The sequence below is a fragment of the Globicephala melas genome, chromosome 10 (assembly GCF_963455315.2).
Source record: "Globicephala melas chromosome 10, mGloMel1.2, whole genome shotgun sequence".
NCBI lineage: Eukaryota > Metazoa > Chordata > Mammalia > Artiodactyla > Delphinidae > Globicephala > Globicephala melas.
In genome coordinates, this window is record NC_083323.1 from 59,410,343 (window position 1) to 59,480,796 (window position 70,454).

At 53.4% G+C, this 70,454-nt stretch overlaps 1 long non-coding RNA gene across 5 annotated transcripts; it reads left to right on the plus strand.

The window, feature by feature from the left end:
• The first annotated feature begins 19,688 nt into the window (after window positions 1-19,688).
• LOC115858651 (uncharacterized) lies at window positions 19,689-45,112 on the plus strand. 5 transcript variants are annotated; one of them, XR_009565357.1, is made up of 7 exons: window positions 19,689-23,053; window positions 24,100-25,352; window positions 26,175-26,380; window positions 27,302-27,440; window positions 28,349-28,440; window positions 39,148-39,242; window positions 44,431-45,112. It is a non-coding gene; the product is annotated as an uncharacterized lncRNA (long non-coding RNA). The 5 variants fall into 5 exon arrangements; XR_009565360.1 differs by having other exon boundaries at window positions 24,100-24,861; window positions 25,190-26,380; XR_009565359.1 differs by having other exon boundaries at window positions 24,100-26,380; window positions 39,143-39,242.
• Window positions 45,113-70,454: the final 25,342 nt, after the last annotated feature.

The following is a 70,454-nucleotide window of genomic DNA, read 5'->3' on the forward strand; positions in this document are numbered from 1 at the left end:
CATGTTCACTTCCACTACCATGTGATTTCCTTTTTGTCCCTCCCTGTCAGGTGGCCCCTCCCAATGAAGGGGCTGTCAGTCATCTGTAATCACACCAGTTCCTGCAGGTCACTGTGAGGGGGGAAGTGCCTGGAGAGTGAACAAAATGCCAAGTTGAAGTTTAATGAGGCAGCATGATTGGAAGAGGGGAATCAAGGGAGGGCAAGAGGAGATGAGAGAATAGAAAAGAGGGTTGAGCAAAGCCAGGAGAGATCAGAGATGAGGCAAAGGGGTAGGGGCAGAGGATCTAGGCCCCAGCTTGTCATCTGTAAAATGGGGATAATAGAGTTGTTGTCAGGAGTAAGAGAATATAGTGCTTAGCAGGTTGGGAGCACTACAGAATCCTTGATGATAATGATAGTAATACATGGGGGTGATATTGCCTACATCACAAGGGGTGCTGGGAGACTCGGGCTTGTAAAACACTTTGTAAACTGCAGACTGCTAATGCTTTAGCTGCTGTTATTATTATTCCATTCGTGCATTGCTTTCGGCCACTGTCTTGTATTTATGCTGATGAAGGGGGAAGCCGCCAGAAGCCGGGGAGGACCCCCAGGTTCTGTTCTGCTTTGGGGACTGTTTCCTTCCTCTCCTCCTCACCGCCTGGGGAGCAGAGCCCACCCCTCTGCTGCCGCATCTGCCCCCGGGCGAGGTGCTGAGAAGGTAGAGGCTGGCAGGAGGGTGCAGGAGGGAGGCCAGGGGGAAGCCAAGCTGAAAATGAAAGCCGAGGAGGGGGCAGCTGAGCAGTGCCTGGAATCATGTTTGCGTAATGAGCTGCACCAGCCCGGCTTGCTGTTTCTCCAGATACTGCTCCTCCTCCTTTGTCTCTCGGCCTGTACTCCCATTGCTTTTCTTCTTTCTTCTCTCCTCACTTCCCTTGCCCCTCAGTACTCCCCACAGGCCTCTTCTCCCCCTCCCACTTCCCCGACTCCTGCTCTGAGGCCCCGTCCGTTTGTCCCCTTGATCTGGACAAGCCCCCCACCCCCAGGGTTCTCCTCTGTCTCCCTCCAACTCCCCCCCATCTCTCCTTGTCCTTCATCTCTGTGCCATTCCCTTTTTTCTTTCCGCCTCCAAGTCTCACATCTTTACCTGCCTGCTTTTATCTTCCCTTTCCATTGTCCGGCCCCTTTTCTCCTTACTGACCCCCTGCCCCCACCCCCAGCCTTCACCCCCTCTCCTCCTTTCTCTCCCTGTCGGCTTCACTGCTTGGGGTTAGGATCCACTGTGTAGCCATCATTCCCTTGATGAAATAACAGTAATAACAAAACAAAAATTTACTGAGCACTTACTATGGACAGCGCACCACTAAACACTTCAATTATGTCTGATCTCATGTAATCCTCTCAATAACCCTGTGAGGTGAGTGGCATTATCAGCCTCATTTTACAGATGGGGTCAGTCAGGTACAGCGAAGTGAAATATCTTGCTGAAGTTCTCATAGTTAATAGGTGTCGAAACTCGAAGGCCAGCCTGTGTGACCCAGGAGCCTGTGCCCCTACCCACAGGAATCCACTGGGAGAAGCTGTTCGCACTTTCTCCCTGGGGTTAAGAGAGCCCTCTTTCTTTAAACATCATCTTGGCACCCCCAGATTCTTCCAAAGGTCCTTTGGTCCCTTCTCCTTTCTCTGCACAAGACCAGATCTAACCCACCCTGGACAGCTTGTTCTGTGTGACGGTACAACTAACGCTACACTGTCAGGCACTGCTCCAAGCACTGTATGCCTGTCACCTCATTTAATCAGCCCCATTTTACAGATGGAAAAACTGAGGCACAAGGAAGTGAGTAACTTGCCCATTTCACACAGGTAATCAGTGGCAGAGCCAGGATTTGAGCCCAGGCAATTGGGCTTTAGAGAACCTGCCCTCCCAGGTGGTGACATTGCTCCACTCAGCTCCTGGGAAACCCGGTTTTGGTTTCCCAACCACTGTTACTCACCCAGCTGCTCTGAGAAGTCCTCGTGGCCCAGCCCTGGGATGCAGCCTATTTCTGTGGGCACTGCCCGCCGTGGTGTAATCTCTACCACCAGCACTGACAGCCCTTGAGATCTGGTCAGGCCGCCAGCCCTAATCGGTGCCCGAGGGGATTTATTGGCTGCTGCCCCCAGGGAGCAGGGACAAGTGTTTCCCTCTCCAGCCCTGCTGTGCCTCCTCGCAGCCCGACAGCTCCCGCGTTCCGGCCCATCGCAGCAGCTGATTTACCTCTGTGGTTGGGGGATTTAGCTGCCGTCCTGGCTCCTACTATAAATTCCCGGGCAGATCACGGAGCTCTGCATCAAAGCGGCCAACAGGGGAGCAAGCGGGAGCAGGTGGCCGCTTTGGCCATGGGGTGCGGAGGACAGGGGCAGGCGGGGAATGCTCCGAGGCTTTCTAGTCCACCCCTGGCCACAAGGCCAGGCCGTGCCATCCTCAGGCCCGTGGGTCCCCCTTAACTTTCAGAGGCATCTCCCAGCCCCCAGCACCCCCAGGTTCTGGCTGATGTCTAATCTTGGTCCTCTTGCCGCATCTGAAGTCTATTTGCCTGTTCGCTCGGGAAGGAGAGAGCCGACTACCACTCCTGGGTTTGATTAGGCTTCAAAGACTCAGGCGTTGCTTGGTGTTCTGGGGCACCATATGACATATATTGGGCTTATGTTCTGCCCTCCAGAAGGAGGCTCAAGCCGAGGCAGGAAGTGGTAGGACTTTCAGTGGGAAGGGGTGAAAGACTCCAGGAGGTAGGTGACCTAGAGCGGGGGCTGAGGGAGACCTCCCCCGAGTAAGTCCGAGTCAAGTTGGGTGAGCCCCAAAGGATAGAGGCACTTCCTAAAAGTGAAGGGGGGAGGCCTGTGGTAGCCACGGTCAGGACGCTGAAACCTTCCACACGGTGGCTGCCCGGGGTCCACGCTGGAACTGGGGCTGGCTGGGCCTGGACGGAGTCAACCCTCTTTCAATGCCCCCTGTTTTTCTGGCTTTCTCTGACCCCTCTTTCTCTGGTTTCTGCAACACCTCCCGGCCACCCCTGCCTGCTCCCCTCTGCTCCTGTCCGTTTGCCTTATCTTTCCTGTGGTGCCGTCTCTCGTACCAGAAAACACTTCTCTCGCCCCACTGGACCAGCCGGCGGTGGTGGGGTTGGTCTGAAGCTCGGGGCTCTGGTTCCGCTCCCCAGAACCTCCCTCAGCCTGGAGCCCGTCCCTGGTGTCCATGCCATTTTGTTCTTCTACCCCTCATCCATCTTCCCCGTCCCCCCTCCTTGCCCCCCTGCCATGGCCGCCTCCGCCTGGGAGATTACAGACACTGAATCAGCAGGCAGCCCCAGCGTTCTGCTGACAGGGGACTTTCTGCCTCTGAGGGCTCTGTGGTGGGATCAGGGCCCCTCCCGGGGCCTGGGGATTCGGGATGGGGGGAAGAAAGGGCCGGGGCGGAGAACAAGCGGATGGAGAGGGAGAGGTGAAGGGCAGAAGGTAAAGAGAGAGGAAGGAGGATGGATAGAGGAGAGGTGGGAAAGAGGAGAGACTAGAAGCAGAAAACACTGGAAAGATGAAAGAACAGTGAGGGAAGTGGAGAGAGAAGCAGAGGGCAGGGGGATGGGAAAGGGGGAGAGAGGGAGAGCGTGGAAATTAGGTGGAGGTGAGCCTGTTCGCCAGCCTGCAAGCCCAGGCCCCAGCTCCGCTCTCCCCTCCCCGAGTGCCCACCCAGGCAGGCCCCTTGGAGGCCCAAGTTCATGGGGACCAGGCTGAGGGGTGCGGCCCGGGGCCCCCTGCCTTGTGCCTCCCTCTCTCCCTCTCACGTGGTGGTTGGCAGTTCATCTTGTTTGCGGGGCGGCTGGGCCTGCTCTCGGGGTTTAATGATCTGTGCCATTATTTATAGCTTTGAGCGCCGAGAAACACACTGAATTTATCGCTTGCTTCTATAAATAACCCTGGCAAACGGGTGCCCAGCGAGGAGGGCAGGAGGGGGAGAGAGAAGCAAGGAAAGGAGAGGTGGGGGGTAGGGCGTGGGTTGTGTCTGTGGACTCTGTCCCCAAGGTGGGGTGACGCGTGTGCTCAAGGACGGCGGAGGCTGGGTGTGGGTGTGTGTCTGAGGGCAAGTTCACCTAAGTCACACAGCGTGTGACCCTGGGATGAGGGTGACTGCACGTTTCCGAGGGCATGTGTGAGCTGACTGTGTGTTGGTGTTTGTCTCTGGTGCCACGTTGGTGGCAGTGAGGTGAATAAGCACAAGACAGCCCCGAAGAGTGGCTCGTCTATAAATGGATGTGCAATGGGGCTGAGAGGCAGCAGCTCTGGACTAGAATCCGGCTCCTTTCTCTATGGCTGGGTGACAGAAAAAGACGACAAGGGTTCAGTGGCACAGGGGGCAGGAAGTGAGGCCTAGGAAGCAGGCTGAGCATAAGTCTGTGTGTCGGGCTGCGCCAGTAGGAGGGAGGAGGCACCTGGTGTCCTAGAGCAGCAGCCAGGGTCACCTGCTCCCAGACCTACAGGGACCCTGGCTTTGGGGCTTTTGGCTACGGCCCTCCTCAGAGGACCCTGCTGGCAAGTCCTGGCTCAGGGTGGGGGTAGGGGACCAGGCAGTGCCAAGTGTCAGAGCTGTGCTTTCTGATACTGCGCCGCCTGCCCCTCCCACGGGCTCCCCCCGCGCCCCCAGGACTGCCCAGGACCAGGCTTGCGGAATGAGAGCCTTAGCCCTGCTCAGCCAGCGGGCAGTGGTCCTGCCCCTTCTCCTCTCCCCCAGCCGCAGTCCCCAGCTCAGCACTTCCACACAGAAATGGCTGCAGCAGCCATTAGCTCAGGGAAGCGCTCTGCATCTCTAATGAGGACATTTGCATATATAACGAAGAACCTTCACACGTGTTGGGGAAGCTGCCCCTCCTCTCTTTCCCCTTTTTCTCTCCCACCAGCTGCCACCCTGACCTGTAGCTCTGGGGGTGGGCGTGAGGGTCCCTGCCCACTTGGCTGGGGGATGTGCTGAGGGGTCCCAGGCACAGACAAATTGCAGGGGGTTCCCCTCTCTGGGTCAGACACAGGCAAGGTGAGAGCCCATTGTGGCAGTGTGCTCGAAGGGACCCAGCTGCTTGTGAACAGGAGCCTGGGCACATGCACAGAGAGAAGGTCAAGGTCAACCCACCCACCTCTGCCCAAGTGCACTGCAGCACATGGTAAGGTAGCCGGCTCAGCACAAGTATGCAAGACACATCCCAGGCTGCACCCACGCGATGCGCCTGCACACTCACGCCCTGGCACCAACACAGGCAATTGGAGAAAAATGCACCTGTACCAACACTTCCTCCATCCAAGCAGGGGCCCCTCTCTCCTTTCCCCCTCCTTTCCTTGCTCCCTTCAAACCCTATCCACAGTGTTTCTCATAGCGTCACCAGCCCCTGTTCAGGCCAGAAAACTACCGCCTCCCACTCCCACACGCGTTCTCAGATCTATTAAGCACACAAGAGGCCATTTTCCTTAAAAAAAAAAAAAAGAGAGAGGGGCCCTTGCACCCTAGATAGGTGGTACTGAAGGAGGAGAGAAAATGCCAGGGCAAGGGCAGCTGGGAGGGCTGCAGGTTAGGAACTGGGGGAAGGTGGGGGGCGTCTAGGGAGGAGCAGAGACTGGGAGCTAAAGTCCCCACAAGGTCATTCTCAGGTTATCCCCGACAGCCCTGAATCCCCCCCGCTGAAGACCAGCCAATCCCTGGCCCCCACGGCCTCCCCCGCCCTCCTGTTGGTCCTGCTGAGCCACGTGACCCTCCCCTTCTCTGGCAGCTCCCCCCCCCATGATGGATGCAGCGGCTCAGCTGTACCTGTTGGGGGACAGGGACTGCACAGCTCCTAATTACCTCCTTCTTGAGCTTGGGCTGGGGGCAGGGCTGGGCTGTACGAGGGCTCCCTGCTCGCTCGCTCCACTGGGGCTGGGGCTGACCTCCTGCGCTAGAGCCAGGCCTGGAGGCAGGCAGTCCCTGAGCTGCTCTGGGGTGATGGGCGTGCGGGGGGCACTGGGTGGGGGTGTGGAGTGGCGGGGAGCTTCTGGAAGGCTGATAGAGGGAACGAAAGCACATCACAGCTATAACATCAGCGACCTGGGAAGCTGGGATACTTTGAATAAACGACCTTTCTCCAAGTCTGTCCCACCGAGAGTAAGGTTCAAGTTAAATATCGAAGAGAACTTTCTGGCAGTCAGGGACAAGAAACACTTGCACAAAAGTCGGAAATGTGGAGGCAGAGGTTTGGAAGACTTCTTAGAAGGCGAATGAGATCATCCTTTTTCTGCCCGGTGGGAGGCTCACAGAAAACAGCTGCAGAAGAAGGAGGCTGGAGCTAGAGTAGCTGGGCTGGAGGTGGAATTTGGAAAGGCTTCTCGGAGGGGGGGATTGGGTGACCCTGGACTCGGCAGTTGAGCTTATCATAGATCAGCGTGGGAGGCTCTGTGTCTGGGCCTGCTTGGGGAGGCATGGGGAAGAGCTCAGGACTGTAAAGGTGGCAGAGCTCCATCAGGCTTCTCCACAGCGGCACCAAGGTCTCAGGGGGCAGATGCACTTTTAACAGATCGCCAGTGCGGGGGATGCCTGGTGGGCTCGAGCGCCTGGGCCAGAGGTGGGCAAACAGGTGGTTACAGAGGGAATGGGACCGCTCCGAGATTTGTCCTGACTCCGAGATCCTGTGAATCCCCAAATTAGGATTCTCCATGGGATTCAAGAAGGGAAACCTGGGAAGGGTGAGCAGAGCTGGTGAATAGCAGCAGGAATCCTGGCTACCAGCCCCCTCCCCTTGGGGGCAGTGGCTGTGATAATCGCTGATCACTGTTAATGGATACTGCAGGTCTCAGTAATGACAGCCCCACTGGGATTCATTAGTCACGGTCCCCACACCACTGGGGGTCTCTCAGCTAAGGGAACAGGGGGAAGAGGTAGCCTGAGCCGCTGGCACACTGGGTCCCAGAGGAGGACAAAATAGAACAGCTGTCCTGGTGAGACATCTCTTCCTCCTGCTTCAGCCAGTGCCTGCAGTGAGGATGGTGTGCAGGAAGGCGAGGGACAGGTGGGCTCCCAAGGCCTCCGGTGACCCCTCTTCCGAGGGGTCTCTACTTCTCTCTCTCCAGAGCATGTCCCTCCTCTCTGTGTTTACATGGGTCCCTGCTGGCTGAACTGTCCCCCACCACTTGACTCTCCCTGCCCTTCTGAGCTCATGGGCTGCTGAATGGTCAGCCCTCCCCCTCCCCTGCCCTTTCCTAGTGTCCGGGTGTCCTTCACTACTGTTGTGAGATTTGGGGGAAGTCTCAGGCGAGGAGATGCTTACTCTGTTCCTGGGTGTGTGTCTGCTTCTCAGAGGGTTTCTTCCTGAGCCTGCTGGGTGCAGGCTCGAGGAGTGTCTGGAGGAGGTGGCGAGGCTTCTGCCCATTCAGGGCGGCTTACGAGGGAGACGGAAGGGGCGGGGAGCCGGTGTTCCATCATCTCCCCAAAAGCAGACCAGGGCGGTTTTTGAAACTAGGTTTTCCTGATCTTAGCATCATACTAACATGTGCACACATGCACACACACACTCACCCCAAGAGACAACACACAGATACACTGACACATTTTCTCCGGCAGTCTGCCCTGTGAGCTGCTTCCAGGGTAAATTCACTAAGAAACTCCTTCGCATGGGTCCCCCCCTCCTAACCCGGGTGAAAACCTTCCATGACTCCCCGGTGCCCATGGGCGAGGCTCAGACTCTCTGTCCTAGCATTCAAGGTCTTCTCTGATCTGGTCCCAACCTGACTTCCCAGCCCAGTCTCCCATAATCCTCCAACAGGAGTATCTTCCGAAAAAAAGGTCGTACGCACTTACATTTCCTCCAGGATCACCGGGGACGTGCCCTCTTCCCACTCACATCTCTGCTGGGGTAGATACACCTCCTCCAGGAGGCCTTCTTGACTCAAGGCCTCAGCTTACAGCAACTTCTTCCTTAGCGTGTCCTTGACATTTGGAGGATAAGTCTTTCTATAGGCTGGGGGGAGGGCCCTTTTTCCCCACTTCTGAGCCTCTCCAGGCAGGGCCTGTATTTATCCACCTTTATTTCCCTGGTGCCAACATGGTACCTGGAATCTGTGTGTAAACAGCTGAGAGCCTGGCTCCGGGGAAGAGCATCCGTCCAAATTGGATCAAGCTCCTGCTTTGGCTCTTCCTGACTTTGTGACCCCGAGCAAGCAGCTTGTCCTCTCAGTTTCCCAATTGTACCATGAGGAGGTTAGACCTCCAAGCTGCTTGTCCTCTCAGTTTCCCAATTGTACCATGAGGAGGTTAGACCTCCAAGCAGCTTGTTCTCTCAGTTTCCCAATTGTACCATGAGGAGGTTAGACCTCCCTACTCTAAGATTCTGTATTTCTGTTGTGGTGAGGATGGAGACGAACATCCTCAGGTAGGTGCACATATAGCCCTTTTCAGTATAGACGGTAAGGAGGCCGAGGGTGGTAACTAACTCAGTGGCAATTAAACTCGAGGGTCCAGAGAGTTCCTGACCCAGGGAGAAACCAGGTTGGTGTCAGGTCTAGACAGATCCATGTGATTTTGGACTACTTCCTCTACCTCTTGCACCCTCAATTTATTTATATGAACAATAGGATTGATATTTCAGGCTTCTTTTTGGCATCAGAGAAGATTAAGTCTGTGGAAGCTTAATTCATACACACAGTACATCTAGGGACTCAGTTGTCTGGGGAGTGTTGTGTCTGGGTCCTCTTCCCTTCTCAGGTCCTCTCGTGAGGGTTCTGCTCTGTTTCTTCTCTCCTTGATTACTGCCTGGGAGAACCCATGCTCACCTCTCCTGCAATCAGCTGGGGGTGCTTGGCAACAGGCTTTAGTTGGGTCCCTGCTGGGTGGTCTGGGCTGCAGAATGCCGGGTGAGCTTCTAGTTAACTCCTCGGGGGGGAGTCTCCTATGCAAATGCCGCTATGCAGGGATGGCAGGATTTCCCACACCCCAGGCTCCCATAGTCTCCAAGCCATCCTGCCCCCCATCTGACCTGACCTCTGGGATCTCTCCCAGCCTGAGATACGTCCCTGTTGCCTCATCACCCTTCCCTGGGAATACTGAGGCTGGAGTTGTCTACGGTGGCCAGGAAAATTCCTCAGAAGTGTGAGGAAGGGGGAGGGATCTTGAGTGAGGAGAGACCCCTGTCCTACATTATGGCCTCTGTCTCCCCTTCGCTTCCCATGTCACCCCTGGGAGAGGGTTGGATGAAGGCCCCAGAGTTCGCCCCCCAAACCCCCATGCCCCAGCCTCTACAAGACCTTAGAGGCAGGAAACTTTCTTCACAGGGAGCTGAAGGGGACCTGGAGTATGTTCAGGGGATCCCAGGGTCCAGCTTCCCAGCCCCTCCCCACTCTGTGATCTCCAAGGACCTCCGTGCATCCAGACCCGGGAGCAGCTGCTCTGTTTATGATGTGGGAGGTTTATTCCTACTGACGCCTCTCAGCTCAGGGCTCTTGAGGGAAGAGGGGATGGACTGTGGGGAAATTGAGGAAGAGGAACCAAGTCCAGCTTTGGGAGGAGTTGGGTTAGTGACTTTTCCCCTCCTTGGAGCAGCTGGGAGGATCTAGTAAAATCTAGCACTTTCTCCTCGGGAAAAAGGACCTAGAAAACCAGTGGGGGACGGGGACCAAGAGGGGGACCCTGAGGACAGAGTAGCGTCAGCGGTGTGTGGGGCTGAAGTTTCTGGGAGTAAGAGCTGGCGAGAGCCCGAAGCAGAAATGCCAATCAGGTCTCAGCGAGGTTGGTTTGGTTGTGAATCGAGTATCCGTGTCATTATGAATAAGTGTGTGAGGGCCCTCGAGGTAGGGGCTGAGTCACAGTGTTTCATTTTTATGAACAGGACTGGCCTCTGCTTGTGGGAGGCCCAGAGAGGGCAGAGGGCTGGGCAAAGTCACACAGCACTCGCCTCCGATCAGCGGCTGTCCTGGCCTGGCTTTCTCTTGCTCTTATTTTCCCAGCCACTCCTTTTTTCTTTTTTTTAAATTTTATTTATTTTTGGCTGCTTTGGGTCTTTGTTGCTGTGCATGGGCTTTCTCTATTTGCAGTGAGCGGGAGCTACTCTTGTTGCCGAGCACGGGCTCCAGTAGTTGCAGCACGTGGGCTCAGTAGTTGTGGCACGTGGGCTTGGTTGCTCCGCAGCATGTGGGCTCGAACCCGTGCATTGGCAGGCGGATTCTTAACCACTGCGCCACCAGGGAAGTCCCTCCCAGCCACACTTGATCTGATTTTAAAAATATATATTCTCCACTCTTCACAATTTCCCATGCTCTCTCCAACCCCTTTTCCCCCTAAATAGTTATGTATGAACTTTGACCCCAGGAAGCCGCTTGGGGGGACCATTTTGGGAAAACATGATAGAACCTCGTAAAGAATTCCGACAGCTTGCAAACAGCCTGTGCTAAATTGCCCCTTCAAGTGAAAATTAAAGCAAATGTCTGTTTTATGACCATGTTTTCTTGGGCTGCAGCTATTGTGGGAGTGCGGGGGGAGCTCAGAGCTGGGAGGCATGGAGAGGGTGGAGGTATTCGGCGTGGGGTATACCTGGGCCTCTGGTCCACTCCCTGCATCCCTCCCTCCATGCTTTTTCTGCGCGGAGATGATGTAGAAACAACCTTATCATCACAGTCTCTTTTCAGGCCCATCTCTTCTCCCAGTGGGGCTTGAAAGGGTTCTTGCTCTTTCTGGGGCACCAGCCTCCCAGAGTGCCAGTGGCAGAAGCCCTAAGGTCATCCAGCCAGGGGCTTGGCTTGGGCTCTGTGACCCCCTGTTTCTCTGGCGGGCCTGTGGGGCTGCTGCTGGGGCAGAAGGAGGGACCACTGCTCAGGTTCCAGACTACCTCCTGCTCTTGCACTGTTTTCTTCAGACCTAGTCCACCTTTGCATATGAGGCATAGTGTTTGAAAAGTGGTTCTAAGGCAATAATAATAATAGTGATAATATAGTAATAATAAATAATCGTAAAAGAAGGAAACCGCTTGTCTACTCTAATACCTTCATTACATAAACAGAGACACTGAGGCCCAGAGAGGACATTTTGTGGAAGATCTTGGACTGGGGAAAAGGAAATCTGGGTTCTGATTCTGACCCAAGTCACTTCCCCTCTCTGGGTCTTGGTTTCCTCATCTGTAAAACTCAATGATCGGATTCCATGAACTCCAAGGTCCTTTTCAGGCCCGTGAAGCCCTAGATCAATAAATACATAATAATGTACTAGGATGTGCCAGGTCCTAAGTGCTGTGTGTTTTCCAGGGGTCGTCCCATTTAAGATTCAATGATTTTATGAGATGTCATCATTCCCGTCAGATCACTAAGGGACAGTGAGGTGAAATAACTTGGCCGAGGTCCTGCAATGGCAAAGTCAGACTGGACCGCTGGCAGTCCCCCTCCAGGGCCTGGGCACTCAGTCACTGCTCCCATGAGGACTGGATCCAGATCCGTCAGCTGGGGAGTGGGAGCCCAGCCTCACTGCCCCCTGGGCTGGTGTTCGTTCTGCTGGACCAGGCCACCTGTTTAGCCAGGGTGGTGAGAGCCTCACCCTGTCTGGAGGCTGCTGGTGTCTGCTGTACTCAGGCTGTCGGTGTAATGCTCAGGGCACGCCTCGGAGAAGGGGGCTTCGGGGCAGAACGGGGCTTCTTGAATGAGGCTTTGAAAAGCTGAGAGGAGCTTTTAGATTTGTTACGAGGGACTCCAGGAAGCTATGAGGGTTCTTTTTTATTTTAATTGAAGTATAGTTGATTTACAATATTGTGTTCGTTTCAGGTGCACAGCAATGTGATTCAGTTATACATATATATGTGTACTAGCTATATTTTTTTAAAAAATGCTTTTCCATTATAGTTTATTGTAAGATACTGAATATAGTTCCCTGTGCTATAAATCATTTTTGTTGCTGTGAGGGTTCTTGATCAGGGCAACAGCCGTATAATTTTTTTTTTTTTTTTTGCGGTACGCGGGCCTCTCACTGTTGTGGCCTCTCCCGTTGCGGAGCACAAGCTCCGGATGCGCAGGCTCGGCTGCCATGGCTCACGGGCCTATCCGCTCCGCGGCATGTGGGATCTTCCCGGACCGGGGCACGAACCCGTGTCCCCTGCATCGGCAGGCGGACTCTCAATCACTGCGCCACCAGGGAAGCCCAGCAGCTGTATAATATTATAGAAAATCCCCTCCTTGCCCCTCACCCAGTGGCCTGCCCACCTAGGAGATCCTGCAGTAGGGAGCCCAACCGGCCCAGCCTGCAAAGCCACTCAGTGACCCACGCCCCCTCCCCATAACTAGTGTCCCTTCCACCCTGGTTATTCCAGCCTCTTCTCAGCGGCTTCACCGCTAGAACTGGATGTTGGATCTGGCTTCCTCCTTGGAAGACAATTTATGGTTACGTGTCGGAGACTCTGTTTTAATGAAGTTGCAAAAGTAGGTTAATGGGCTGTGGGTGTTTTTCCTTCCCCTCCCCCTGCCCCATCTCCGGCCCTGGGCGGATGAATGATGCCTCTCCCAGCGCAATGCAGAGCTGGCCTGAGGATCTCAGGCCCGGTTCCTTGGCCTCCCGCTGGGCTCCTCAGATCTCCTCCTCCCTGCTGCTTGGGAAGGTGCTTAGAATGTCTAACCCCAATCCCTCCTGCTGTCACTGTGGCCCGGAAGACGCTCCGAAGTCTGCCCAGACTGGCATATTTGAGTGGCAGGGACTATGACAAGGGCTGGGGCAGGGGTGGGCCCTGAGGAAGTAGGAAGCTAGAATTATGGATAATGGACATCTTTAGGGTTAGAGAGGCATGGAGGTAGAAACTTAGCTAGAACGGACCTGGAGAACTCGGCGAGGTTGAGGGGAGGAACCAAGCTTCTGGGAACCTCTCCAGTTGCTGCCTCTGTCTCCCTAATTCATCTCTGTGCGTCCTGGTGCTGTGCCTGAACGTTTGCTGTGTGAATGATGGATACAGAGTGATGGCTCTTCTCTCCCCTCCCTAAGTCTCTGGGGCTAGAGCTCCCCCTCATCCTTGCTCTTCTCTGAAATGGCCCTCCGCCTGTTCCTGCTGGGGACCCCTTCCCTTCCCACCTCTCTGCCCAATCCTTGCCCCACACCCCCATGTCTCAGGAAGTTTCCCATTGTTAAGCTGCAAGGACAATTCATTTATTTGCGTGGGTCCAAGCTGAAGGCCTATCAGCCCTGGAAGACTGGGGTCTCCAGGGAGAAGGGTCTATATCTTTTTCCTCCAGATTTCCCCCTGCCTCAGCAACCCCCAAGCGTGGCTCTCGGATTGAGGTGGGATCCAAGATCCTGGGTGATGTTAGGGACACACAACCAGGAAGACCATCCTGCTGCCGAGGCCCTTCTCCCTGGTCCTTCGTCCCTACAGAAAGCCGGGAGCATGCCTCGTCTCTGGCCAGCAATCACTCCCAAGCCCTCTCTGTCAGTAAATGAGGCTGTTGGCCAGGGTTTGGGAGCTGAACACCAAGATGGGGTGGAGCACAGCCTCGATGCCTGCAACCTCAGATTATCCCCCTCTTCTGGAAACCTGGGCTACCTCACCCCCTGCTTCTTTTACGGCCTTGACTCTCTTCCCTGTCCAGGCCCAGGAAGAAGCATGGGCTCTTGGCCTTTGAGATTAACCCTACAGAAATCCCAGAGAAACCCTACCAGAAAACCCACCATAATCTCCATGAATACCCTAAACCTTACACCAGCGTCCAGAATCTAAACTAACATCCCAAAACCTAGGGTAACACCCAGGACTACCCGGCCCAGGCAGTGCTACAGTGCCACGCCAAGCATGGCACAGGAACCCCAACCCAGGCTCTCTGCAGGGGCGCCTAAGCCTCCCAAGCTGGCGTTCTTGCACCCCTGCACATGTTTTCTTTCCTGACCTAGACCAGGACATTCTTCCTGCAGACTCCAAAGCCCTCACTGACCTTGATCCCACTCAGTTTCGCTGTGGCAGAGGGAAGTGTGGGTGCACAGGGCACGGATGTGGGTTGGGTGGTGCCTGCAGGATGTCAGGGCCCGGGAGAGGGACCTGGTCATCTGCCAACTTGTCAGGATGTCCAAGGAGCTCAAGCAGGAGGCCTAGAGGTTAGACCTTGGGAGGCCCTGCCTGAATCGGTTGGGCCCAGGTTTACTCAGAGATGGGTAAGCAGAATGAGGATGTGACAGATGTGGCTTCTCTTTTCCTTGGTCTCAGCTTAAGGACCCTCCTCCCTTGAGATTCGGGGGAAGAGGGGGGTCTGGGAGGACAGCAGACTGCATGGCCCCATAGGATCAGGGAAGCCCAGAAGCCATGATGGTTTACACCTGACGTGGGCATCCTGGGGCTTCTGTGGAAATGTCCACTGATATAAAAGGAGACAGGATTGCTGGGTTCCCCGGACACACATCTGTACACATGTCTACCGTACAGATGTTTTGGGCGTGGATCGGGGGAGGGTATGGGAGGGGAAGATGATGGGAGGGTTGGAAAATGGCAGTTCAGAGGGAGGACACACAGGCCCAGTCCGTTAGTCTGATGAGAGAAGAGACTCACGTCTAGGACCTGATTAAGGAATAGCTGGAAGGGGTTGTTCAGTGCAGGGAGAAACAGAGGAGAAGCAAGGGTTTCAAATCAGGAGGGCTTCGTGGAGGAGGAGAGTGGGCAGTGGGATGGAAAAGAAGGGAGGGGCAGAGTTGAGGAGGGCTCTGGGCGGGCTCTGCGGCTCTGACTGTGGGGGAGACAGATTCCCTGGCCAGGCTGAGAGTCCAAGCTGCAGAGTCACCAGAGGTTAGAATCTCTGGGGGTAAAATTCTGAGGATGAGCGTGGAGGTGGAGGCAGGAGGTTTGGGGACTCCAGGCTCTGCCCTTAGCCCTCAGCCTTGAGCAGTTCACACACACTAATAGTGTCTTCTTTCCCTAATCATAGGGGATGAAGCAAGCATTCTTTTTTTTTGCGGTACGCGGGCCTCTCACTGTTGTGGCCTCTCCTGTTGCGGAGCACAGGCTCCGGACACACAGGCTCAGCGGCCATGGCTCACGGGCCCAGCCGCTCCACGGCATGTGGGATCTTCCCAGACCCGGGCACGAACCCGCGTCCCCTGCATCGGCAGGCGGACTCTCAACCACTGCACCACCAGGGAAGCCCGAAGCAAGCATTCTTGATTTTTAAAAAGCTTCTATGGTGGGTGAGAACACCCCTTGGGAGGGGGATATTTGGGCCCCAATGTAATAGACTTCAGCAGTGTCAGCCCCTCCTGGTGTGTGAGAAGGCAAGTTCTGAGGGGCTGGGACAGCTCTGCCACAGGCCAGTCCCTTAAACAGCCTGAGTTTCCCTAAACCGAGGGGAGTTGCACTGGCTGATCACTCGGGGCCCCTTCCTCCGTCTGATATTTGTTTAATAATTTTCAAGTCCTTTACGAGAATCAAATGAGATCACGCATGCTGAGAAAATATAAAGCATGCTGTCATTGTGAGGGGTTCAGGGGCTGCCTGGGGCCGGGGGAAAGGCGCTTAGAGGCGGGCCATGGGCTGGGACCCCTGGAAGGGAAAGGCAGGCCCCTGCTGGGTTTATGCCTCTGCCTTGCCACTGCCTTGCCCCTTCCCAGCCCAGCCCCAGGCTCTGGGGACTGAGCCCGGCTCAGGATGGGGGTGGGGCTCCCAGGGGCAGGGGCAGAGGGGTGGGAGCCTCCCCTTTGAGTGGCTCCGAGCTGGAGCACAGCAATTACGCAGGAGGATTTATGTCCTTTTGCCTTTAATCGGAAACTCCGTGTCAAGAAGAAAAATCTGCACTGTCCTCCGGCCCGGCTTCCTGCTTTATCATTATTATTGGAGGAAGGTTGATCTGGAAACTTAAGGAAAAGTGGGGTTGGGGGTGGGAGCCACCAGGGAAAGGGAGGTGTGGGGCAGAGGGTGGCCTTCCTACTGTTTGTCCTGCTTCATCACAAGAAGGGGACAAAGGGCAGCCCGGGGGTTGAGGGTCCTGGAGGGCAGGTGAGAAGACACAAGAGGCTCACTAGGGGAAGTGTAGGGGCTGGGGATCATGGGAGGAAGGGGCATCCGGGGAGCAAGGGAGACACCAGGAGGGAGGGAAAGGATGGGTGACCACAGGGAGACACCAGGAATTAAAGGGACTTGGGAAAGAGGACGAAGAGAACTAGGGCTCATGGTGGAGGGAAGGGGTGGCCGGGTGCTGGAGGGACACTGGGGTGGGGGGTGCAGGGGGTGGAATAACCGGAAGGGGGAGCAGTGGCTCTAAGGGGGATGCTGTGGGAGAGGGAGAGTGTAGGGTAACCAGAGGGGACACAGGGTGGAGGGCAGAGGAGGGCTGGGAGTCACGGAGAAAAGAGGCATCTAGGGCCTGGGATGCGCAGGGGCTGGGGCTGATGTGGGGGCTGGGCTAGGGACTCCGGGTCTGTGGCCGTCTCCGTCTGTACCTGCTGACCTGCCCCCAAGAAGGCTGTTCCTCCCCTGGCCCACCCAGGACCCGTGTCTCCTGGTCTCCTGGGTGGAGGGCGCTGGCCTCCCACAAAGCCCCTGGTTTCCCCTTCCACTTTGGGAACAATTTCTCCAGGAGATGGGGTATAGTGCTTGGGAATACTCAGCAGGAATCCTTGGGCCCTGGGGAGACTGGACTAGAAGTGTTGGAAGGCGAAAGGCCTGCACTCTGGGGAAGGGGAGGGACCCAGGAGAAAAGGCCTCCTAACACCCCCAACGTCCTTGTTTGGAAGTCCCCCTAGTGTCTTAGCTGTTATCCCTCCTGTTGCCGGGATTTCATCCTCATGTGTGGAAAGGGCACCAGCCCTGGGATCGGTTCCTGGGAACTGACTCCCTGTGTGCACTTCTGTGAATCTCAGGGTTCGCACCCACAGCGTGCAATGTCTACGCGGCAGGCCGTGGTCAGGCTTAGAGATGGTTAGGTGAAGGATCCAGCATGTAGTAGCCACCTGGGGGGTAACGCCCAATATATGCAACCTCCTTCCTTTACAAAGGACAGATTAATTCTCTGTGAGTTTCCTCAACGAGCCTGGGTGGGTATCGTTATCCTCCTAGAGATGGGAACCGTGGCACAGAGCCGCTGAGTGACGTGCTCAAGGCCACACAGCACATCACTGGAGCAGCCAGGTGAGACGGCCCCATAATACCTCCTGAGGGCCTTGAAGATCTTCCTCTGGGTCTCCTCCCTCCCTCCTTCCCCTGAGGGCCTCACACTTGGCCCCTCGGCCCTGGGATCTGGGGTCGTTTGGGATGCTCAGTGGAGTGTCTTGGCTTCCAATCCTCCTGCAGTCTGGGCCGTGCCCACCCTCGCTCGCCTCCACCCTGGCTCAACTGAGAGGTTTTATAGCCGTTTACGAGCAATTTCTGTCCGTATATCACTGGAGATATATAGCCGGGCAAATATTAGGGACCCAAGCAGAGGTTTTAAGAGGTGAGTTTTACTGCCGCTGAAAGAAGGCGTGATAGGCAGCCGGTGGAGACCCACCTCCCTCTCGCTCACTTGGCGGCGGCCGGGCGGTGGCAGCATGGACTGGGGTTCGGCCAGGAAAACTGTCTGTGAGGACCCGGGGGTGCCAGCCTGAGGGGAGTGATCAAAGAGCGGGGCTCTGATCCTCAGAGAGCTGTGTGAGTGGGAGGAGGTGGGGTCACAAAGCAGGCCAGAGGTCACGGGCTGGCTTGGACAGAACACCCTCGCCAAACCCGAGCGAGAAGCCACTGAGCTCCTGCGGATTCGCTCCACAGAAACACAGACCGAAGTGAGACACCAGGGAAGCACTGCCCCGCACGGGCCACTGGAAGAGGCTGCCGTGTTGCCTTTTGCGGGAAGTCCTTAAAATCTGGATCTGAACGAGGAAACCGCTGGCCAGAGGCAGAGGGCTGGACACATGGCCTCTTACCCTCTCGGACCCTGCGCAGGTGACGCTGGAGGAAGGCCTGCAGGAGGCCGGCCTTGACCTCCTCTGCTCTGGGCCCGGGCCTGTGTGGGCCGCTGGGTTTGGGTGGGCGCAGAAGGGTGAGGAGAGCCTTCTTGGCTTGTGGCATATGGTGAGAAGATGTCCCCGGGAATCCTCGCTGCTGATTTAAGCAGCTCCGACAGCTTTATGGCGCCTCCTCGAGTGAGCCCCCAACGCTGGCCGTTTAACTTTTTAGCGTTGTTTAACGCTTAGGCTCCGGCGGACAGGCAGGCCCCTCGGCCCCAGAGGCAGCAGCACTAAATCAGGACACTCATAGGCCCCGATAAATAATTTTTACAGGGCACGCAGCCCATAGATCACCAGTGGGGGTGGGGGGAGAGCGGCTGTGATATTTCAAGCAATTGTCATATATGACTACCCTGTGCTCTGATCCAGGTCATGCACATGGCAGCCAGCTTCATAACCAAAGTCAGCTCCAGGGCCCCCCAGCCGGGGCACGGGCGGGGCTGCGGGAGCTGGTGGCTCCGATTACCCCACAGCCAGCGGATGACCCGCGGACTCATCGTCTGCTCAACCTGCCCTAGTGTGCCGAGCGTGGGCCCCCATCCGAGCTGCCTCTGGCACTGGGAGAAGGAAGGGCTGAGGGCCGGGTGGGAATGACTCTTTCCCAAAAAGTCATTTTTCAGACCACCTTCCTGGTTCCCCCATCCGACTCCAAACCTGAGGGTCCCAGGAGAGAGCAGGCAGCATGCCTGCAGCAGAGGGAGGGTAGAGCTTAAGTAGAGCTAAGGGCTGGAGGGAACAGGAACTGTGTGTCAGCTGCACGCCATTCACACCTCTAGTGAAAGAGGCGGGTGGGGAGTAGAAGGAGAGGCACGAACAGTGCGAGGAAGAAGGCCAGGGAAGGATGGGGACAGAAAAATGAAGACGGAAAGACACTTGAAGACTCAGAGAGAAAGTGAGAGAGACAGAGGCAAGGGGAGACAGACAGAAACTCACCCAGAGAGGATGCTCCAACGGGCAGGGACGTTTCCTAAAGCCGGGTACAAAGCCAGAGAGACGGTGGTGTGAACAGACCTGGGGAGGACGGCGTCTGTGCCAGGTGGGCCCGCCCGTGCCCTGGGAGGGCACCTCCAGCTGGCTCCGGGCCTGTTTCCCAGCGCCAGCTCCACGCTGCTCCCTCCTCCCCCTCCCCCCAGCGCCCTTGCCCTGTCCCCTCATCTGTAAGATCCTGGGATATGCAGGGACACTTAATCCATATGGAGCTGATTCATTCCCATCTAAATCATCTCCATGAGCTTCCCTAAGAGCCCTCTGATGTGCCAGCCGCCGTCCCTCTCCCCCGGCGATGGCGGGCCGGGGGCTGCCAGTAAACAAAACTCAGCAGCCATCCATCCTGGCGTCGTCCGCCCGTCCAGCCAAGACCATCCATCTCTCCAGCCCTGCTCCCCACGCCCGCTTCACTCCTCCAGTCCCTCCTTCTGTCTGTCTGTCCCTCTGTGTGTCCCCTCCTCCTCATGCCCCTCAACTGGAACCTCCACCTCTCTGCCTCCTCCTGGGTAGGATCTTGAGGGGTCATGTCGGCCACGCCCCTGCCTGCAGACAGGATACCTCACCCCTGGCGCAGCAAGGCAGGGGCTCTCCTGGTGCACCGCCTTCCTAGAGGAAAGGTCTTCTGATGATCTTACTGTACAACGTTGACAACCCATGCTCAAGGAAGTTCTTTCTTCTGTCTAGCTCGCATGTCTGAGGTCCACGTAGGATCACATGTCTGAGCGGGGGTGAAGGTAAGATTATGGGGTTCTGTACAAACGTGAGGGTCTCCAGGATTTGTAATACGTACTTCTCTGGGTCTCTAGCAGCAAGAGTCAGGCCCGTGCCAAGCATATAGTGGATACTCCGGGTCAGTTGCTTACTGGCCATGATCTTCCCTGTCAGCTCCAGTGAGTCCAGAGGCCTCACATATACCCCAGGGAGGTTTTCAGTGAACTGATCCAGTGGGTTTGATACAGGGCCCAGATCGTGGCACTCTAGCCTGGCAGGGTTGGCAGGAGACACGAAGGAAGTGTCTCTCACTTCTGCCCTCCCACCCAGACTCCTCAGCCCTGTCCTGGGGGTGGCGCTTGCCCAGACAACTCTATCTTGGCAGTGATGGGCTGAAGAGGAGGAGAGTAAGCAAGCAGGTGCTGGGTATCTTCCATGGCACCAAAGCAGAACCCTCACATGTGGGGAAAGCCCTTAGGTCTACACGGACTAATAAGGAGAGAGCGGGGGGAATTGCTGCCCCTGGCCCCAGTCTCAGGCATGGTGGCCCTTCCCCCATCAGGTTCTTCATGTCAGCCTGGGAAGGGTAATTCTGGGAACGGGCTGGGGCTCTGCTAGCCTCTCATGAGAGGAGACGGGAGCATTTCTTCTGGTCCCATCTCAGTTTCTCCGTCCACAGCAGCAGTGGGAGTGGGGGAACAGGGCTGTCTCTGGAGTAGAGTTGGGGTCAGACTCTAGCAGCCCTGCAGGGGGATGATTTGGGCATGGGTGAAAGGGTTTAGGGTGGTGGAAGTGGAGCCACAGGGAGGGATGAGGGCAGCATTTGTGGATCCCACAGTAACAGTGAGTGGGAGAGGCAGAGGAGAAGGAGATGGGGAGGCCGAGTCTTCAGATGGCCTGAGGAGGCTGGTCCTCCAGCACCTCCCTGAGACCCAGGACACCTTGCTGAGCATCTGACCTCCCCCTCAGGCCAGACCAGACCAGGTAGAGAGTCCCACCGCATGGGTGCCCCCTCCTGCACTCTATTTCGCAGCGCCTTTCCCCCTTGTCATTGGTCCCCTCCAGGGAGCCACTGTGAGTGCACAGAACAGGTGGGGCTCTCCCAGCTGCTATCCAGCTGTGAAGAACCCTGACCATACCCCCCCACCCCCCTGCAGGAGAGAAGGTTCTAATTCTAGCCGGAAAGATGAGAAGGATGGTACGGGGAGAGCGTCCAGAGGGATGCGTGGAAGCTAACCACTTGCCCCAGTTGTGTGAACATATGTGTGGGAGGGGAGGGGCCTGCAGGTGGCAAGGCCCAGCTTAAGAATGATGGAGTGTTGCTTAGTTCTCTGAGCTAGAGACATATGGGCTATACAAGACCAAGCAAAATGAGAAATTATTGCTTAAGAGAGAGAGGACATGGGGGGATAAGAAAAAATTCAAGCCAGGGAGACCCAGTGCCGCTTGCCCCCTCGCCATCATGACCTGACCCATCTGTGCGTGACTGGATCAAAGTCCAAGGGGAGGGAGAGGTCTGAGAACTGACCCTCAGGGCCTCCGGTGGGGGAGAAGCTGATCCTCCGAACATGCATTTCCCCGATGTTACACAGAGCGCGGGGAGCTGGGAACAGCCGCCCCAATTCTCCAGGTGGGACAGTGGGTGGAGCTTTCCCCATCCTCCTCTGTGCTTCTTGTGCCCGCCTCTCTGTCCACCCCTCCCCTCTCTCCAGTCCAATGGGGAACCAGTTCTCTCTTCTCCCGCTGGCCTGTCTCTCATGGTTCTCCCCGGCACTGAGCCTTCCTCATCCACTCAGTGGCTCCCACACTCTCTTGTCTCCTCTGAATGTCCCCTTCCTGCACCAAGCCTCCTAGGCTTTGTCTGTCCCCACGAAGGCCCCTCCCCCTAAGGCAAGTTCACTTACCCAACCTTGTGGCTGATGCAAGTCCTTTAGGGTCCACTGTGGGCTGGTGCCTTGGTCCAGCTCCAGGGCTGGAGTTTCTCTGGTCCGTCTGGCCTCTATCACTCAACATCCACGTGTCTGGTTTAGACTGTGACCTCCACAGGGCTGGCAAGGATCCAAGTGTTTCTGTGGTCACCAGCACAGCTCTGGGAGCAACCTGATTTTTGATAGAGTTGACAGCTTTTCTTTTGATTCCATGAGGCAGAAGCAGCTAGAAGGATGCTGAGAGGTCTTAGAGGACCACTGAGTGTGACTAAGGCACTTCCTCCAGGGAAGCCACCTCCTGCTACAACAAGCAGTGACTGAGGCTGGACAGCAAGAACTTCTGAAGACTCTTAAGGTGGAAGGAAAGATTCCCAGGGTTTCTGTGAAGACGTTGGGGAGGGATGGCCTTAACCTTTTCAAGCTCGGAGGGAGCAGAGGGGTCTGTGAATCTGGAGACGTTTACTTCCACCCTTGTAGGATTGATCCAAAAGAGGGATGGCCACTTCCTCTTTTTTTTTAAATTTATTTATTTATTTTATTTATTTATTTTTGGCTGCACTGGGTCTTCGTTGCTGCATGTGGGCTTTCTCTAGTTGCGGTGAGCGGGGTCTACTCTTCATTGCGGTGCACGGGCTTCTCACTGCGGTGGCTTCTCTTGTTGTGGAGCACGGGCTCTAGGCACGCAGGCTTCAGTAGTTGTGGCTCGTGGGCTCTAGAGCGCAGGCTCAGTAGCTGTGACACCCGGGCTTAGTTGCTCTGCGGCATGTGGGATCTTCCTGGACCAGGGATCGAACCTGTGTCCCCTGCATTGGCAGGCGGATTCTTAACCACTGCGCCACCAGGGAAGCCCGCCACTTCCTCTTTAGGAGCCCTGACTCATCATTCTCAGTGCAAATCCCATTCACAATTTCTTTGATAATTGTTTGTTCCTTGGCCGGAAATCTGGTTCTTGAATTCCCTCTCCTGTTCTTTTCCATGATCTGGGAACCATCTTTGCGAACCAACCCCATCTCCGTTTTATGGAGCCAGAAGAACAGAGAGGTAGAGCCCTGTCTAGGCAGCGACAGAGCAAGCCTACAGGAGCCGGGAATGCCTCCTTACGTGAATGCCCTCTTCTTGTCTTTGGATGCGAAGGGAAAGGATGTGATCCCCGAAGGAAAGGGCAGGGTTGTCCAGAGCAGGGTGTGTTATCAACTAGAAGAGCACCCGCACCCAGCCACCTCGATCTAAATGTGCACACAATGGAAATATCTTCACAGCCAAGGGCCCCTCCCTCCCAAAGAGAAAATCCCACAAGTGGGGAACATCTGGATCAAACCGCAACCATGAAAGCACAACATCAAACGAGGGTTTCAGAGGGACCCTCCCCGCAGGCCCTGCTCCAAGAGAAATTGCAGATCTTCCTGCTTGAAGCTTTTAAGTGTCACAGAACCACTCAAGTTTGGGATCTCTCCTTATTCACCAGAGACAGATGTCCCCAAGTGAGTACGGTTGGGTTTGATTACCCCCAGCGGGAGAGGATGTGTGTGACCTGATCCGGGCCACGTTGGGGGGTAGCCAGGGATTTAAAGCTGTGATGAGGGGCTCCAGCAGTTCAGGCTGGGGGCTGGGGAGAGAGAGGGGACAGGTGGGCCTTTTAAAACGTGCCTACATCAAAGGTCTGAGTAGGCTCCCTTCCCAGCTTTGGCGCCTCAGGGCAGGAAAGCAGTGATTTCACCACATAACTGCACGTAGGAGTAGGACGGATCTCAGTCTGAGAACTTCTGGGGAATGTGGAGAGGGGAGGGAGGGTGTTCCCCAGAGGGGAGGACAGGGCAAGGGGGTTTTCTCATTTCCAAAATAGCCTGCCCAGGCCAAGGAGAATGGGGCCATATGCTGCCTCCCTCCCACTCTCCCCCTGTGGAGGGATGTGGGGGAGGGGGGCATTCTTCCAGGGGGGAGAGGAGGGAGCAGCTGCAGCTGTGGGAGGTGGGAGCTGGGTCCGGATGGAGAATGAAGGGGAAGCAGGGGCATCTTCCCCAAAGGCACGAAGGAGGAAGGCTGCAGAGCATGTAATTCTAGGAGACGATAGGCTCTTCCTTCCTGGGTCCTGGGAATCAGAGAGCACCTGGCCACGATGCTGGCAGGTTGGGATGGACAGTGGGGAAGATGGGATAGGAAGGTGCCCCAGATATGGCTGGAATCCCAGTTCATGTTTGAATACTCTGCCCAGAGGGCAGGTGGGTGAGAGAGTGCTGGGATGTTGACAGCACGCTGTGACCTTGGTTGAAGAAGCCAATGGTTTCTTCTTGAGGTGAAAGGTGACCTTCAGTTGGGAAGGGTGTGGGGAGAAGAAGGGTACCACTCGCTTATAGTTTACATTAGCCTCCCTTTCAGGATGGCTTCCCTGCCCCCTTCCTCTCCCCTTTCCCCTGAGAGGTTTATGTGTGGGCGTGGTACCCCACGATGCCAGGGAGGTGTATCACCGGTGGAGGTCCATCCTTCACTGCCTTACAAAGATCTGCTTACGGTTTCTTTTCCCATCTAGACTGTCAGCTTTGAAGGCATGGACTCCCTCACTGTAACTGGGTTGCTAGTGCCCCACACAGTGCCTGGCAGAGAGTAGCTGCTTGGTGATGAAGCCCTGCTCCAGCTTCCAGCTGGAGCGCGTTCTCCTGCCGCCAGCCTTCTGGGAAACAAAACAACCCACGCGATGATTCCTCTGCAGCCTCGAGGCCTCTGAGGGGCTACCAGGGCATCTCCTATCTGACCTCCTCTGGGAGTCTTCTGGGGGGACCCTAGTTGACAGCACTCTCTCCCACCTCTGAAATGTATTGTCCACAAGATTCACCCGGGATTTCCCTGCTGGTCCAGCGGTTAAGGCTTCGCAATTTCAGTGCCTCCTCTTCAGGGGGAACGAGTTCGATCCCTGGTCGGGGAACTAACATCCCCCATGCGGTGCGTGGGGGCGGCCAAAACAAACAAAGAAACAAACGAAAGCAAACGAAAAAAGGTCTCACTACACCTTCATGGTAAGGGCTATTATTGTTATTTACTAATCTGGGATGGATGTGTCTTTCTTGGTTGCGTGAGACCCGAGGCTCTTTGGGACCGCAGTGCCCAGCATGGAGTCTCCTCAGGACAGGCTGGCTGTCGAATAGCTAACGCCTCCAAGTCCTAGTGTCTAAGCTTTTGATGTGGTGGCTCCTCTGGGGCTCTGATGGCTGAGCGTCGGGAACTGCTGAGTCGGGATGTCTTGGCGTAATCGGGTGAATTGGACACACACGCGAAGGAGCCCGGTCCCAGTGAGGTGAGGCCTGAATGACCCTGCAGGTCGAGAGAATGCTTGAGCGGGGATGTTGCGAAAATGACCAAGGTCGGTGGGCTCTATTCAGAAAAACTCTTTGGGCAAGGAACGTATGAAAGAGGTTGGAAGGAGAGAAGGGCAGGGCCGGCAGAGGTTGCAGGAGGATATCCGGGTGGGATAGGGTTGGCCGTGGGTGAGGAGGCTAAGGCGGCTCTGCCTGCAGGTGAGGGCCCAGGAGGGAGGGGCTTGGGCAATTGTAAACATTCCCTCTACACTGTGAGGACTGTGACCACGGCTCCACAACCCGCTCCCATCCCTCCCCGAACTCTAGGCCAGGAGGGATCCTACCTCTCACCGCCATTTCTAGGCCCAGGCTGACCTGTGCTCCCGCGACATCACCTGACACCGAGCTCGGGGTGGATCAGCTTTACTCTGTACCCTCGCGGTCCTCCCTGGGGCTGGAGCTGCCTTTGAAGTTGATGGAGAGAAGATTGGTGAGCTGTCGCCTGAGCCTAGATCTCCCAGACATCCGTGAGGGGAGGGGATCTCCACTTTGAGCCCTTTTTCGGGGGGCTGAGGTGTTGACACTTTAGTTGTCAGAACTGACGTTTCTCATCTGTGAATGCGGCGCGAAGCTGACCGAATTGCCAGCATCTCTGGGCTGCTGGGTGGCAGCACTGCTCAGCTCCAGGGACCAACCACTCACCGCACTCCTGGAGCACAACTCCAGGCGGAGCCATTCACATAGAATTTGACGTGCACGGTCGCCGCATTCCCCGCCGCCCAAGGTCGCGCGGTGATGGTGGGCCACCATCGTGCCCTTTTTGAGTCAGGGTTCTGTTTACCAGTCTAAGCTAGTTAACCTGAGGACCAGGAATATTCATGAGGCTTTGCCCGAGGACAGAGAGACGGACAAAATAGTCTCCAAAGTCATGTCCTCATGAGACGTGGGCACCGGGAAACCAGAGTGTCTCCCAGACAACAGGTCCACAAAGCAGGGTGCAGTCTGAGGCCAAGTAGCAGGGAAAAGAAATGACAAACTCCATCCATCGGGGAAGGAAAACTGTCTTTCACCCCCAGATTGAAAAGAATAACCCACGGGTAAAGACCCAGTGACACTTAGTAGGTCTGCAGTTACCATGATGTGAACCAGAATCAGTGCTGACATTCCAGCCTCTAGGTTCGGGGTTCTTGGAAGCAGAAAGGCCTAGCCACCCTGGTGACACTTGTGCATGGGAATTTGCTGAAATCTGAAATGAGATCCTGACCCAGATGGGGGTCAGGAATTTGTTTCCTTCCCTTTTTCTCCTTCTTAGTTCACTGTTTAGGATGAAAAATGACAACCAGATGAGCAAAAGAATGATTATCAGGAATGATAAATAATACACTCCAGATGTGGCCGGAGAGAAATGCAACTGAAAGCACCACCGCCTCCAAGTAGTCACGTTGGGGCGACCCCCTTCTCCCAACAAGGCCACGATGACAAAAGTTCTGTAACTCTTCTTTGGGAATTGTCTTCAGGGTATGTGGCTCAGTCTTTTTTTTTTTTTTTTTTTTTGGCAGTACGAAGGCCTCTCACTGTTGTGGCCTCTCCCGTTGCAGAGCATAGGCTCTGGACGCACAGGCTCAGCGGCCATGGCTCACGGGCCCAACCGCTCTGCAGCATGTGGGATCTTCCCGGACCAGGGCACGAACCCGCATCCCCTGCATCGGCAGGCGGACTCTCAACCACTGCGCCACCAGGGAAGCCCTGTGGCTCAGTCTTTAAATGTCCTTATTGGTGAAAGATCTTTATCATTTGCTTCTCTGGAATCAGTCAAAAAACAATTTGTAGCTAGTCATGGTTTTCTTGAGTATTTTGTAAAATGGCTAGAAAGTCCATTTTAAAGCAGTCTTTGCAGAAATGGTTTAATCAAGAGAGGTACAGATGGGATAAGCGTTATTTCCTCCTAAGGTGACTGTTCCGGAGGACAGCCCTTGTTTGTTCTTCCGTGTTTGTTTAGAGAAGCTAATCACAGGTGTACATCCCGTACTGTATTCTGTATAATCAAAGAATGTATTAGGATGTTGACGGCTGTATGCTAGCTGCTTCCCCCTCCTCCTGCTATCATGACTTAATGCCTCTGAGGACAGTGCCCTTGCTTTTGCTGAGGGACAAGGGGAATAGAGGCGGGGCTGACCCAAGTGAAGAATTGGTACAATTATCCAGGGCAAAGGTTCGGATCGCCGTCTACCCTCGAGAGTTGCCTAACTCTGCACTCCTTTCTGCACTAGCTCTGTGTTCATTCTTCCAGGGGACTTGGCCAACTGGGCAGAGCCCTTTTTTAGGGGAGAGGGATTCATTTCTTAGCATGGTTCCCTGTCATTCGTGCAAAAATCAGCACAAGTTTAAGAGAGGGAAGCTGTTGGTTCGTGACTTATGTAAAAATGTTATTTTTCACAGAAGTGGAGGGGATGAGGTCAAAATGCACCCACACAGCAACCTGTTTCTAACAACGATCGGTTAACCTACATGAAGAACTCTCCAGTTGCAGAAGTTTCCTGGACGTTTGCTTTCCTGAGGAAAGACCTGGAAGAAGGGGGTGAGCCCTGGACTGGGGAGCCTGAGGGTCAGTCTCGGGAATACTTGCCCGCCTTGGGCGGTGGCCTCTCTGTCCTTTGGGAGAGGCTCCCGTCTCTGGTCTCGAGCCGGGTGTGTGTGGTGGTGTGGGTGTGATCACCGGGGCTGGGGGCACAGGGAGGGATGGCATGACCTCTAGGAGGCCCTAGTGCGGCAGAACGCTCAGCTCTCCTACTCCTTCGCTGACAGACCAAGCTGCAAATCAGGAATTTATTAGGAGCTGAGACTCGTTTCCCACCCTTTACAGCCCTGACGACTCAGAGCCAGACTCTGGCAAGGGGCTTCCTCATGGTTTTAATTAGACAATTAATTTTTTATTGGGTCGTTTGATTTCCGGAGCCGATTCCACTCTCCCTCTTGTCCCCCACCTGCCTCCCAGCTGTGAACAGCCAAGGGGAAGCCGGGGGATTCGGGGAGGGTGCAGAGGAAAAATCCGCTGTCTGCCCTGCGCTGATCTGGGAGTCAGTGAGTGGGGAGGGGGTGGGAATCCCTCTGCCCCCCTCAGCTGGTGCAGCACCAGAGATAGTGTCCAGAGCTCAGCCCTGGGCTTGCGGGGCTGCACAAAGGCATTCCTAGCTACTCCTCCAAGCTGTTGGGCTAATTAGTAACATGGGGTGGGAGCGGGGGTAGGGAACTGTGCCCAAAATACCTTAGCAGCATTTCTGCGGTTAATCCTGGCCGTGCTCGGAGACTGTTTACCCTCTACCGAGGGATTAGGAACCTGTTTGAGTTAGAAGGGCAGAGAGAGGCCAGGGCCTCTGTCCTCCACCTGCTTTTAGGAGCTGGGGCAGGGACCCTGAGCCAGCCGGAAAAAAAGGGAGAGAAACCTGTCTTTAATCTATCTCCCTTATTGATTTCCCTGCCGCCCAGCTGCTGGCCTGCTTTTGAATCTCGATCCTCTCCCCTCCTGCCTCACCCGTGGACGCTGCCCTCGTCGTCAAGTAACAAGCTGGATTCGAAAGGTGGGGAGGAAGGAAGGAGGAGGATGTGGCGGTTTAGCAGTGGGGATGAGCCTGGGTGTAGAAGGGTCCCCTGCAGGTCATAAATGTTCTCTTGGAGGGTGGGGAGTCCCGGCCCAAGATTCCTGATCGTCTCCATCCTCCAACCCAGAAGGAAGAGAAGGCTAGACTCAAGGAAGAACTTACTCATTTTCAGTAGCAGAAACAGCAGCTCCTTCTCCAGAGCTCTGTGATAGGGCAAGGCCAATTTCTATTGACAACAACGTTGCTCAGAGGCCTTGAAATGGAATTGCGGGGAGTGAGGGGACTGTTTCCTCAGGTGCCCTGTTGGTGGGGACATTGTCACTTGTTGTCCTGGCACAAGGACTCCCGAAAGTGTGCAGTCACGCGCGCTGACCTAGCCACTCAGAGCCTAACTGACAAGCGTCTGCAGACACAGGAGTGTGCTCTGAGGAGCCTCTGGGGACGGGGCTCTGGGGTCCTCGTGGGTGGAACAAGCCCCCCCGAAGAACAAGCCAGGACACCATTCAAAGAGGGGAGCTCTGGGGACCCTCCCCGCCGTCCACCACCTCCTCTCTCATGAGTGAACCCCAGCGTTAGGGCGCGTTGGATCCACCCAGCACCACCCCTCACTGGCCGGGAGAACAGACTTCCCTTGGGGCCCAGGACGGGAAGAAATAGGAGTGCATATTTACACTGGGTTGTGAGGGACACAAAGATAAAAGGACCCAGAGATCAAAGAGCCCCCAGAATGTGTGTGTGTGCGCGCGCCTGTGGGTCAGCGTCCATCCGTAGGGAGCGGGGAGGGAAAGAAATGGTGAAGAGAATAGGAGAAAGAGAAGAAATAAAATGAAGGCACTGAAACAGAGAGAGCAAGCTAACAGACCCACACAAAGAGAGGCAGAGAAACACTGCAGGAGCCTGGGGACCAGGCAGCAGGAGGCGGGGAGGGGAGAGCCTCGGGAGGGTCAGCAGCGAAAACAATCGGCCAGGCTTCTGCCCGGGAAGGTGGGCAGGAAGGCAGGGAGGGGAATGGGTGGCAGAGAAAGCCCCCCCTTGCCGGGCAGGGCAGAGGAGCCGGAACCCGAGTCTCCCAGCTCCCAAGCAATCAGCCTTCTCCCCCTGCCCTCGCCCTGAGCCCAGGGCTGAGACTGACGGGACTGCAGCTTCTCTGGGTCTGGGTGGATTTGAATAATTAAGTCATCTGGTTTCTTATGATTTACCATTTTCAGTGATAAATAGACAGTGCCCAAGCCAGCCAGTTGGCAAAACTCTGGCTGCTAGTTATAATTTGTCAAGCTGCCAGTAGATTCATGTTTCATGCTAATGGAGAGAGACTCATTGACTGGGGGAGGCGGTGACCCGGTCAGCTCTTTCCTCAGGCACCCCAGAGGTCGAGAGGTCGGGGGGAGAAAGGCCGGGCCGGTATGGATTTGCTGTAAGGGTCAGTGTAATTTTATAATAATTCAGCGGGTACACACGCTCTCGAATACACAGAGAGTCATGTATGCGGAGATATGTTCGGATCTGTGCACCTCCCCCACCCATGCACCTGCTCCAGTGCAGGCGTCTGGGCCCAGTGCACACAAGCCTGGTGCTGAAACACTTGTCCAGCCCCCCTCAGCTCACTTGCACATGCACACCCTGCTGTCCCCTTCAGGCATGTGATTACACCAAGGCAAACCTGCAGACCTGCTCAGACACCCAGAGAAACATATCTCCCCTCACCGACAATGCACACCTCAAAGATGGGACGATACCTCTGGGGGACCCCTCTGACCACCCCCCCAACCCCTTTATTTCAGGGCTTTCGTGTCTGCCGTTCCCACTGCACAACTCTTGCTCCCTTTCTAACAGTCTTCCGGGGGGGAGACAAATGAGCCCTGGGGCCGTCCTATTTTCCAACCGGCTGGGTCTGGGTAGCCGGAGTTGGGAAAGCACGGGCTCGGAGACAGGGCATATGGAAGGCGGCAATCAAAATCCAAACTTTCTTTTCCATCAGTTCATTTATTTATGTATTTGTCCACATGCACTAAAGCCTCACAGTGGCAAGGATCTCATGACTGACTGTCATGAGAAACAGAGGTAGGGACAAGGCTTCGCACATAGTAGGTACTAAACAAATAGCAGTGGCAGGAACAGCTGCAGCTACTGACTGATTTCTCGACAGAACAAACTACTCATTTCCCTTCTCTTCCTCCGCCTCAACAAACCTTTATCATCAGGGAAGGCCAGAGAAGAGGTGTGGGTCTGGGTGAAGCCCTCCTATTCCTTGACTTGTGAAATCTGGGCCTTTGGCGTGATAAAAAATGCTAATTTTATACCAACAGAAGCCATCCGGTCTCAATTTTGACCCCCAAATGCCCTTAAAATGGATCAATGAGCAAGGGAGGACTGAGGAAGGAGCATCTGTCCTCCCTCCTGCCCAGAAGAGAATGTGAATTTGCTTTGAGTAAGTAGCTTGTGAGCAGGGCCAGAAGCCGCAGCTCCTTACCGTTGGCAGCTTTAAGGTTTGGCGGGGGCGTGCGGAAGGATCAGGGGCCCGAGGAGAAACATTGCCTTTCCCTGTCCCCCAAAGCCCCTAAAGGAGAGAGAAAAACACAATAGCGAGCCGAACAGAGCAGAGACCGAGGCAGCAAGGAGAACCCCCAAAGACAGAAGCTGCTTCCAGCGTCAGGCTCAGGCTCGAGGATGCGGTCGCAGCTGTTGGCTCTGCCTGTGGAGATTCAAGATTCCGGATCCTGCGAAGTGAATTGGGTTCCCTCCTTCCCAGCGGGGCCAGGCTGGGGTCAAGGTGGCTGCTCTGGGCAGACAGTCTGGAACCCCTCCACCAAGGCCTGGAATAAGAGGCCTCCCTTCTCTGCCGAGCAGAGGTGGATGGCGGCGGCAGGCCCAGCTAATCAGAGGCATTCCTTGGAGAGACGGCCAAGAGCCAGAATCGACCAGCTTCTCCATTCAAGGGAAAGAGGACCCCTAAATGCATCGGGAATAGGGAAACAGGCTTTGCTTATTTAATAGTTTGAGGCTTTGACCTGGTTTCACTGATGTCATCCCACCTGCACCAAGGTGAGCTCCTGCAGGCCCTCACTCACCCCGGGAGAGCAACAGCCTTGGGGGCACCAGCAACTCCACCCCTATGGGCAGGGGCAGGCCGACTGTGGCCTGCAGATGGGTGAGGTGGGGAAGGATTTTCTGGGGCAAGCCACGGGGACGTGAGGGCAGTAATCATGATTGATACAGAAAATGTGTCGCTTCATCCCGCAGTTGATTAGCAAAGCTTCCTCCCCATTTTGCCTCTCATCTTCCGTTCCTAATATTTGCATCCAGGTAATGAACTCCTGAGGTCAGGGCACATGTTACCTTGTCTGAAGGTCTCAGAGCAAAGCCTCTGAGTACGAAGACAGTACAAGAGCCCCAGCCTAGACTAGATGAAGAGGGAGAGAGAAAGAAAAGGAAAAACAGGAAGAAGGAAGGAAGGGAGCAAGTGGGTGGGGGGATGTGGAGAGAGATAAAAGAAGGAAAGGAGCTTGAGAATGGGGAGGAAAGCTAACAGAGCGATGCTAAAGTTGGCCGGTGGTTTGAGGGTTGAATCCTCAAGGCTTATGCTGCCCTTGGAAGATGTGCTGACCTTAGCGACCTGCCCCATCCCACTTTGGGGAAACAAAGGAGCTATCTAATTGGCTTTAACTGGGTGGTTGCCGCTGGAGCACATGGACAGGATGGGGGAGCACAGGCCCAAGAGGCTGCAGACACACAACCACCCCAAGTCAACCTCCTCTACAGGCTGAATCTGAAGCCATTTTGCCAATTAATCTCTGTGTGTGTGTGAGTTCTGTGAAATACACTGCAGACCGAAAGTCCGCTTGCCCCAGGAAGGCATGTCCTCGTTCTCTTTCAGCGTGCGATGCTTTCTTGGTTCTTCCAGCATCTGTAAACCTCACACCAAGCTCTTTATAGATTAATCCAACCCCTTCTGGCATAGAGAAATCCCTTGCCCTGGAAGGTAGCTTTCTGGGGCAGGGATGGAGATAAGTATGGCAAAGAAGGAAGATTTTTCTTCTCACCAAGGAAGAAAATGAAGATGTCCTTCCCAGAACGCACCAGGCCTTATCATCACCCCTCTCTCACCTGCACACACACAGGCAGGCTAACCAAAGTGCCAGAAGAACCCTCAAGTGCAAAGGGTTCATTTGACACAGAGAACAAACTGAGGCCCAAGGTCACAGAGCCAGAGCATGGCAGAACAAAGCGGCCCAGTCTGCAGACAGCGGAGGCAGCTCAGGAGACAGAGCCAGGGTGGGTCCGCGACTCACCCCTCTCGAAACTGCTGCTTCTGCTTCCAGCACTGCTTTGGGAGCCAGATATTGACCTGCAGAGCCTCAAGGCCAGCCCCAGGCAGGTGCGGCTGCACGACGAACTCCTCCAGCTCTGTCAGCTACTTCGGAGAGAAGTGAGTCGCAAGAGGCTGGCCTCCGCCTCCGCCCCTCCTGTGGCGCCGGCCTGCAGCCTGCCTGGGGTGGGCACTGGAACCTGGGAGGTCAGGGTCACGGCAGCCAGGATACCTGGGAGCCCCCGCCTCAGCCCCACTGGGCCTCTCCACGCTCACCCTCCTCTCCGCGCCTTTCCCGCCACTGTTCCTCCCGTCTAGACCCCCTTTCTGTTAACCCAGTTCCCCCTTCTTTCCTTTCTCTCTGTATATTTCTCACTTTTCCTTCCTTCGTTTGCCTTCTTCCTGCCCTCCCTCCACTTTTTTCTCCTCTCTTCCTTCTTTCCTTTTTTCCTAGCTTTCCTCCTTTCCTACCCATCTCTCTTTCTCCCATTCATTTCTTTTTTTTTTAAAACTTCTCTTTCTTTTCCTTCCCTTTTCTTTTACTTTCTAGCTCCTTTCATTCATTTGCTTTTCTTTTCCTTCCTTCCTTTCTTTCCTTTTTTCTTTCTTTCACTTCTCCTTTCTTTCCTTCTTTCATTTTTCCTTTCTTTCTTTTCTTTCTCTTTCCTTCTCTTCTCTCATACAACAAACTAATCTTGCTTCTTCATTCCGTCCTTTATCAGCATTCCTTCATTTCATCTCCCTCCCCTGCTCTCTCCCGAGTTCCCTCCGCTGCCCCCAGTATTGGGGCTTTCTCGAATTTTCTCTTCCCTCACCAGTCGTTTCTCTTTGTTGTTCTCAACTTTTCCAGTCCTTTGTGCTGTTTCCTCGACCTCCTTTCCATCTTCCATTGTTTCTAAATCCTCTCTCTGCAACAAGCATAAGGCATAAAAGTGCCCCCTCCCCAGGGTGGGGCTTCCGTCCTGTGCCAGCCTAGCCACCCTTCATGCCATTCCTTCTCAACTTCCCTCAATGTGGGGTTCAATTTCAAGGGCCCAGGAATGGGGCTGTTTCCTGCTAGCTGAGAAGTCAGGGCTAGGTCCACAGCTCCCCACTACAGGCTTAGGGGACACCTGCCAAACTGTTGTCACTCCATCAATCCTAGTAAAAGAGAAAGGGGAAGAGAGGAAAAGAGGAAAAGAGAGACAGCTCCACAGACTGTGTGTGCGTGGTGTTGGGGAGGAAGGGGCAAGACGGACTGGATTCATCAAAGAGGGAGGGGGCAAAGTCCAGAACCAGGCACCTTCTCTTAGTGCACCCAGAGCTGGGGGCAGCCTGCAAAAGAAACCCCAGTCGGCTCCCACGTTAATTTTGGGATTGGGCAGGATGAGACCTTCCATCCAACTCCTCTGGGCTGGAGAGGTGCGCAGGGCCTCGGGATGGGAGGAAAGAAAAGGGCTTATATTTGAGTATCAGTTGCCTTTACATCTGCCCCTCAACACATCCCTGCCGAGGCCCCCGCCCTGGAGACCTCCGAGTCCCTAGGCAGTGCCCCCTGCGGCCCTCCTGGACCTCTCAGCTAGGCGGGCCTAGTTCCAGGGCGCCCTCGGGAGCAGTGCCGGGGCAGCCCCTGGATTACTCACAGCAAAACCTCAGGCGCAGTGAAAACAAAGGCCTGGGAGGATTGGCCGCTCTTGACCAAAAGATGTGGGCCAAGTAGAGGCCAGAGACACCACTTGCTCGACATGGGAATTTTCTCTCCTGGATCCATGGTCCCTCCCGGCCCTTTCCAAGAAGCCGTCCAAATGCTGCAGCTGCCTCCTGCCTGGCTCCTCAGGCCAGACCTGCAAACCTCAGGCTCCACGGAGACCCTCCGCCCAGGCTGGGCCTCCCTTTCCGGGGCTCCAGAGTTCCCTTGGCCCTGCCAGTGCACCTGCCGCGGCCTCGACCCTCGCCCGCTTTCCCAGACCCCGCAGGCCAGCCCCCGTCCCCGCCTTGGACTGCCTACTCCCGCAACTCTCCACCCGGGGTCCCCAAGTTCAGTCGCGCCCTCTGAACCAACCCTCTTTGACTCCCTTTTGAAGAGCCTCCTCCATCCCTTCCTCCCGGGACTTCTCTTGGGACGGGGGCGGGGGGCAATGCCAGACCCGGGAAGGGGGTAGGGGGCTCTTTTCCTGGCCCTACTGCGGGAGCTGCAGAAAGTTGGAAGGTGGTCGCGCTGGGGCCGGGGAGGAGCCCTCCCTGGATTCCATCTTAGGGCAATGGGTCTCTGAGTCAAATTGGAATTAAAAGGAGAAGAAAAAGAAGAAGAAATTCATGTCACTCCTAACTTAAAATCAGCAAAAGGTCCCGGGGCAGCAGGGGCCCCAGGAGGTCCCGGGCTGAGGCTCTGGGGCGATACCCCGCCCCCACCGCGGCAGAGTCGAAAATTACTATCTTCGGCTAGTACGTCTCTCGCTTTCCTGGGAAAGCCCTTTGGGGATCTCCAAGCGTCTCTAAGAGCTTGCTGGGTGCGCAGATTTGGGACGTGCCCGGGTTTTTCCTACATCCGTAATCAGCCCTGATTGGGAAACAAACTCATCCTTCCTTTAGTCTAAGAAGCAGGGGGCCCTCCCCCTCACTTTAAACCTCAGAACCCCAACTCTGCTCCCTTCTCCGTCTCTCTTCGATAAACTTTTCTGAAGTTCCCGCAAGTTGCGTTTGGGGAAAGAAGTGATCACCCTCAGACGCTATGGGTCTCCAGGCCCCCAGTTTCTCCCATCCTCTCTAGTTTCAGAAGCAACACTCCTCGTCCCTCTGCCAGCTGCCACCTTAGTCCCCAAACTCGGGGGAGGAAAGCTGCTCTGGTCCCACTCCTCTGATCAGTGGGGATTAGTATCTGCCAGCAGGGGAGCCGGGATGGAGTAAGGAGAGACAGAGATGGGGAAAGGCAGATTGCTTTCAGGCTACAGCTCACCCCTCCCGGACCCAGCTCACCTGCTCCAGACGGGTTCCTCTTGATTTTTATCCACTCAAAAGTTTGTCCTTCTCTCAAACTGTCTCAGGAGGTGCGCAAACTCGGCCGTCGGGGTAGGGTGGGCGCCCCTGAGAGCGCAGGCGCCTGATTCAGAGCGAGCCCCGGGGAAGCGGTACTCGCGTGCATCTTTCCCCAACGTGGGGGCCCAAGCAGTGATCCGGAGGCATGACACTCAGGCACCCGGGGTACTGGGTCAGGCTGCCAGCCCGGGACTGCCCGGGGCAGATTGGGCGCTATAGAGGGAGAAGCCAGCGGGACCGGGCAGGCTCGGGGAACTGGAAGGAGAGGACCCTGGGTGCCTGGCGACGTCTCTCGCTTCCTCCAGTTTGCGCCCTCCCGGGTGTGTCCCAACCCACAACATTCCCTCAACCCGTTCTGGGGCGACACTCACGGCCCGGACTAGGCAGAGAGGGAGGGTGAGGGGACGAAGTGACCCCTGTCCTTAGCCCCTCCCCAGCGCCCGCGCCACTGCTCCCCGCCCCCGCTTCCCTGCCCAGAGCCAAGGGACAGACAGAGAATTGCAACTAGAAATTCGATCGATTGGTACGAGGGACCACGTGGTCCGGGGTTGGCCAATGACCAGGCCGCCCGGGATGAGCTAATAATGGAAGCAATTTGTAACTTTCAGTAGCTCTCTAGGCCTGGGTACCGGAGGGAGGGAGGCGGGCGGAGGTGGGGAAATGGGTGACCCCCAGTCCTTCCACCCTCCTCATTCGTTCAGAGCAGCGGGATCCCCGAATCCTCCTTTCCCCCAACACGCATGCACTCGCAGAGTCCCGCACCCACTTCTGTCCGGCAGCCGCTGCTCCAGAGCAAGGTAAGCGGGTCCTCCATCCCTCAAACACCCCCAGCCCCATCCTTTCTGGCACCTGCAAAAAACGTCCCTCTTCTTGCCCCATTAGACAATTTAAATCCGCTTTTGTTTTTCTCTTAGTTGAAAAAATATAATCCTTTTGTATTTTTTCGTATCATTTCAGATTTGTGGAAATATTAAGTTCAGATTAATATACTTTACTTGGAGGGTTAGTGGTACTTTCGGGATCAATTTTATATTCTGTTCTTTTGGAGAGGAGCATTCTACTTAAGGAGAATTTGCAGATGAGTTACACCCTATGTTTTTGCAAGTTTCACTTTTCTGATGATGTTAAGTTCGTGCCTTTCTCCATCCCATCTTCCAATTTCAATATTTACAAATAATAAGTTAACATATTTCAAGTTTATTCGTTTGTTTTTTTCCTCCGTCACTAGTTGTTCAGCTGTTACTGAATCGACACGATTTTGTTTTTTCTCCTGGTGTGGACCAAGCCTTAGTTTTGTGTTGATTTCTCTTTTTGTTTTGTAAATGAATTTGTTGTTTGGGAAACTATGGGAGTGTGAATGAGGTCTCTTTTGACTCATTCAATCCCTCCTATTTTAAAGAACAATTGAAGTGTTGTATACATTGTCTTCAATTTTTGTTGATGTTAATCTTTCAATTTTGATGTATTTTACCTCCTTTTAAAACCTGACCTGTTCTTTAAATTTAATCTTTTGTGTATGTTAAACCATCTTTAAAGTTTTAATTTTATAAACTTCACCATTTTGTACATTTCCTTAGCCTTGTTCAGCCCCCTTTGCCCTCCTGCATCCTCCATCTCAGACCTCCCACCCCTAGTTTCCACAGTTCCCAGCCTCAAATTCGATTCACCCATCCAGGCAAGGTGGGACGCCTGGGAAGAAGAAAATGTCCTACTTGGGTCAGAGCTTACACTCGAGGTTCTGGTTCTGGGCACCTCTAGTCCGACTCCCCAAGCCAGCAAATTCAGGGAAAGCAGAATTTCTGTTTGACTTTTTAGTTTGGGACCAAGCTCTTTCTCCTTGGCTCTATTCTGGGGAAGTCTTTGGTATACAGAGTTGAATTTTTAGTTCTCATCTTGTCCCTGAACTCTAAGAAAAGTACCAGCAGATATTTTTTGCTCCCTTAAATGTAAGCTGCTGGCTCGGGGTCAGCCTGTTGGGACTCTTGCCTCCTGGGAGAGGATTCCCAGAAGGGAGACACAATGTTTAGTCCCCTCCTTTATTTCTAATTAAGGTGGAGGTGGCAGGGGTTGGGGGACCCCATTTTGATCTCCAGCTCTGGCTTTGAACGGACACAAAGAAGGAGAGAGAGCTGGCCTAGAGACTAGATCACTTTGGGTCAGTGGGATCCGGTTTAGGAGAGTTTGCGGTAAACCCCAGCTCTGAGGACATTCTAGCGACACTGTGAAGTAAATCATCAAAATGGTGTGATGTGGTTTCAGCCCATTCAGATTCATCGCAGGTACAAAACTCAAATGGTGAGAGAAATCTGTTTCCCAAAGATCCGCCTCTGCTGACTTTGTCCGTTCCTCTGAGGGAAACAGCCGAACTCGGCAGAAGTAACACTGCCACGGCTCCTCCCCGCTTGGTCCCCAGCTCCGTCGTCACATTGACATTCTGGGCACATTCGGCCCAGCCCCCGTACCCGCTTCTCCCAAGTATGAATCTAAATTACTATTAATAAGGGGCTGCTCCAAGTTAATTGGCATTCAAAGAATTCATTTCAATTTGTTAATATTAAATGAATGCTCTGCACTTTAGCTCCCTTCTTCGCCCTGGATTCCCAGATGAGTGATGGGAAGAGGGGGCGGGGGAGGAGGAAGAGGAAGGTTTTATTTCTGATTCCGGCACAGCCGCTGCCGTGCCTCCTGGGGTGGGCGGGGCCGTGAGATCCAGGTGCAGCGGGGGGCCTGAAGGGGGACTGGCTGATGGTCTTTTTAGGTGAAATTCATCTGATCCCGCTGGAGCTGTCGGGGGAGGGCAGAGGGGAGCTGCAACTCTTGCAAGTGAGCGTCTCATTCTTATATCCAGAAGAGTCAGTTGAGGCTCTGAGAGCTTAATCCCCACTTCAGGTCACACATCTGGTAGTTGGGTCTGCGTGGCACCAAAACCATACCTGGGCGGCCTGCAAGGCACAGCTCTCCAGCCCGGTCTCACCTTCCCTTCCTATAGTTCTGGCCGTCCTGCTCCCCCTTATTTGTGGTCACGCCTAGTGACTGGGAACAGGGGTTAGAGAATGAGGTGCGACTGAGAGAGAGAGAGTGGCAGGGGGGCAGTGGCAACAGAAACTTTTCTCACATCCTTGTGAAGAAAGTGGATAGAAGGGTAGTCTCTCTGGAGGAAGCCTGCTATCGCTTTCCTGGGGCTCTGATCTCGGGGTGGATGGTGGGACCTCATTGGGAATCACTGTTTTCTGAACTGTGGACTCTAGTTCTCCTCCTCTGGGAGGGGAAGAAGAAGAGGGCGGCTCGGCTGGGGGGTTTGAGCCCTGGATTAAAACTGCTATAGTTGTCCACTTAATCCTTCTCTCCTTGTTCTGTGAGGGTAGAGAACCTCCGAGCTGGACAATCCATCTCCCGGCTGCCAGGTGTGGCCAGAGGGGAATGTGAGCCGAGTAATGTCATCAGAGCCTTGAGACATTGGGTAAGTTCTCCTTTTCATGAGCTGGACCGGATGTGCCTGAGACTGAGCTTTGACCATGCAGTTGAGGAGAAATCCCTAAAGAGAGGGCAGAGCAAGAGTAGAACAGGAACCCAAGTTCCTGGTGGACCAGGTGGAACAGAGCCACCTGCTGTCTGGGACTGCTCCCTTCCAGACCGTTTTGTGACAAATAAACTTGTTTTCTATATGTGGCTGTGTTTGGGACCCCCTTTTTTTTTTTTTTTTGGCGATACGTGGGCCTCTCACTGTTGTGGCCTCTCCCGTTGCGGAGCACAGGCTCTGGACGCGCAGGCTCAGCGGCCATGGCTCACGGGCCCAGCCGCTCCGCGGCATGTGGGATCTTCCCGGACAGGGGCACGAACCCGCGTCCCCTGCATCGGCAGGCGGACTCTCAACCACTGTGCCACCAGGGAAGCCCGGGGCCCTTTTTTTAATAGCAGTTTTGCTATCATCCTTCCTAATATACCTTCCCACCTGAGGACAGAGATGGAGGGGACCTTGGAGATCATCCTATGCTTGGCCAAGTCCCTTCTTGTCACCACAGGGGCCTGGGTATCTCCCATCCCCACCCTCACTTCAACCTAAGGACCTCAGCAGGACACTCATGTTAGATGTTGGGTTGCTACATAAGGTTTTATTTGAAGAAAGGACCCTGTGGTTAAAACCAGTTTGAAAACCCCTGAAAGTTCAATCCCCTCCCCTGTTTTTTTAATTACAGCCAAGGCCCAGAGAGAGGCAGTGACTTGCTTAAGGTCACACACTTAGTTTTTCTGTCCCTTTCTGAATCCCATATGGGGTTCTCTAACCACCATATCAGCTGCCTCAACAAATCGCAAGGACAGAAAGAACCCAAACCAGGCAGGGGGCCTGTGTCTCCTCCAAAAAAGCTCTGGAATAGCCAGGCCATGTTTCCCTGATTTCCCCTGGGCCCCTCCAGTTGGATGTCTGCCTTGGAGACCCGCCTCCTGGGCCTGGAAACTACCGGGCTGCACCTTTGCTCCAGCCGCCTCCTCACCCAGATGGTCAAATATGCAAAGCAGAGCTGGGGCCAGAGCCTAGCTCCCTGCCTCCCTCTAGTCTTTCCACATTTGTATCTCCCTCCTCCCCCCATCCAGCCCCTTCCTAGTAGCCCACCAGGGAGGAGAAGGGGGAAAACTGTCATAAATTTCCCCTATTTATACAAGAAGACAGAATGTTTCTCATGCCAGAAAAAACACAGAGAGGGAGCTGTCAGGGGAGAAGGGACCCAGCCCCATACCTCTGGGGCCAATTTATCTTCCTGAGTCATGGCTTGGGGGCTACCCTAACACTGCCTGTGTGACTTGCAGGCTTTGGCTTGGGGGGCAGCCAGGACAGACTGTGCCTGGGCTTTGTTTGGTCTTCCTGCTCCGTCTCAACTGCTCCGTCTCCGTTTCTCTCTCTCTCTCTCTCTCTCTCTTTTTAAAAACAAGTTTCTTGAGATATAATTCACATACTGTACAATTCACCACTGAAGTGTACCATTCAGTGGTTTCAGTATAGTCACAGATATGTGCAACTATCACCACAGTCCATTTTGGAACATTTTCATCACCCCTGAAAGAAATCTTATAGCCTTTAGTTACCACCCCCTTTTACTCCTCCATACCCTTGCCGGCCCTAAGCAAACACTGATCTGCGCTCTATTCCTATAGATTTCTCTCTTCTGGACTTTCACATCAAGGGAATCATATACTGTGTGGTCTTTTGTGGCTGGCTTTCACTTAGCTTAATATTTTCAAGGTTCATCCGTGTTGTAGTATGTATCAGTGCTTCATTTTTTTTTTTTTTTTTTTTTTTTGCCGTACGCGGGCCTCTCACCGCTGTGGCCTCTCCCGTTGCGGAGCACAGGCTTTGGACGCGCAAGCTCAGCGGCCATGGCTCACGGGCCCAGCCGCTCCGCGGCATGTGGGATCTTCCCGGACCGGGGCACGAACCCGTGTCCCCTGCATCGGCAGGCGGACTCTCAACCACTGCGCCACCAGGGAAGCCCGCTTCATTCTTTTTTGTGGTTGAATAATATTCCATTGTACTTTTGTTTACCCACTCTTCCATTGATGGATGTTCGGGTTCTTTCTACCTTTGGGATATTATGATTCTCCCCTAACTCTTATGTCTCTAGACAGCCTGGATCACATAGAATGAGGTCTGTGGGCAAGAATGGATGTGTCTTAGATGAATGGATAAAGAAGATGTGGTGTGTGTGTGTGTGTGTGTGTGCGTGTATGAATATTACTCAGCCATAGAAAAGAATGAAATAATGCCATTTACAGTAACATGGATGGACCTAGAGATTATCATACTAAGTAAGTCAAAGAAAGACAAATATCATATGATATCGCTTATATGTGAAATCTAATACAAATGAACTTTTTTTTTTTTCTTTTGTGGTACGCGGGCCTCTCACTGCTGTGGCCTCTCCCGTTGCGGAGCACAGGCTCCGGACGCGCAGGCTCAGCGGCCATGGCTCACGGGCCCAGCCGCTCCGCGGCATGTGGGATCTTCCCGGACCGGGGCACGAACCCGCGTCCCCTGCCTCGGCAGGCGGACTCTCAACCACTGCGCCACCAGGGAAGCCCCCAAATGAACTTATTTACAAAACAAACGGATTCACAGACAGAAAACAAATTTATGGTTACCGAAGGGAAAAGGGGAGGGGATAATTAGGGGTTTGGGATTAGCAGATATACACTACTATGTATAAAATAAACAACAAAGTCCTACTGTATAGCACGGGGAACTATATTCAATATCTTGTAATAACCTCTAATGTAAAAGAATCTGAAAAAGTATGTATATGTATATATACATATATTTGTATGTGTATATATATAACCTAATCACTTTGCTGTATACCTGAAACTAACACAACTAACACAACATTGTAAATCAACTATACGCCAATAAAAAAAAAACATGTGGAGGCATAAAAAAAGATATTAGTTTTATTGTTAATTATTGATAACAATAAAAATTGAAATTATTACTAAATAAAATAATAAATTACAAAATAAAACCTTTGGTTGTGCAAAAAAAAAAAAAAGAAGAATGGATGTGTCTTATATGTGGGAATACCCAATATCCATGAAAGCAGGGTCTAGGGAACATGCCTTCTTTTGTGTTAATTACACATAATAAGCTGGAATTTTCCTCCCTCTGTAAGTTACTGAGGGGGCGCTGCTCCTTCCATTCTCTCTTCATTCTTTTCTTGTTGCTGTGCTCCTCAGAGTTGGGGACTCAGAGCCTTCTCCAGGGGTTTCAGAGACACAGAGTAGATGAATGGATGTCTTCCCACTGGGGAAGCGGTTCCCTGAGTCTGGTCTCCAGCGATCCTCCAGTATTTCACAGTTGAAGGAAGGTCTGTGGAGGCTCCAAGGTCTGTGGGAGGTGTGATGGAGCCTAGAATGCAGGCCTCCTGCCCCCACCACCTCCTTGCCTGGTGCATCTCAGTGTCGCAGACAGGCTTTGAGCTCCACCCTCCGCTCACCTAGCAAGTATGCACAAAGCATCCAGGGAACCCAAGAGACACTGCCCCTTCCCTCATGAACCTTGCAGTTTTAGTGGTGAGAGTAAGATAAACACAAGTGAGCAAAATAACGGCAAGTTCTGCAAACATTTGCTGAATGAATGAATGAACAAATGATGTACCTATTATGTGCTCCATAAAGAAAATGTAAGCAAAGCAGAGTTGTCAATCACTTTTTCTGCCACCAGTTTTTCCAGTCTGGAAAGCAGCACTGCTTCTCCATCCCTCAGAGGGAATGGTGTGCGGACAACGAAAAGCATCAGCTAATAATATCTACCAAGTATTGGACTAGCCATGTACCAAGGGAGTAATATATCTCACTGATTTTCACTCGTTTTTTTGTTTGTTTGTTTGTTTGGTTTTGCCTTGTCGCTCGGCTCACAGAATCTTAGTTCCCCAACCAGGGATTGAACTCGGGCCACGGCAGTGAAAGCACCAAGTCCTAAGCACTGGACTTCCGGGTAATTCCCTTTCCCTCTTTGAATTAGGTATGATTATCCCCATTCTGAGGATGAGAAAAACTGACTCAAAGAGATGAAGTAACTGTTTGAAATCATGTTGGTAGCAGTAAGTGGCAGCACATTCGTACTGGACTCTGGGATGGATTTGTTTTTTATTCCCAGGTCTCCACGACAAAGACAGATACATTTCTTTCTGAGGCCCCAGCACCGAGGAGCTGGACACCCTCCCCTGTCCTGCCCTGGCTCGGCCCCTCTCCTCCCTTTGCCCAAAGGCAAAGTGGGCTGAGGTGGAGTTGCCAGCTCCTCTCTGGAAGCTTGTGTCCACTGGCTATACCTGCCTCGTGGGTAGGAAGGGAAGGACCAGTTTTGCTTTCAAAAGCCTTATCCTTCCAGCCCATGCTGTGTGGGAGGGACCACAAGAGGCCTGGATGTTGTCAAGCAAAGGCTTGAACCAGCCAAAGAGACGATGATGTTGACAAGAAGGGGACCTCAGCAAGGCAGATAATTAGAAACTGACGACTGACAGCCCTTTGGCGTCCACCCGCCACCCCCCACCAACCCCTGCTCAATCAGGCACGTACACGAGCTTGACGACAAATAACAAACTTTAACATGTTTTAATTTTCACATGCATTTGTTCACTTCTCAGAGCAAACATAAGATGCATCCAAGGCTGGGCTTATTACAGAAAAAAAGTTTCTGAGACTAGAACCCAAGTGTTCTGCTCAATTTCATGTAATGAAATTTATGTAGGGCTGACTACGGACCATGTCCTCTGTTCACTATTTCATGACTATTAACTCATCTCTTTTCCACCACCATACGAACTAGGTATTAGTATTCTCCACGTACGTTTTTTAAGATGAGGAAACTGAGGCATAGTCATGAAGCATCTTACCCAAGGCCACACAGTCGGCAAATGGCAGGGCAGGGATTACGAAGCCGTCCGCCCAGCCCCGGAGTCTGTGCGTCATCGCCCCGCCAGGTGGGCTTGGTGCGGTGACTATACTTGGGAAGTCGAGTGTGTTTTCCTGTCTGCCTCCCTCCCCTTCTCCTCAGTCTTTATGGCCCATTGGAAAAAGCAAGGCAGAGCTGTGGCTCCCAGGGTGACTATCCTTCAGCTGCCTCCTTGGCACTGTCATTCTCGCCTCCCGTCTCTTGCCAGGGGCTCCAGCCGGGAATACCACAGACGGTTTGCTATGGATGAAGACTCCTCTGGAGAAAGCTCACAGGAAGGCTGCTGTGAGAAATGAAGTCCCTTGCTGTTTCCCCGATTCCTTCATCAAGAGGAGCTAAATGAAGTCACTGCACATTTGAACGGGGGCCATTAAAGCGCAGCCTCTGACCAGTTCAGAGGCAGACGTGGGCTTGGACGGCCAGTGACTGAACGGCGGCGGCATGGAAAATCTGAGGTGCTGGATGGTTGAAATAAAGCTCCTCTAGGAGGGTTATGTGTGCCTCACTCAACAGTGCTCCCCGACGGGGGCCCAGGGTGTCACCTGAGCTGTGAATAGGCTTGTTCATTGACCGGTTAGCCCCTTATTTATTCAGTAAGTTCTGATTATGTACTTAGGAGGCACCGTGCTAGGTGTATAGGATGGACGAGACAAAATCCCCGCCCCACAGGGACTACAGTCTGGAGAGGGGAGGCCGGAGCAAGATTACAGTGATCTGTACCAAGTGCTGAGTAGTCTCGTGTCACCACTTGACATCACTACCCCGCAAAGCTGCCCTCCTCCTGGCCTCTCCCTATGCTCAGTGTAGCCCCCTTCCCTCCAGCTTCTTTCTGCCTGGGTCCCATCTTCCTTCTGAGCTGGGTCGCTGCTGGGCTGCAGGCAGTGACAAAGGTGGCCATAAAGCAGCAGAGTTAAGGCCTCAGTGTCCTAAGGGAATCCCAGGTGCAGCGGGCTGGGTGATGTGGTTCGCCTCCTCTGTTCTCTGGGCCACCCTGGCCCTGGAGGCTGCCCTGTGCAGACGGCATCACCTGGGCTCCCGACTTCCCATCTGTGCTCGGGCCTGGCCAGCACGGGTCCTGGCAGGGAGGGGAGAGAGGAGCCACGGTATTTGTCTCCCTGTCCCCTGCCCGCCTCCCTGCCACCGGCCTGCCTGAAGGCCTGGCAGGGGCTGTGGTTCCCCATAGCCCCGGCTTTGCTGGGTGGCTGCTCTCCCCGACCCCAGTTTTGTCAGAACCATTTCAACCCTTTTTGTACCCATCAACCCTGAATGGTTCCCTTAATTCCAACTATGCCTTGAAACTTGTCATGTCATTAAACTCCCTTCAGTGGAGCCCTTTTGAATGTGTCACGTGTTTGCTGTTGGGACCCTGACTGGCTCACCTGGGTGTAGGTGGGGGAGGGGGAGCAGGCAGGTTGGGACCCCAGGTGAGCTTTATTCCCCCTCTTCTCCAGGGGCTCCCCGTTAGAAGAGAGAGGCTTTGGACCAAGGAATGGGGGACAGCTCTCTACGGACGGTTTCCACTGAAGGATGAGGAATCACCGCCTGTAGCTCCCTGGAAAGCAGAATCAGGTGGTGCAGGTCAGGGAGATCAGCTCGGTGGTTTGTGACCCCCTAGAGGGGTGGGATAGGGAGGGTGGGAGGGAGGGAGATGCAAGACGGAGGAGATATGGGGGTATATGTATATGTATAGCTGATTCACTTTGTTATAAAGCAGAAACTCACACACCATTGTAAAGCAATTATACTCCAATAAAGATGTTAAAAAAAACAAAAAAAAGAGGTGGTGCAGGAGGGCTTTTTGTTGGGCCAAAGGGAAGGATATTACAACTGAGGACCGACGCTGTGGTGACCTCTGACAACACTTCCCAGCTCCTTAATCCCTCCAAGTGCCTGTCCTCATTTTACAGGTGAGAAGCTTGTGGCTCAGAGAGGGAAAGAGGGAGCAGAAAGGAGCTTCACCCCACCTCAGTTGCTCTGTCAATCAAAGAGAAGCCTCACTTTGTGATCAAGGGCTTGGCAGGGTAACAGACAAATCTCCGCTCAAGTGTCAGCATAGCGCTGGAATCTGCAGCCAGGCTAAAAATTTGAATCTCGGATCCACCTCTTACTAGCTGTGTGATCTTGGGCACGTTACTTGACCTCCCTGTGCCTCAGTTTCCCCAGCTATAAATGGGGCTGATAAAAACAACACTCCCAGAGAGGGTTGTGGAGACCGTGAAGTGATCTTATGGTTATGAGGTCCTTAGGAAGTGCAGGCACACAGTGTAACACTATGTGTAAGTGATTAAAAAATTGAGCCTTAAAGGATTGAAATACTATAACTGCTATGACATGAGCGAGCCTCAGAAACGTGCTAAATGAGATAAACCAGATGTATAAGCTAAAAAAAACAAGGAGCCTTAAGCTTTCTCTTTATGTTCTACCCCCCGCCCTCTTCTCATTGCATGCCTTCCCTGCCTTCTCCCCAAGGTCCTGAAAAAGGGTGAACGCCTACCAGGAGCCCATTGACAGGTCTGTTGATTCCCAAGCCCTCTGTGAGCATGATTTGCTCTGCCCTGCCCCCAGATGTCCCCATTTTGGGGACAGCAACAAGGACCAGACTCGGTTGGGTCATCCACGCCAGGTCCCTGCACCCAGTGGGATCAGCTTCTCTGCGTGCACAACGGCCTCTTCCCTCCAGCCCCCCTCAGTTTCCGGAGTGGCAGGGGGCCCGGGAGCTCTTGGTAACAGCACATTAAGCCCCTGTTTTGTGGGAACTTTAATTTAAACACAAATTAGAGAAGGCAAATGACTCTGGCAGCCAGATAAGCCATCCCTGGAGAGCAAGGAATAAGCCCAGAGAATCAGCTGAGGTAAGGCCTGAATTTAAACTCTGTAGATACTCAGAGGCCTGGCACAGGTGGAGGCTGGAGGTCCTCAGTGAGGAACCCTGGAAGCCCCACACCCCTCCTGGGTCCATGCCAGCTGCCGTCTCCTCCATTCTCTATATTTCCTTTTTGCAAAATTCCAGCCCAACTCCTGATTCCATCACTCCCCGCTCCCACTCTACTGTTTTGGAGAACTCCATTCGTATATTTTGTTTCTCATCCTTCTCTGTAATCCACTATTCTGAGAAAGTTCCGCTTGTTATCTAACCTCTATCTGCTCTGTTACAGTTGGAGGCTAATGTATCCTGTTTAGTGGTGGTTCAGGGGCTTCTATTCAGGAGGCAAACGTGGGGTAGCGGAAATAACCTGAATGCTAAAAGGCCTGTGTTTATTTCTCTGGGTCTAGTTTTCTCATCTGTACAAAGAGTGTGTAAGAGGGTCTCTAAGCCCCTGTGAGCTCCAATTTTTCACAGGAGAATTGGAGGACAAGAACACCCCAGGAAATCTCTATTGTTCTATAACCCAGGAATTTCCCACTGTTCTAGAAACGCTGTTGGATATTGGGGGTGGGGTGGGGATGGGGAGAGCAGTCAAGCCTGTCTATCCCTCTGTGGGCGGGGTCTCCGGGCTCTGCTTCCACCCCTCCGCATGCAACCCAGACCCAGGCCCAGGCCCGGGCCCAGGAGAGAGGCTGCCTTTCCAGTTCTGTCAAGGCCTGCTGAGCCCAGCTCTGTGGGGCTGTGGCGCTGAGATGTTGTCACCATCCCCTGGGGTGGAAGTGACATATGTCCCCTCTGTCACAGCACCTGTGAGGGTGGCTGAGGGATGGCAACCCCCAAGAGGGCGGGGTTGTACCCTCTCCAGCTGACCTTGAGAAATCTTCTTATCCTGCTTTTCGGGGAGATTTAAAGCGAAGGCTGAGGAGGGACACCATCACAGCCCCAATGCCACCCCACCCCCGCCAAACGGGAAGCCGCTGTCTTTTGGAGAAGGTAAAAGAGCACATCTTGGCTACAGCAAGAGGGAAGAGAGTCAGACCACAAGTAGAACTTTCAGGTTGGGTACTGGAGCAGACGGGGACCCCAAGAGGTCATCCAAAAGGGAAAACCCATGGCCCTTGGTCTCAGAGGGTGTCCGTGAGGCCTGGGTCGCTGGCAGGGGTGAGGGCAATGACCCCGAAGCCCGTGCCAGCCTGTGACTCAGGAGTCAGAAGGTCCCTGTGATCGGCAGAGAAGGACCTTGGCATTTTCTCTGGCCCAAGGCCCTTAGACAGAGGTGAGCAGCTGCCACTGGGGCCCGGGGCCCAGCTGCGTCCCCACCTTGCCCTCCTTCCCCCTCCCGTGTGTCTGGCTGCCCCTGGAGCCCCAGGCCTGTCCGCCATCTGGGCAGCTCAGAGGAGAGCCCACTGCCAAGGGAATGCCAGTGTTGATTTATAACCCATAACCTTGGCAGGCTCGGCTGTGTGCCCGGAACCTCCTTTGCTTGGGAAAGAGGCGCTCCTCTTAAAGGAGCAGTGCAGTGGAATGCGGGGAAGGCCAGGACCAGTGCTGCGGCTGACAGGGGGCTGGCGAGGACCGGTCCACCCCTCAGGACTCTGGGTGGCTGTCATTCCCTAGGAAAGCTTCTCCACCGACCGTCACGTCCCTCATCACGCACTTCTCTGTGGACTTAGCCCAACTCTAACAGTTTAGTTTGTTTAACCTCAGTCTCTCCTCATAGACTGTCAACCCCGTGAGGGCCGGAATCAGAGCCGTGTGTTCATCCCTGGATGTGCGGCACCCAGCACAGTGCCTGGCACGTGACAGAGGCTCAGGAAGGATTTGTCAAGCACAGAAAAGAATAAATAAATGAAGGTCCCTGCCCATGAGGTCTGGAGAGGACCACAGCCTTCCTGTTGCCTGTCATGGTTTTCAAGACCCTGCACCACCGGCCTCCACCCCCAGGACTTCTCCCTCCAGACCCTCCCCCACTTCTGTCATGTCAGCTGGGACCAATGGGGCCAACCTGTTACCCGGATGCACTTGCCTCCCCCATTTCCATGGGTCATATCTACCAAGCCTTTCACACCATGCTCTTTTCCTCCCATTTTCCTTCCTTCCAGAAGTTTTCTCTAATTGCCTATGACCTCAGCCCCTCAGATATTCTTTCCCACACCATTGTCATCATGGAAGTGCTTCAACCATCCATCCATCCATTCATTCATTCATTTGTTAAGATATATACTGAGGGGACTTCCCAGGTGACACAGTGGTTAAGAATTCGCCTGCCAACGCAGGGGACACGAGTTCGAGCCCTGGTCTGGAAGATCCCACATACCGCGGAGCAACTAAGCCCGTGAGTCACAACTACTGAGCCCGTGCACCTAGAGCCCGTGCTCCGCGACGAGAAAAGCCACTGCAATGAGAAGCCCGCGCACCGCAACGAAGAGTAGCCCCCGCTCGCCGCAACTAGAGAAAGCCCGCGCGCAGCAACAAAGACCCAAAGCAGCCAAAAATAAAATTAAAAAAAGATAGACTGAGTATCTACTACATGCTAGCACTGGGTGCTGAGAATTCATGGATGAACAGGGCAGGCATGATCCCTGAACTCTGGGACCCTGCATTTCAGGGGGTGAGACTGACCCCCCCAAAATAAGTAAGTAAATACATAAATACAAGTTGAGATAACTGCTCTGAAGAGAGCTAAGGTAAGTGGGGCCCCATTACATCGGGGTGGGGTCAGAGAAGGTTTCTCAGGGAAGCAGAGAATTTGGGCTGAGATTTGAAGGGGAAGAAGGAGACATGTGAAGAGCAGGAGAACAGGATTCCAGAAGTGGCTCAGCGCCCGGGTGTGCATAGTAGAATCTCCAGGGGCTGGGGGTGGGTAGCTTTTCCATCTCCTCCACTCCTACCCCTTCGATATGGGAGGACCATGGTTTAAAACCCTTGGAGAAGCGGCCTCACTTGGCAGCCGGTCAGAAAAACAATCTCAGGTTGGTGTCGAGATCTACGGAGTCAAAATCTGCATTTGAACAAGACCCCTAGTCATTTGTAGGCACAGGGGTGTTTGAGAAGCGCTGACCCAGAGAACACGTCAAAGGCGGGACAGTGTGAGGCCAGCACTGGAGTGGGCGGGGTTGGGGGCAGTTGCTGAAGAGTTTGGATTTGAATCAGAGATGGAGTGTGAGAGTGTACATGTTTGTGGATGTGCCTCTGTGTGTGTGTGTGTGTGTGTGTGTAACTCCAGCCTTAATGGCTGTGAGCCATCTGAGGCTTTACATCTCCAGGCCATTTTCTTCCTGTGAACGTGGATTGCCGGGGGATACGTCTTTACTCCACTGTGGCAATGCCCCCTCTTCTCCCTGCAGCTGCAAGTGGCACCTGCCAGCCTTTGGATGGTGGGGACACCTCTGGAGCAAGGCAGGGTGAGGAGATCCCTTGTTCCTGACCTCCGGCAATCCATTTATCTGCCCTGAATCTCATAAACGCAGCCTGATGAGCCCAATTGCTTGCTAATGGTTATGAGCTGAGACCTGGGGATTTATGGCGGAGGCCTCAGTGGCCACAGACAGGAGCAGGGCTGCGTGCAGGAGACGAGGCTCTGCATGGATTCAGTTGGTGGAGTCCTGTGCCCAGGACCATAGTGGGGACACCACCATCTGCTTCATTTGCGGCAAAGAGCCCTGCCCTGGGCAGGGGAGGTGGGCTGCAGAGAGAAATGACCTCTGACTCTAGGTGTCCCAGGGACGAAGAGTGAGTGTCTGGGAAACCAGCGCGGTGTGGCCGTGTGTGTGTGTGTGTGTGTGTGTGTGTGGTGGGTGGTGGAGTGGTCATTGGAGAAGTGAGCACCAGAATTGGAGCCATTCAAGCTGGGGTTCAAATCCTGGCCCTGTTGTTTACCAGTGTATGACTTAAGACAAATCGCTAATCTCCCTGAGCCTCGTTTTCCCCGTTTGTAGGTGAGAATTATAATACAGTCCCATAGGTTTGTGAATATTCAGTGAGATAATATTTGCAAAAGGCACTTCAGATACTAATTGTGTGCATTTAAGTAGGTCAAGAGATTGGGATTCCAGCTCTGCCACTAACTTGCTGGGGTTCCATCTAGCATTGGCTCTGTCCCCAGTGGCCTCCCACGCATAACCTTTCTGGGCCTCAGCTGTCCCAGAGGTATTAAGAGAGGACTAGACCCAATGTCTTTTCGCACCTTCCAGCTTTGATGTTTCGTGGTTCTAACAAGGAGTCCTTGAGCTGGAAATGGAGCGTTGGAAAGGAGGCGCCTCATCTTAGCCATACGGAGGGTATCCCTGCCACTGCAGACCTAGGGGCCAAGGTGGGGGTGGGAGCGGGGCAGGAACAGCCCCTCCCTCAGGGGTGCCTTCCTGTGAGCACAATCCCTGGCCGACCACCCCGTGGTCGTGGTCGTGGTCGGGAGCCCTGGGGCAAGAGGTGTGAAAGGCCCTAAAGGGCCCTGCAGAGGGCAGACAGCCAAGTGGGGACTGATGGAAATGCCTGAACCACTCATGCCTGTTGAGCAAAATAACCTGCTCCCCTCTTCTCTTCTCCTCCCACCCAAGACACACACGAGTGCGCAGGCGTGTGTGCACACACAGGCACTCATAATCACAGCAGAACCTACCTCATAGCAGAGCCAGACTCGCACAGCGTCTGACCAAATGGTGTAGAGAACACCCACCACCCAAAGGACGTGGGTAGAAACATAAGGATTCCTATGCCACAGTGCACAGCAGGGTCCTCAGCCCTTCTCCCATCCCTTCATCCCACTCTGGGTACATCCTGGAGCCAGTCACTGTGGAAACAGACATCAACCCCAACCCAGCGTCACAGATCCTGCCCCTCTTCCATGCTCTGTACTCCCCCTCCCATCCTGATCTGGAAACCCTGGAGACTTCTAGGGACCCAGACAGCAGCCAATTCAATACCGTTTACTGAGCACATGTTAGGTATTTGGCCCTGAGCCAGGAGCAAGGACTAAGGAAGGAAATTAGACCTGATCCCAGTGCTCAGGATGCCATAGCATAGTAGGGGGACAGACTTTCAACAGTAATGAGAACACAATGTGCTAAGGGACAGTAAAGTACAGGACAACAGGTAGCCAGCCCATCTTTGACGGAAAGGGAAGGGTAAAAGGAAAACACTTGAGCTTGGGCTTCCCTGGTGGCGCAGTGGTTGAGAGTCCGCCTGCCGATGCAGGGGACACGGGTTTGTGCCCTGGTCCGGGAAGATCTCACATGCCGCGGAGCGGCTGGGCCCGTGAGCCATGGCCGCTGAGGCTGCGCGTCCAGAGCCTGTGCTCCGCAATGGGAGAGGCCACAACAGTGAGAGGCCTGCGTACCGCAAAAAAAAACAAAACAAAACAAAAAAAAAAACACTTGAGCTGCTTTCTAAAAATTTTTGTTATGGAACATTGAGAACATACACGAAAATGGAACAGTATAATAAACCCGTGTATCCTCATCACCAGCTGCAGCGACGATCAGTCAGTTCCAGTTCAGTCTTGGTGTGACTATTCTCTGGCCCACTCCACTCCGTGGGGCACCGTTACTTTGGATGGAGCTGGGCTGGTTTTGATGGAGGAACAGCAAATGCAGGAGGGACGTTACAGACAGAAGGGAATGCAATGCCCAGAGCCACCAAGCAGTACCTCAGGCCGATGCGTCAAATCGGGGCTGGACCAGTGGGGCAAGATGCCGTGTCGCAGCACACGTGCCCCTGAGCCATCTTTCGCAAGTGTGACTTGTCACTCTTGGTGGAACTAGGAGTCTCTCGAGGCAAGTCTTCCTCAGAGCCAAGGACCCTTTGAGAGCTGGGAGGGAGGCGAGCACAGTGAGGAGGCCTCACCGAGGCGAAGGCCGCGGGGGCCTTGGCGGCCTGGAGCGCGAAACAGGCGTGCACCGGCAATGACGGGTACCGCGGGCACAGCCGGGCCCTCCGCCCCGCATCGGCGCGCGGCCTTAAATATTACCCCGGAATTTTCAATTATCTCTTCTTAATGGATTTGTAGGAGCTCTTTCATCAGGCGCAGGGTGGCTGGGCGTGGGGGTGTGGGGAGCGCGCGGCGAGGGCTGGAGCTGGGAAAATGGCCCATATTTCAATATTAAAGCCCTTTACGATCGTCAGCAGCATGAAAGATGCTGCAAATAAAACGGAGCCGCCCGCGCCAGCCTCTCCATCTCGCAAGTTTTAATTAACGCTGAGGGGGAGGCGGCTGCCGGGCGGGGCCGGGGCCGGGCCAGGGGCGGATCGCGGAGCCTCGTGGATCCCCAAGTCCCGAGCGTGAGCCGCAGGGATGCCGCGCGCGTGGAGGGCCCGGCGAGGCTGCCGAAGATGCCAGCAGAGACGGCGGAGGCGGAGGGGTGGGGGAAGAGGTGGGAAGGTTTCTGAGCATCTGACCAGGAAACTAACATAGTGCAACTGAAGGCACTTGTTATTAAAGGGGAGGGCGCTTTTGGCCAAACGACTGAGTTCTTCACCCCAGCCCTCCTTCAGCGTCCTTCCTGCTGCCTCTCTTCTTCCGGCCAGCAGCAACTCCCAGCTACAGCAATCCCAAGCGCTGATTCCAGTATCCCCATCCCACCCCAACCCCGCCCGCCTCCCCCCAGGGTTGTCTACCACCTCTGCTGGCTTCCTGTGGCCCTTGTTTCAGGGAGGCAGATACGCTTCCTGTGACCCAGCAGCTCCGGGCCCCCGCCCCTCACGGCTCCTGTCCTGGGACGTCTGCTTTCTCCATTACTCCCCGGTTTCCCGGGAGGGCCGCATTCTCCAGGCGCTGAGTAGCGCGCACAGAAGCGCCACTGTTCTGCCTTGGCAGCGGCCTGGCCTGACAGCTTGCGCCTCAGCGGCAGACCCATCCGTCAGGAGGTTAGGTCGGAGCGACGTGCAGCTGCCTGCTCTGAGGACTCCCCTGGGAGCCACCTCTGGCCTTGGCCCAGACTCCCCTCTTCCCCTTTCCCCACTCCTCCCAACCCTGCCCATAGCTGCCAGCTCAGTATATACGTTCTGTCTCTCCTCCCCTCCCCCCCCAACCTTACACACACAGCCTGGAGCCTGAGGCCTAGGAGAACCACCTCCTCACACGGGTCACATTTAAAGGCCCTTCTGCTACCTATATCTCCATCGCAGGGCATAATAACTCTTTGGCTTAAAAGGATCCAGGGATCTCAGTGGACTACAATCCAAAGCTAAATCAACCAATTAACACTCAGGGCTTAAACCAAGGACTTCGACAAACTCTTCAGAGTGGAGGAATCAGAAAAATAATACAAATAAAAGACATGGTCTTTATTCCAGTGTGTTTACAGGTACTTTATGCGTCCTCAAATGTTTTACAGAAATCAAGTGCTATTCTCATTGTACTAAGGAGCTCGCAAACACCAGATGACAAATTCTAGGTTAAAAAAGAAAAAGAAAATCCTCTTCTGCTTTCTTTTTTTTTTTTTTTTTTGCGGTACGCAGGCCTCTCACTCTTGTGGCCTCTCCCGTTGCGGAGCACAGGCTCCGGACGCACAGGCTCAGTGGCCATAGCTCACGGGCCCAGCCGCTCCACGGCATGTGGGATCTTCCCGGACCGGGGCACGAACCCGTGTCCCCTGCATCGGCAGGCAAACTCTCAACCACTGCGCCACCAGGGAAGCCCTCTGCTTTCTTTTTCATGTGTATTGTTTTCTTCTTGTCTATTTGCGATGATCATCTACTAGACTTGCTTAAAATAGTGCGTGATTATGCAGTATGGTTAGGGAGACAAAACTCACACAAACAGTATAGGGAACAAGTACAAACTGCAAGTGCTATTGGGATATAGAAAGAAGGGGGTGAAAATTAAAACATGTTTAGCTTAATCAGGGAAGACTTCCTGGAAGAGACTGGATTTGGAAGTAGAATGGAGATGCAAATGTGAAAAGAAAGTTCCAGATGGGGGAACACTGGTCCTAAGGTGAGACAGATTGTATTGGGTTGGCCAAAATGTTTGTTTGTTTGTTTCCGTAAGATGGCTCTAATAGCGCTTAGTTGTCTTTAGCTTCTTTCAAAACAATTTTGTTAGATTGTATTGTGACAGCTGTCATATCAGCGTGCATTTAAAAAAAAATCAAAATTGGTGAATTTTTTGTGTAGCCATTTTAATATTGAAGACAGAAGGAAAAAAGCAACATTTTCAGCATATTATGCTTTATTATTTCAAGAAAGGTAAAAATGCAACTGAAAAGCAAAAAAAAGATTGTGCAGAGTATGGAGAAGGTGCTGTGACTGATCGAACACGTCAAAAGTGGTTTGCGGAGTTTCGTGCTGGAGGTTTCTCGCTGGACGATGCTCCACAGTCAGGTAGACCAGTTGAAGTTGACAGCGTTAAATCAAGACGTTACTGGAGAACAATCAACGTTATACCACGCGGGAGATAGCTGACATACTCAAAATATCCAAATGAAGTGTTGAAAATCATTTGCACCAGCTTGGTTATGTTAATCGCTTTGATGTTTGGGTTCCACATAAGCGAAAAAAACCTTCTTGACCGTATTTCTACATGCGATTTTCTACTGAAACGTAATGAAAATGTTCCATTTTTAAAACAAATCGTGATGGGCGATGAAAAGTGGATACTGTACAATAATGTGGAATGGAAGAGATTGTAGGGCAAGCGAAATGAACCACCACTAACCACACCAAAGGCCGGTCTTCATCCGAAGAAGGTGATGTTGTGTATGTGGTGGGATGGGAAGGGAGTCCTCTATTATGAGCTCCTTCCGGAAAACCAAATGATTAATTCCAACAAGTACTGCTCTCAATTAGACCAACTGAAAGCAGCACTCGACGAAAAGCATCTAGAATCAGTCAACAGAAAACGCGTAATCTTCCATCAGGATAACGCCAAGAATGCATGTTTCTTTGAGGACCACGCAAAAACTGTTCCAGCTTGGCTGGGAAGTTCTGATTCATCCACTGTATTCACCGGACGTTGCACCTTCGGATTTCCATTTATTTCAATCTTTACAAAATTCTCTTAGTGGAAAAAATTTCAATTCCCTGGAAGACTGTAAAAGGCACCTGGAACAGTTCTTTGCACAAAAAAGATAAAAAGTTTTGGGAAGATGGAATTATGAAGTTGCCTGAAAAATGGCAGAAGGTAGTGGCACAAGACAGTGACTACGATGTTCAATAAAGCTCTTGGTGAAAATGAAAAATTGTGTCTTTTATTTTTACTTAAAAACTGAAGGAACTTTTTGGCCAACCCAATATATTTTATTTCTCCTTGAGGAGCGGATAGATACACCTGGATACAGCACATCTTCCCCAAGAATAGATGAAACAAGATGTGTGTGGTAGCAGGAAGAATTCTGGGTAGACAGTGGGCTCTTCGACGATACAGGAGATTGAAGTGAGGGGGGAGGGGCCCTGAAGCACCCCTTCTCTGAAGGAGTCCACCCCTATTTGGGATGGGCTGTGGGAGAGATGCCTGGATCCAGGGACTCAGCCACCACTTTCTGTTGTACCATTAGAATGTTTGAATATATGGTCATTGAAGGCAGGGAGGGCCCCACAGCTTTAACCACCAGCCCTGACACAGTTCGGGGAGGAGAGAGAGAGAAGAAAAGATTCTCTCCCCCTACCCAGCTTGTAAGGGGAGAGACCAAGGTCCAGTCACTCAAATGGGGAAGTCTTTATTGAGCCCCTACTATGTGCCACACACTATGTAAGGCGCTGAGGATCCAGAGATGATCAGGGCATAGTCCTTGCCAACAAGATGCTCACAGTCTAGTGAGGGAGACCATTCACTCACTCAAAAAAATTCTTGAGCACCTACTATGAGCCAGGCAGAGTTGCAGGTGCTAGAGATGCAACTGCAAACAAGACAGACTTGATCCTTGCCTTCTCGGAGAGCGAGACTTGATGCAGGAGGCAGGTATATGACAGGCAGTTAGAATTCTGGACGACGTGTGCTATGAAGGGGAAAGGACGGTTGCCATGGGAGGGATCCAGAGCAGGCATATGAGGGACACTTACCCTGATCTGTGAGAGGCAGAAGCAAGGAGGATGTGGGAGAGGCAACACCAAATGTATCCCAAAGGATGCATGGCAGTCTGGGGCAGGGTGGCGCGGGAGGGTGTTCTGGGCCAGTCTGTGTGCCTGTTCAGCGTCCCACCAGGAGCTGTGGTCAAATCAGGCTCAGGCTGAGTTTCTTCCCTCTAGGCAGGGGATGGCACTGGCTTGCTCTGAAGAAGCTCTTCCAACAGCAGGGAACGCCAGATGATAATCCTAACAGAGCCAGACCCGGGAATGAGGTTATCAGTTTTTCTCTATTCTACTGGGAAGCTTCTGCCTCCGGGCTGGGTTATTTGGGAAGCCTGGAGGGCAGGAAGGCTCTGTGGAGGGTCTTACTCTTTCCACCTCCCCCTCACTGATAACAGTTTTGAAATAAACCAGATTTTAAATAAAAAGAAACAGGTGATCTGTCTCTCCAGCTGCAGCTAAATACAAACCAGGACAAGAAAGAATTATCCTCCTCATCATGTTTCTACCTCCCCAGTCCTAACCAGCTTGCTATGGGGCAGAAGTGAAGTAGCAAATCAGGAAAGGCCATTTGGGAGGAGAGGCCTGGGTGAAGGTCCAGGGGCCAGGGCACCTGTGGCATCTCTGGGGAACTGCCTTCACTGTAGAGAGGAGGTTGGCACAAGCTCATGAAGGCCCAAGACGTTAGGCTAAACAGGTGGGGACAGTGAGGGACCCCTGAGGATTTTATGGTTTAAATTTTGACAAGTTTTTTTATAACAGAAAAAATGAATAATGTCACACTCTTGTACCCACCATCCAGACTTAAGGTTTTATTAAGCTACTATCAACATTTCTTCAGCTTTACTCTGGAGTTGTGTTTTTGTTTTTGTTTTTGTTTTTGGCAGTACGCGGGCCTCTCACTGTTGTGGCCTCTCCCGTTGCGGAGCACGAACCCGTGTCCCCTGCATCGGCAGGCGGACCCCCAACCACTGCGCCACCAGGGAAGCCCAGCATTGTTTATTTGAGAGTTTGTTTGTTTTGCTGTACACGGGCCTCTCACTGCTGTGGCCTCTCCCGCTGCGGAGCACAGGCTCCAGACGCGCAGGCTCAGTGGCCATGGCTCACGGGCCCAGCCGCTCCGCGGCATGTGAGATCTTCCCGGACCGGGCACTAACCCATGTCCCCTGCATCGGCAGGCGGACTCTCAACCACTGCGCCACCAGGGAAGCCCTGCTCTGGAGTCTTTAAAAAGAAAATAAACAGGTCATGACAGATAAAATTGAAGCTCCCTTACCCCACTCCCAGTACCATTCTCCTTCCTATCAAAGGCCCCACCATCATGAATTTGTTTTTGTATTTTTTACCACACACACAGATCCAAGAATAGCATATTATATTGCTTCAGTGCTTTTTGAAAAACTATCCAACTGTTACGATATAATTTACAACTTGAGTTTTGCACTCTGAATTTTTAAAAATTAAGTCTTCATTTGAGGTTTTTGGCAAAGCATTACAAGGGTAGATCTGGGTTTGTAAGATCACTCTGGCGACCAAGCAGAGGATTCCAAGTGACGCGGAGGACCGAGGATGATAACAGTGGGAAAGAGGGTAACAGATGTTCCGAAGGTAGAATCCACACATTAGGTCACTGATCTGCAAGCCAGCGAGGGCAGGGATTTGTTTTGTACACACTGGTCTTCAGCACCATGAACAGGGCCTGCCTCAATGAAGATGCTCAATAAATATCGAATCAGAGAGGTTTTAGGGGCAGCAGAACCCAAGATGACTCCCAGATTCCTGGCCCAACGTGACCGACCCAATGATGGTGCCAGTCTCCAAGACGAGGGTCCCAGGAGGAGAAGCTGGATTGCAGGGAAAGATGTATCCAGGAGTCGTCTTTCTGGGTCAGAGGCAATGAGGTTGCAGTGCACAGGAGGGCTGATGTTAGGAAGCAGGCCAGACTTCCGGTTCTCAGGATTGAAGGCTATGAAGGATTTGGAGGGACCCAGAGATTGGAGGGGGGAAGGGTTCAGTCCTGCTGGGGCTGAAAAAACAAACCAAATTTAAAAAAAGCAGTTTCCTCAGAAGGCCAGGAGGGCAGGACCCAGCTTCTGCATTACCCACAAGAGTCTCACTGCCCTGTGCACAGTGGGTACCCACAGCCCATTAGCCAAGGCAGAGGAGGAGGAAGAAGGTGTAATAAGTGCTTCTAGAATCGTAAAGGCCTGTCAGATGCCCACACTCCTAACTTTGCTCTCACTCCATACTCATCAAAAAGATGGGTGGGCGGGGCATTCACAGTTGCTTCCTAGGGACTTATTCTTGACCAGATCTAATCTCGATATTTGGAGAAGGATGTGAACTATAACCTGCTTTCCTGCTCTTAAGACCCAGAGTTCTGACCATCACCTCGAAAGGCTACCCTCCCAAAGCCGCTGCCACCCCTTGCCTTCCTCAGCCCGCACTCCTGCCCCAGTCCCAGCCATCACCCACCCTCTGCTGCCAATTCACCTTTACCCAGTCCCCTGCTCAGTCTTATTTTTCTCCTCCTCTGACACACTCCCCTCCCCTGGAAGCCTTCCCTGCCCCGCCCTTTCCCTGCCCCTAGCACCAATCTCCTGAACTAAGTCTGGCAGCTCATGGCTCCATCCTTATCTGTCTCTGTTCCTCTCTTCAGCCCCTCACCTGGCCTCAGAGTTCTTTGGGACCTGGGTATGGCTATGCGGCATTTCCCCCCATCATTCCTGGGTTTGGGGGCAGGAATGATTTTACCAACCCCACTGCCCCTCTCTTGGGGGTTGGGACCAAAGAGTCATTTTAGTTTTGTCTGGTCTGGTGGAGTAAAGCACTTCCTTCTCTCAGAAATGGAGCTGTCATGGATCTAAGTCACTCGACTTCCTTTCCTGAGAGTACTTGCAATTTAGACTTGCTCTTTATTCAAGGAATTTTTAATGCCATGAAGTAGTGGAATAAGTGTAGGGAAAAGTCTTGGAAGGGCTGGCCAGGGTCTGGTCTGTCCAATTCTCCATGAGCCTGCCATTCGAAGGGGTGGTGGGATCCATTGGGAAGGCCCCCCGTCCCCTGTATCCAACCCCTAGAGTCACCCAAGGACCAATTTAACGATCCTCAAACTGGGCTGTGACCAGTCCCCTTCCACCATGGACTTGGGCAGGCTTCTGATTTTTATCAGAGCAACACACCCTGCAGAATACCACCTCCCTGAATCCCCACCCTGAACAGAGGGTCACATTATGTAGACTTCCACCTTAAACAGGGGGAGACTCAGCATGGTTCCCAAAGTCCTGTAACTTGCCAGGCAAATTGAGGATCTTCCTTAGTGGGGAAGCTCTGGGGACTTTCTTTCTTCTTCTTTTTCACCTATCTGGACTCTTACATTTCTCTACAATCAGCATGTATTACTTACACAATTAAGAAGAAAACAAAATTTTATAAAGACCAGAAGTTAACCATGGTAGTGGCTACTGCTGGGTTGGTTACAGAGCCCTAGGTAGGTGTGTCCTGTGGATGTTCTAATGAGTCAAGGGCCACTCCAAGGCCCTCTGGGAGCATGAAAGCCTTGAACCCTGGGCAGCCCCAAGGCTGGGCCAACAGAGGGCACCTACAGAGGACTAGAGTGGGGGTCAAGAGAGGAAAGAGTCCACGAGACCTGGATGTGCAAATCCCTCCCACGGTCACAAAACTTAAAGGCTTTTGTCCATCTAAGTGACAGGCAGTCTCTGGGTTTTTCCTTAAGAATCCAACCAATTTTAAGTATTCTGCTTTGCTACCTTCTATAAAATGTGACTATTCACTGGGATGATGGTTAGTGGTTCAGCTAGTAATTATTAAACAGGAAGGAATCAGAAATAAGTTATCATAAATTTACATTGGATACTTCATGTTCTTAATGATAAACTTGAAGGTTAAACAGTGGAAATAGTGGTGTTGTTGTTTGTTTTGCTCTTTTAAAGCATGACCAAGTCGGAAATCCTGGCTCTTGTCCAGGCTCTGTCCCTGACATAAAGATTCTCAAACTTTTCTCCCAAAGTCCCTTTGATATTAGAGAGCGAGGAGTGAATTGGACTCCAGTGGTCTGGGGGCTCAGCTTGAAGGGCCCTCACTGAGGATCAAATTCTTTTGAGGCCTTAAGTTTTAGCTTTAAAATTATGCAAATTTTGCATTCTATTACATAGTATATTTTTTATGGCTTCATATAAAAAATGATGTTTGCCATCAAAGAACCTCTGTGGTCCTCAGAGAGGCTTCTTATGCATGCTGTGATACTCCCCCTATGCGGCCTCTGTACCCCAGGTGAGGAATGCTTCCGTGTGCGCCCCTCTCTCCCAGTAAGCCCCTTCTCTATTTGCCTTTTTCATTTATCAAACTTCCTTGCCATTGTCCCAGGTTATATCTCTAATGACTACATTTAGTGAGCACTTATTATGTGCTAGGCTTTGGTGTCAAATGCTTTATACGGATTATGTCACTTAAATTCTCACAACCACCTGAAACTCAGAGAGGTGAAGCGGCTTCTCTAAGGTCACATAGCTGTCGAGTGGCAGAGTGAGGATTCAGACTCTGCTTGCTTGGAGTCAAGCAGACTGTGGCCACCTGCCGCCTCCAGGGGCCAAGGCTGGAGCACCTGGCCAAGTGAGTAGTAGCCTCCTGAAGAAGGAGACAGCTGTGGGACATCTAGAAAGAGCGTGGATATGGTATAGAGGGAGTCAGAAAAGATAGGTTTAGGTCCAGCTCTGTCCGTGACTAGCTAGGTTCTTAAGGGAGCCCCTTAGCCTCTGGGGCCTCATCTGTAAAATGGGATGAAAATGGTTTGTGAGGAGGACATTGGAAAAAAGATGAGCCTTAGCGTCTACATCTTAGATTCCTTTCTTGTTCTGCTGCTTACCCACTATGTCATCTCAGGGAAGTCACCAAATCTCTAAGCCTCTAAATGTGGAAAATGACATCCACCTCATAGGACTGCTATGGGAATTAAAAACCCTAGGTGTAAAGCACCTGGGACAGAGTTCGGCATGCAGTAGTTGCTCAATAAATGCTTTCCAATAGTAAACCTTGTAATAGTATCGGCGGTAGTATCCCTACTAAGAAGTTGTGATTATTAAAATGAGGGAAATGTGTGAGAGCGAAACTACAAAGTAAGGCAATCCCTTAAAAATAAGGAACTGGAGAAGGGTCTGTCTTAATGCACCCCCTCAAAAGTTCTGCTGGTTGCAGGCCTGGAGCTCCCTTTCATTAAGAAACCTTTAACGTAAGTCAAAACCAGAGAAGGAGACACACATCATGGCTTGGGGGTGTTTTTGGTTTTGTTTTTTTCCATGTTATTTTTCCATCTCTTCTTCATGATCCCAAAAGGAACACGCCTCTAACTCATTTCTGCTGCACTGGTGCTGGGCACCCGGAACACATGTGCGTAAAGGCCTTCCCTGAGGAAAGACACCAGTGCAGGAAAGAGATGAGCAGGGTGGGTGGAAAGAGATGAGCAGGGTGGGTGGTGGCCTCTGGAAAGAGATGAGCAGGGTGGGTGGTGGCCTGGGGAAAGAATGCCTGGGGCAGGTCGAGGAGGAGTAGGGAGGATGCACCCCTTCTGCCAGCCAGTTTGGAGGACAAAGTCAGACCCTCCACAGGAAGAGACTCAAAATCTCTCCCAGCTTTTTTATTTTTTAATTTTTTGGCTGGGTTGGGTCTTTGTTGCTGAGTGCAGGCTTTCTCTAGTTGCGGCAGGCAGGAGCTACTCTTCGTTGCGGTGTGCGGGCTTCTCGTTGTCGTGGCTTCTCCTGTTGCGGAGCACAGGCTCTAGGCGCATGGGCTTCAGTAGTTGCAGCATGCGGGATCAGTAGTTGTGACGCGTGGGCTCTGGAGCGCAGGCTCAGTAGTTGTGGCACACGGGTTTAGCTGCTCCACATGTGGGATCTTCCTGGACCAGGGCTCGAACCCGTGTCCCCTGCATTGGCAGGTGGATTCTTAACCACTGCGCCACCAGGAAAGACCAAAGTGTCTCCCAGCTTTAATGTTAACTAAGTCCGACTCTGTGACTCGGCCACCAATCCCTCAGTGTGGGCAGGATCCCGCAAAGCCACTCGCTGACATCTTGGAGGACTTGTGTGGCCCCTGTCTTGGCAGCCACACACAGGCACTTCCCAAAGTCTCGGTGATGGGCACTCTCTCTAGAGGTACTCCAGGCTTTGACCCAAGACTGCCTCTGCATCTCCCATCGGGGCCTCGCAGCCTGCAGGGAGTTTGCCAAAGCAGGTGGGGCTTCCTGAGTGGCCAAGATGCTGTGAGTGGGAAGGTTCTGCTCTCCCTGGGCCTTTTCCCCCTAAGCTGGAGTCCCAGGCACCTCTTCCAGTTTGGAAAGCAGATTATTTATGGTTTATTTTTGACACCAGATCATCGCTGCCCAAGTTTCATCAATTTGTCACTGTTTTTATTGTCAGCAATTGCCCATAACTGGAGCACATTTAAAATGTCATTGATCTTGGTATTACAGTGTCATAATCTGACAGTAATAGGTGTAGCCAGCACAGGAAGCCCAGGCCCTGAGATGGATGGCGTTCAGCTCACCAATTATATTCTGTCCATCTAAGTGATAAAAGAGTACGTAGGAGGCATTCAATAGATAAATTAGATATCACTCCCAATTATGTCCCTTTATTTTATGGAGTCATGTGCTCCCCTTAGAACTTTTTTTCTTCATTTGGCTTGTAAAGGGATACTACTCGACCCCCAAAGACTGGGGCCGCTCCCTTGCCTGCGCCACCTTGGGTTTAACCCTGATCCCTCCCTACCTTCTGGAAGCTTCTCACCTGGGCTCTCCCTGAAACTCAGCTGGGAGCCTCCCCAGTGCAGTGAGTGGTCACAGGTGTGGAGGGAAGGAGGTGGAGGTGCCCCAGTGTCTGGGGAGGGGTTGGATCAGGCCTGCGGGAAGGACTAGGAGATCTAATGATGCTTTTCCTTCAAGTGACTCTAGCCAAATAAATGAAATTGGGAGAGGAGCCATTCAACGGGTTCGGATCCTCCAGCCCCAAACACGAGCAGAGCCTTCAAATTAGGACAACTAGTGAATTGTTACAGCTGGGGAGGAGGAAGACGGTCGGAAAGCTTCCCGTCTTCAGGAAGTGAATTCATCCAACCCCCTGCCTCCACTCTAGCCCGAGTTGAGCCAATTCAAACCTTTCCTTGGAAGAAGACCCCAGAGCCTCCCACACCACCATTCCAACCCAGATTAGATGACTTCCCCAGCTTGACTCCTGGGGAGGTGGTGGGATCCCTGCTAGAGAACAAGCTCTTAGGAGCAGCTCATTTTCAAGAGGAGAGCTGGCCCGAGGCCAGAACAGAGAGGCGGGGGACAGAAGGAGAGTGAGGGGGTCACTTTATTTGGGGCCTGGCTTATAAGAAACACTGAGGACAGCCTTGACCTTATCCAGGCCCCTGTTCCCCCAACCACCCATGTCCCCCTGAAGCCAGCGGGAAACACAGAGAAGGCCGAGACGCCAGGTGGTAAACAGCGACCCAGGTCCATTTACTGAGCTTTGCAAGAGACGGTGTCCATGGGCTGGGCTGTTCCCTGTAGCCTGTTGCCATCTCAACCGTTATAAATAATCCTGGCACTAAGTGCGCTGTTACACTGAGGGGAAGTTGTTCTTAGGGCGTGAAACCTGAGAATATGGGTCAGGGAGGAGGGATGATGGGGGACAGAAGAGAGATGGGGAGTCTCCTCAAGTACAGCCTTGAGCTGGTGATAGATGAATTTCTGGAGCAGCGGATCGCATTTCAAGTGAAATGTTTATAGGAAATGAGTGTGATTTAAACAACGTCTTGGCAGATAAACACCCGCCAGATGGGGGGGAGAGGGCCAGGTGAAGGGTGGAGGAATCAAAGGCCCGGAGGCCCCCAGTATTAAGCAGCTGTCTGAAGCGCTGCTCAAACACACACACCAGCTTTGGTCTTAACATGTTTTTAAGAGCTGGTTATGATTTCCTTGAGGGCAGCTCAGATTAAGACTGGAGTGGAGACCCCAGCTGAGTGTCTTCAATAACTGTCCATCACCTCCTCTCTAGAGACAGCTGCCTCCTCCCCTCGGCTCAGGGAGCCTGGGACCGGGAAGGGCTGCCAGGCTGCCCTGCTTGTCAGCCTCTTCCTGGACAGCACTGGGGCCTGTTGACCTTTGCAAGGTCAACAGGACCCAGTGCCCTGGATGTTGGGGCAGATCCAGCACTGCCCTGGACGCTGGGGCAGATCTCGGGGCCGGAATTGACCCCGCCCCCAGAGAGCTCTCAGTCTTCAAGGAAAGAGAAAACACACAACATAGGAAAGAAGAGAGGGTGTGAAGAGAGTGGAGGATGGAAGCCAAAGAACGGAAAACTGTCACCAAATCCAGAATCTGGGCCTTTCTCACCATGTCAGCTGCTGCCACCTTGGTCCGAGCCACTCACCTCTCACTTGGATTAGTGCCAGAACCTTTCAACAGGTCTCCCTGCATCTTTCCCCACCCCCTGCAATCCATTCTCAACACAAAAGACAGAAGGCCTATTTAAAACTTCAGTCCAATCATATCTTCCCTCTCCGTTTCATTCAGAATAAAAATCAAACTCCTTAAGACAGCTTAGGAGGTCCTATGTCACCTGGCCCCTCATTAGCTCTCAGACTGGGATTTCATCATTTCAGTGACCAAAGTGCACTCTCGGATAATAGTACCAAAGGGATGTGCCAGGCAAGAATGAAGTGGTTGGAAATGACAGGCGGATGGGAATTCAGAGGCCTTCAAGGTCGGGGGAGGGTGTATGTTATCGTGTATGTCAGCGTTGGGGAGGGAACAAAATCATCATCTCAAAGAGGACGTTCCATCTCCACTGAGGGCAGAAGCTAAAACCATGAGCTACACCGAAAGTAGAAGGAATGGGAGTTAGCCATCAAGGAAGACTTCCCAACAGTGCAACAGGTAGTAGAAGGAAGATGTGGAGCCTTGTTCCCTGGAGAACCTAAGCAGGACCCAACTGGGTGACACCTCAGCCAGGCGGACACTGAGGGTCCTGGGATGGCAGAGTGGGGGCTTAGAGCCCTGGAGAGGACTCCTGCCTCTGCCTGGACCCCTGACCACACCCTCTGACCTGCAAGGCTTCTGAGCTGCTCAGGCATGCAGCCATCTCACCAGGGTGGGAGGGGAAACTGAAAGTACTTGGTCCTCCAAGGCCCCACCCACCCAGGTGTGTCCCTTTACTCCTCTCCCCAAACCTCAGTGCTCAGCTCAGCTTTGTGGTGACTCCAGGGTACAAGCCAGGAGATGTAGAAAGTATCTTTGGAGGGTTCTACAAGACAGTGGCTACTGCGGTTAGAATGGAGAGAGGACTTGGGTGGCCTGGTAGTCCTGAGCGTGGGACGGAGACTTACCTGTCACTGTATAACTTTTGATGTCTTTTGAGTTTTCAACTATGTACACGTATTTCGTATTCGAAAAAAATAAGATAATTAAAATCAGACAGAAGCGACGACAACAATAATAACAACAAAGAACAGATCCAGGGACTTCCCTGGTGGTGCAGTGGTTAAGAATCCGCCTGCCAATGCAGGGGACACGGGTTCGAGCCCTGGTCAGGGAACTAGATCTCACATGCTGCAACTAAGAGCCCACATGCTGCAACTAAGACCTGGCAGAGACACACACACACAAAAAGCCAACATTCCAAGTTAGGGATTTGGAGAGGGGACAAAACATACCTCTGGGCTTCCCTGGTGGCGCAGTGGTTAAGAATCCGCCTGCCAATGAAGGGGACACAGGTTCGATCCCTCGTCCAGGAAGATCCCACATGCCGCGGAGCAACCAAGCCCATGCACCACAACTACTGAGCCTGTGCTTTGGAGCCTGCAAGCCACAACTATTGAAGCCCGTGTGCCTAGAGCCCGTGCTCTGCAACAGGAGAAGCCACCACAATAAAAAGCCCACACACTGCAGCAAAGAGTAGCCCCTGCTCAAGGCAACTAGAGAAAGCCGGAATGCAGCAAGAAAGACCCAACACAGCTAGAAAAGAAAAAGATCCAGGGAAGTGGGAACTTGATGCCTGCAATTGCTACCTGAGGATGATGACCCTTCTTGCCCACGTGCATCCTCCTCTTCATCTGGTATCTCCATTCTCTAGAGACTCAGAGAGGGATGTGGCTGGTCTGATGTCACACAGCGTTCAGGGGCAAGCAAAGATCCCAGGGTCATGTGTCCAGACTCTCAGTGTCAACCTCCTCTCCTGGTCTTCAACGGCCCAGTCTCCCCCTTGCCCTCTCCATGTTATTTGCAGGGCTGTGTATATGCTACCAGTCAACCTTCAGTGAGTTTTTTTTTTTTTTTTTTGAGGTACGCGGGCCTCTCACTGTTGTGGCCTCTCCCATCGCGGAGCACAGGCTCCGGACGCGCAGGCCCAGCAGCCATGGCTCACGGGCCCAGCCGCTCCGCGGCATGTGGGATCTTCCCAGACCCGGGCACGAACCCTGCATCGGCAGGCGGACTCTCAACCACTGCGCTGCCACCGGGGAAGCCCAGTGAGATATTTTTAAAGCTGCATGGTCTGAAATGTCATCTTCCCCAGGGAGTCGTCTGTTTACGGAGCTCTCCTCTGTCCCCTGGTCTGGGGTCTGATCGTTTATTCCCTCCCTTCCTGCCTCCCTCCTCTCCAGCACCCTCGACCACCAAAGTAGCTCTCCCCTGAAATTTGGCCCTGCCCCAGTGAGACACGTGACCTTGAGCAAGTCGTTTAACCTTTGTGTGCCTCTGTTTCTTAATCTATAATTGAGGATCGTGACCTCCCTCCCACGGCTCTTCATTCATCCATTTGTACAACAAGCATGTATTCTGTGCCAGGCGCTGAACCCGGCACTGAGGATCACATGAGACAATGTATGTGGAGTTAGTGCAGAGACACAGAGAGTTATTGCCATCCTTCCCTGGATGACTTTCTGGCCTGGGCGCTCCAACCCCCTCAACTAGCATGCCCTTGGAAGAATTGTTTCACTGTCTACTCCCAAGCTCTCAGCTTCCAGCACGGCTCCTGGGGTGAGGCTGACATCCTCCTCTGGATAAAGTGTCAGCAGCTGCAGAAACAGCCTCTTTCCCAGCTTCTTCCACTTGGCTGAGTCCTGAGAGCACCTCTTTGCCCACAAGACGGAACAATGCTGAAATTCATCGATGGGCTTTTAGTCTGGAGCTTCGAGGGTATCTACTTCTCCTGTCCTGTAGGGACCCCGACCCTGGGAGTTGAGGCTGGGAGGGGGGACAGGGAATCTGTTCAAGTCCCAGCTCTGTTCATTTCTCTCCTCTCCTGAGCCCCTCGCCTCTTTGGGGACGGGCACAGGCAAAGGCTGGGATTAGAAACTCCCTCACATTTGCCTTCCTCTAAATGTAACCTGGGCTTTGGAGGAAGATGACCCCTTCTTAAAAACAACCACAGCTACCTCAGAGCATATAGGAGCTGGTTTCAGATAGAGGAAAGAGAAGTTTCCAGAACTCTCGAAAGGAGGCCGTCCCGGCTCCCTGCCTGGCCACTGGGGATTTGGTATCACTGGGAAGGAGGGGTGTTTGTAGAAAGAATGCGCTGCTTCAGCCCTGGTCATGACAAAATCCCGTCAAAGTGATGATGATGGCGACGGACCATGGTGATGGAGGGGTCAAGTTTAGACATAAGGAGGCACTTCCTGATTGTCAGGAAACAGGTTTAAGGAGAGAAGTTGGGGAGGGTTAGATAGAACCACCCAGACTCAGTTCTCCCAGAGGCAGGAAGAAGGGTGAGATGATTTGGGGGTTGCCAAGGATACAGGGATTCCATGATATTGCAGAGCTGGCAGGGAATGGGGAGGAGGCCAGTTAGATGTCAGATCATTCATGTCTAGAGCACAAACCCCATGGACAGGGACTAGGCTCTCTGGAAGCCCCAACATGCCCCGTACCAAGCCTCATACAAGGCAGACCATAGCATCTGACTTCAGGGGACAAGTCTTCCCCTGGCAGATGGTGCCAACTCCACCCCTGGGGAAGGACAGCTGCTTTACAGCCTCAGCAACAAAATGATTCCCGGGGCTTCCCTGGAGGCGCAGTGGTAGAGAGTCCGCCTGCCGATGCAGGGGACGCAGGTTCGTGCCCCGGTCCGGGAAGATCCCACATGCCGCGGAGCGGCTGGGCCCGTGAGCCATGGCCGCTGAGCCTGCGCGTCCGGAGCCTGTACTCCACAACGGGAGAGGCCACAACAGTGAGAGGCCCGCGTACCGTAAAAACAAAACAAAACAAAAAAAGATTCCTGACAGTGGGACCCGGAAGTACTTCTTTGTGTTCAACCTCAATCCTGCTTGCTTTGATCTCACTGTGGGGTTTGCCCATCCCCAGAGGACAAACTGAGCAGGCTGAGCAGGCAAGGCTGTGGGAGAGTTGGCCAAACTCTCAAGCACCTGTCTCAGCTTCTGGGGAGTCCCGTGGAGACAGAAGGGGGTTCTTCTCTGCACCTGCCACACTCCGCAAGGAGATAAGCACAACAGCAGAGGGCAAGGGGAGTTGAGTGCAGGGAACCCCACCTGGCTGGGGGTGGAAGAGCTCTGCTGGGTACTCAGCCCCTCTACCACCCCACCCAGAAAAGACTGTAGCTTCTGGAGAGAAAGGACCGATCCTGCATCATTTCAGCAGCCCGTGCCCAGCGCGCAGCAAATACTCCAAACACAGGGGTTGAAGGAATAAATGAGACCAGCAGCTGGAGTGGGTCTTTGGATAAGGGTTCTCCTCTCTGGGCCTCACTTTCTCCACGTGTAGAAGGAGGTGGGTGCGCTAGGTTAAGGTTTTTTCACCCCTCCTCCCCTGTTCTCTCATCTGTTCCTTTCCGATTCTCTCTACATCCTCACTTCTTTCCCCCTTTAAGTCCCTGTCTCCCACTTAACCCACATTCTCTGCCCTCCCCTTCTCAATCTCCTCCTCTCCCCAACCAACTTCCTCCTGTTTTCCCCTTTACAGGTGTTTCTCTCGCTTTCTGTTTCTGGTGATTCCTCCCCCACTACCTGGCCCCCTCCCTGGAGCCCTTTGTGTTCCCCTCCCCCACTGCTCCCCGGTTCTAGCGCCCCCTTCTCGACCTTAGACGCCAGAGCCGGGCGATTGGAAGGAGAGGGGCCCTAAAGCGGCCTCTGCCCTGCCCCCGCAGCGGCCCCCCCCGCGGTGCCCAGGTCCCCCACCCCACAGCGTGGCCGGTCCGCCCCTCTCCCAGCAGCCGGTGCCGCAGCGCGCCCTCTCCCCGCGCTAATGCGATCTGGAGAGACCCGGGCGGGCGGCGGGCAGTCTGGCCGAGCGTCCTGGGCGGCGCTGATGGATGGTCCCCTGACAGTAATCGCAGAATGAGGACGCGCTG